The sequence below is a fragment of the Hoplias malabaricus genome, chromosome X1 (assembly GCF_029633855.1).
Source record: "Hoplias malabaricus isolate fHopMal1 chromosome X1, fHopMal1.hap1, whole genome shotgun sequence".
NCBI classification, from domain to species: domain Eukaryota; kingdom Metazoa; phylum Chordata; class Actinopteri; order Characiformes; family Erythrinidae; genus Hoplias; species Hoplias malabaricus.
In genome coordinates this window covers 14,197,353-14,259,460 of record NC_089818.1, presented here as the reverse complement: position 1 = coordinate 14,259,460, position 62,108 = coordinate 14,197,353, and the positions used below count along the sequence as shown (strand labels likewise).

At 39.6% G+C, this 62,108-nt stretch overlaps 2 protein-coding genes across 3 annotated transcripts; both read left to right on the top strand.

Moving 5' to 3' along the window:
* The first annotated feature begins 2,641 nt into the window (after nucleotides 1-2,641).
* On the top strand, nucleotides 2,642-26,841 carry LOC136676001 (protein wntless homolog). Its single transcript, XM_066652847.1, has 12 exons — nucleotides 2,642-2,874; nucleotides 7,200-7,475; nucleotides 14,045-14,169; nucleotides 14,966-15,127; nucleotides 15,446-15,582; nucleotides 17,440-17,608; nucleotides 20,017-20,114; nucleotides 20,936-20,999; nucleotides 21,138-21,281; nucleotides 21,660-21,743; nucleotides 23,237-23,390; nucleotides 25,705-26,841. Exons 1-12 carry the CDS (start codon nucleotides 2,769-2,771, stop codon nucleotides 25,812-25,814), a joined length of 1,629 nt encoding a protein of 542 aa, XP_066508944.1. The 5' UTR covers nucleotides 2,642-2,768; the 3' UTR covers nucleotides 25,815-26,841.
* Nucleotides 26,842-30,662: 3,821 nt separating this feature from the next.
* On the top strand, nucleotides 30,663-57,556 carry LOC136675889 (guanine nucleotide-binding protein G(I)/G(S)/G(O) subunit gamma-12-like). 2 transcript variants are annotated; one of them, XM_066652686.1, is made up of 4 exons: nucleotides 30,663-30,818; nucleotides 43,943-44,020; nucleotides 52,576-52,684; nucleotides 53,243-57,556. In XM_066652686.1, the coding sequence occupies exons 3-4, from the start codon at nucleotides 52,580-52,582 to the stop codon at nucleotides 53,366-53,368; spliced, it is 231 nt and encodes a 76-aa protein (XP_066508783.1). In that variant the 5' UTR covers nucleotides 30,663-30,818; nucleotides 43,943-44,020; nucleotides 52,576-52,579; the 3' UTR covers nucleotides 53,369-57,556. The 2 variants fall into 2 exon arrangements, with proteins under 2 accessions (XP_066508783.1, XP_066508782.1); XM_066652685.1 differs by lacking the exon at nucleotides 43,943-44,020.
* Nucleotides 57,557-62,108: the final 4,552 nt, after the last annotated feature.

The following is a 62,108-nucleotide window of genomic DNA, read 5'->3' as shown; positions in this document are numbered from 1 at the left end:
AAAACACCTCAGTTTACATGATATTTATTTCAAGTCCAGGTTTTGTTCCTTACTTATCCAGAAGGTGGCAGTATAGACCTAGTATATGGGACCAAACTTATAATTAGCTTTTTTTTATACAACAATTATACAAGTATCCTGAAATATATTCTGCTTTAAAACATATAACAGTTTATCCTTATCCACTAAAACCTCCTAATTCTTCAGATATGACAAACCATTCCAGATAGAAAGTATCAGATTAAACCGCGCTGTCTGTGAGGAGTGTGGTGTGTTCTCCCTGTGTCTGCGTGGGTTTCCTCTGGGTGCTCTGGTGTTCTCCCACGGTTTTGACAAAAGTTGACAACAGACTGGAATGTGATACAACTACTTAATACATGTACATTTCCAAATACATTGCACAGAATAAAAGACCTCAGCTGTGTGCAGACATAAATTCAGTGAAGTGCACTTCTGCTCATATCTAAACCAACATGGCACCCCATTAGAGAGTGAAGAGGTGATAATGACACCAGTGAAATCATCACAGTCTTAAAATAGATCAGTGTTTGAACTGAAAAAAAGCTGAAATCTCTCTGGTTGGGTGTTTGGATTACAGAGGTTCAGACAAAGAATTTCACATTACAGACCCTTTATATATATATATTAATATGCACTCATTTTTATCTTTATGAACATCTCTGTTGTCTGTATCCTTTAATCAAATATTTAATTCCTATTTCTTTCCACTGAATCTCCTTTGATTTTTCTCTACCTGTTATGCTAGTGTGTTGTTTCACATCTATATCTCGTCAGACACATATTAATGGGTCCACAAATGTAAAGAGAGACAGATTTATAGATAAATGTAGTATTGCTATAGTCTCTTATATATGTTTATTTATGTTTCTTGTTGCATAATTTACCTCATGGCAATTTTTTGAGAAAATGTAAGCAACGATAAACCATTTTCTGCAGTGTTTTTTCCCTTATGTCATGAATGTATTTATACGGACACCTAGTGGCATGGATGTAGGTTTCTGAAATAAAACAGAAACATGGCCATCTCCACTTGGAAAACTCACTTTAAGGAGCATAAACTTTTTCATTCATAGACAACAAAGCAGTTAGATTTTTTTTATTTAATTGAGTTGCACTTTATGAGACAATAATATAAAATAAAATAAAACAAAATAAATAACATTCATAAATAAAATTGTTTTTTTATGGTGAAAATGATTGATGGCACCTTTAAACAAATTAATTAAGGTTGTGTCTTTTTTGGACAGTTCTGGATGTTTCTAAATGTATCTAAATCTGCCCCAGTAAAGATCATTTGAATTCACACTCTTCTAAAATGAAAAATCTGAAGTGAAAGCTGTCCCCAGTCTGGGCAGATGCCAGATGACTAACCACTTACACAGGGTGTTCTCTGCTGCAGCTTAAAGCACTGTGAAAAATTAATAGTACGGCATCATTTTAGCCTCAGTACCTGAGAGTCCATAACTGACACTGAGCCTTCTTACGGTTATGCTGCGTATTCTGGATAGAAAAATCATTTACAGAGCTTACAAAGTATTGTCATCGCATCACATTGATGTTTAAATTAACAGTATAATGTGCAGTAGTCAGAGACCAGCTTAAACTGATTTAGCTTACAGAGGATGTACAATTTAGAAATGATTCTGCAAATATGTCTGAGTAGATTATATATTAATCCATAATCCAGATGAATCTTAATAAAGCGTTTTTTGGAAAATAAGACTCCTAACATCTGTGCAGGACCTTGTGTCTTTACTAAAGCTGTCCCCATCAGATAAACAGTACTTGAGGCTTTGAGACAGGGGAGGACATCAGTCTTCACTTTGACTTCAGATCTGCACACATCCCCAGCTATGGGCTGTTTGTTCTGTCCTGCCATTGTGAGAAGAACAGCTCATCATTGTGGGGCTGAAAGGATGTGGAGCTTGAGAAAAGAGATGTCTGCTCTGTGGACACTGACACAAAAGAAGAAACTGAATAAAGAAGGTGTGTGTCTTTTTGAATAACGTTAGTCAATCTGAAGACCAGAACAGGGTGTGTACACAACTAAGCAGGGTTCTCTTAGAGAAATAAATTAAGCCCAGATTTGAGAACTGTCGAATAGGAATTTCTTGTTCTATTGAACAAGCGTGATTTTGAGCTTAAGCAATCTGGTTAAACTGCTTTTAAAAGAAATCCTTTTTAATGGAACACCCACCTAAACATGACTGAATATGCTGGGATTATCTTACATAAAAGGTAATCAACTTGTAACACTGAAGTGTGGAGATGTAAAAATGACATTGTTGGTTTCTTGGAAACATTGAAAGTGAGTCTGCTGTAAAGAACATTAGTGGTTGCAGGGGCAACACTATTATGAAGTTTGTGAGTCAGTGATTAGACCTTTGCAAATTCCCCAAATGTGGGAATCTGCCTAAAAGTGCTCTCTCTCCTCGGCATCCACGGCAGAATTGCCCTTTTACTTAACTTTCACTCAAAATTAAATAAATGGTTGAAGGTCTCTGAATTCTGAGCAGTTCTAAACCTTATAGAATTGTTAATTTACATTATTGTAGCTCTGAAAGACCAGCAGAAATGATATAACACAGTCCCTCCCCCTTTAGGCTCAGATTTAATGAAAGGAAAAAGCTTTGGCTGCTTCACTCCTCTCCTCTACCTGAGTGCAGCCACTTGTCTTTCCCCTCCTCTGTCCTTTAACTTTTCCTCTCCTGTTCCCGACTAGAAACGGCGGCTTTACTCGAGGGAACATGGCCGGGGCGATCATAGAGAACATGAGCACCAAAAAGTTGGTGATAGTTGGAGTTATTTTGCTTTTGTTCCAGGCGTTATCCTTTATGGTCGGAGGGCTGATTGGTGAGTAGTTGTGTTGTTGGGCTATTTTTGGGACCTTTTGTTCGCTGTAAACGCCTTCATTCCTGCTTTCTAATGTGTCTTGGTCTTTATTTACAACGATGTTCGCGTTTAAACACGACTTGGAGTTCACATAGCTCGAAGAATTATACAGAACAAAAGTTAGACGAGGCTGAAGTTGCCTCCTTTTTGGAATTTTCCGGTCCACCTTAAATCAGTGTTTCTAACGCCATTTAAGGTGGAGCGAAACATTCCAACGAGAAGCCAAGCTCAGCCTAGACAAAGTTACAAACCTCTTTGTTAACTTAATTTTATAGGATATATATCGTAAAATTGAAATTACCTCGTTGTTTTCTTTTAAACAAATAAGTATTTGTAATATACATACTTTACTAAAACATTGTTAAAAACCATAGATATGATCTAAGCTGGAAAAAACCCAGTTTAGAATGTAGTGATTTTGTGATGTCACAAAACCAGCAAATTTGTATATCAGCCTGCAGTGTTTAAGTTCCCACCTCAAGTTTGAAGTTATTAGGAGTGTGGACTTCTTGAAATGAGTCAAAATATAGACCACTGAACAAAGGTCATGTACATATCTTAAAGGCACAGTCACTGCATTCCTACTTCCAGAGAATTGTTGATACTTACAACTACACCACAATAAATAATGGACCTCAAGGAACAGGATAAAATGCAGATGATAACAAAATGTAGATCATAAGCTTTTTAAAGTAGTACCGAATAATTACTACATTTAATTAATTCAGCAGCGTTTCAAATGTTGTAAGTGGACCTTAGGAGGAAAAAGGACCAGAAAATAGCAGGATACAGATTCTTTAAAGCTTTAACAGACTGGCTCTGATTTTGTGTGCAGTGCTGTCTCTGTGAATTTTCCACCCACCCCAGTAATGTTTTCCATGATATGTGCTCTTTATCTTTTTCTATTTTTACAGTTAATCAGCTGTTTCCATTATAACGGGCGTGTTACTAATTACTAGCACACATTGTAAGAACAAAACCTTGTATCTCCAAATCACTGAACAGGAAAAGTGACAAGGGTGGTATGAACAGTGCTGACATGCTCTATCTGAATCTCTGAGTTCTGAAAAAGTGTGTACTTGAGCTTTGTATAATATCAAATTATTTATTTATTTATTTTTTAAAACAGTCCGTCCAGTTCTCACACTCAGAGGAAAAAAATGTTACCTGTTTTATCCTGTTAGGTTGTTTAGGTTTTAGCAACTAAATGGTTAAATGGATTTCAGCAGCTTCAGTCTGATCACACCTCTGGTAGACAAAAGTGCCCCCCCCCCCTCCCATTCTTCTCCTGCTTTTTCCCTCCTGTGCCCCTCCAGGCATGTTTTTGGATCTCTTCTCCTCTCAGATCTCTGGCTAAGGTTCCTACACTCCTCATTAGTTTTGTTCTGGAGGTTTGTGAGGTGTCTGAATTCTCTCTTGCCTGTGGCTGTACTCATGCACAGATATCAACTCCATGTTTTGGATTTTCTTTGCACCGGAGGATCTTAAATGTCCTCATTATTCCTTTCCCACAAAATTCTCAGTTATTGAATGCAAGTGTGTCTCCATGTTGGCTGTTGATGCGGAATTTCTAAGAGGAATTCCTACCTATTTAAAATTGTTCTTTAATTAATATATTATTAAGATTGGAAAGGGACATTATGAAATTATATTATATAATGAAAAATATATATCACTAGTTCAATGCATTTTGAAGGGTTTTTTGAGTACCTGCAGTCTTTACCAACCCACACACTGTGAAACAAGACCACCCAGTCAGTTTTCTGTGTGCTTCCTATGTCAGAAAACATGGGCAGATTCAGATTCTCCTTCACTTCTGACATCAATTTCAGAGACTTAAGAATTGCCCTGCCCCCTCGTCTGAGTCTGTACAATCACAGCGCTGGACACACGTTTGTGAGAGTGCAAAAACAAGGTTAAACACAGCAAAACAGACACAACGAGTGTGAAGAAATAAGAAGAGAGAAGAAAGAGAATCAAGCAAAAATGGCTAAAAATCTCACTGCTGTGTGCTTGGGTCGGGGTGAAAAGCGGCTCATTATCATTTTAAAGGAACAGGCACTGAAAGCAGCCGTTCTGAAGAGGCTGTTTAGACAAGGGTAGAACGTTGCTGTTGGGTTTTGACCAAAGTATATCCCAGAGGTTTCGTTAAGACCCAGAACTGTGTTCTTTTGTGGAAAAGGGGAGAATATTTCACATTTTAAGCAAAGATAAAGAGAGTGTTTAGATGTTGAATGCTTTGTTCTTGAGAAATTCAGAAAGTCAGAATTGCTCACACTGATGGTGATGGGAACCAGGCGTCTGAAGTGACTTCACAGGGAGTGTCTACAAACACGGCATGTTATGTTGTTGTTTTTTTTTTTTTAATGATAATATTGAGACTAGTATTGACCACAGAAATCAGGAGTTAAGTCACTGGTGATTGTGGACAAGGAATAAAATGCTATATATTTATTGTAGACATCCAGATCCCTGTTTCCTTTTAGCACCAGAGTGCTTCATTTTATATCTACACTAAATTACGTTGTTTATATTTCCAGGATTGATTTCTGCAAAGTTAGAATATAAAAATCAGAGGCGGTTAAGTCCTGAGTCCTTTTGTGAAGGAAGAAAGTAGCCCCCAGTCCCCACAGAAAGCTGGATGGTGGCTGATAAATTGGATTGTTTGCCTGAGATTGATTTAATGAAGCGGGATTCCTTTGTGTTTGGTCGGTGGCCAGGGGCAGTCTGGGTAATTGAGTAGAAAGGCTCGCCGCTCCCTCTGTTATTGGACAACTTGGACACGGCATGAGGTCAGTGGGCCGAAAGCCTTCTATTATTTCGGACACTTCAGGGTGGAGACTCTGGAGAGTGTTTGCTCCCAGGATTGAGGGTCAGTGAATACACCAGCTCCGAGGGGTCCAGTATTGCTGATTTAATTTGTCTTAGTAGGTTTCAGATGTTTGTTGGAAACGGTCTTGGGCTATTTTCAAAAATAAGGGAAGCACTACTTAAAATATGCAGCTTTTTGATGCCATTTTGGATTTTTGCCTAAAGGGAAAAATGGAGGAAGCATAAAGGTTTAAACATATAATTAGACACCAGAAGTAAATAAAACGTGCAAATGTTTAGGCTAAAAATATTCTATATTAGGTAAAACATCAATAGTATCTTTCACAAAATAATAGCTGAGAAGAGCTTTTAGCGTCCATTCACCACCACTGTCAACAATCCTGATTCTCTCTGTTTTGCAGCACAGAGCATTTCACACCAAACCAAACCCACTCTCTACCTGACTGTGTACATCTTGACCATTTAAATTATAAAGACACGGGTTGGTGGCATCCTCCTTAAACCCACTGTACTCAGTGTTCCCCTTATGTAAGTGGGGCTTTGAGTCCCCTGTGGGTCGAGAAGGATATTGACGTCCTGTAATAAGACCTCCTGAATTTTGAATGGAACGTTTCCTCTGGGCTGCTTTGATTATCACATTTGAGCCTCTGGCACATAAACGCTTCCTATGTCCCCAGCTTCCTGCTGCTTTATAGACTTCAGGTGTCACTGGTGAAGAAGGTAGAGTTCTATTAACCAGCTTTTCACACCTCAGTGGCCAGGATCCCGAAGACCAAAAGACAATGAGCCTTGCTTTATGCTGCTAATGACTCCCTATCTTCTGATGGGACATAACGTCTCCCAGGATTGAGAGCAATCTCTCTGTAAAATGTACCGTTAGCTCAGGTGGTCTGAATTTAGTCAAAGGTATAGATTCAGGTCTAACATAACATAAGGGAATATGTAATATTTAATGTTGCTCTAAAGTTAATGACATTGTGCTTTCTGAGAAAGAAAAGTCTTACAGGTGTGATTTTGAGAATATTAGGTGATGTATTTATTTATTTATTTTTAATTGAGACACAATTTTTAGTTTTAAACAAATTTCACATTGTGTAAATTTAATAATAAATGGACCAATAGAAATGCTCCAAATTACTTGGTATAAAATCTTTGTATATTTACTTCCATTGAAATTTTAAATGTATTTTTCCCCTCTTCCTGTAAATTTTAGTTTTAGAGAGATGTGTTTTTGTATTATTTATTTTTAAATGGCAAATATATTTATGTATACTTACATGTTTTAAAATACATTTGTAGAAATAGCTATATTTATTGCATTGATTTCCCTGGTGTGTTGGCGTTTGCTTTATAGCTGCCATTAGCTTCAGGACCTTTTCTACATGATCAGATTGGAGCTTGCATTTGTAGTATTTGTAATTTTGATGTTCGTTTTTGTTTCTTTGTGTCTCCAGCTCCAAGCCCCACCACAGCCGTCCACTACATGGCCACAAAGTGTGTGGACAACATGAAAGGTCACCACGAGGGGAAGAAGTGGTTTATGCCCTGGGGTCCGAACCAGTGTGAAAAAATCAGAGACTTTGAGGAGGCCATGATAAAGAGGATTGAGGCCAATAACATTGTTTTCGCTGTTCACATTCCCATGTCCAACCAAGAGATGAGCTCCTGGTTCCAGTTCATACTGGTTGTCCTGCAGTTTGACATCGCCTTCAAAATGCACAACCAGATCGGTGAGTGTATTCAGCTTTGTCTGTATCCAGGGCTGTAAACAGAAGGTTGCCAGGTCGATCCACAGAGCCAGCAGGGCGTGACTGAAGTGCCCTTGAGCAAGGCACCTAACTGCCCCCCGGGTGCTGTGGGTAGGGCTTACCGCCCCCTAGTGTGTGTTTACTAATATGTGTATTTCACTGTACGGATTGGGTTAAATGCGGAGAACAAATTCCTCTGTGTGCAAGCACAGTGACCAATAATGTGATTCTGATTCTCCCAGTGATAGGGCCATCACCAGTCAGGGGCACCATCAGCAGACACAACTCTAATATTCTCTTTTTAAAAACTCCTAAGATTTAAAACTATACTGATGTATAAAGTCATCTTTTTTATCTCTAAGATGAATGAATGTGCATTTCTTTATCTGAGGTTAACAATGATTATTACCTTTGAAATGGACAACAGAACATGTCTGATCCTCTGTCTTGAAGGATTATTGAAGAAATGCCTGAGTACCCAGAGGAATGTTTCTTTTCCCTTGGCCAAACAGATTGTGTTTCTCTCACACTGAGAGAGGACTAACAATGATGGATCTGCCTTTTCGGCTTGAGGGCACTCAGCAAGGGTCTAGACACAACGCCTCAGTTTTTTTTTGGCGGGTGTATAAATATCTCCAAAGCAGAGACTCACAACCGGATCATATCAATAGGGACTGCATTTCTTCGGTCTGGATGAATTGCTTTGTTTCTTTGCTTTGCTTACTATTGGTGTATAAGGAATGCTAAAGATGGTCAGGCAGGATGCTGTATAATGGTATTGCAGGGCTCAGGCCCAGAGATCTCTAGCCACTTTGCAGTAGATCAGATTGTATTCTGTCTCATTGAGCTCCAGGAATTTTGGTTAGGGGCAAGAAATGTTAGATGAGGCAGTGCCAGCAAACGTCAGGCTCTGTAGAATATTTAAAAACACAGACAGCCCTAGATATTAGACACAAACCAAATGTTTGTCTGTAATCACAGGTCCCAAACTAAACCAGCAGCAGGGTTTGATGTGGCCATGGTGATGTATCTGGCTCAGACTGAAAAGCCAAGTTTAGATCACACTAAGCTTAAAGTTAGTCGGCTAACCAAGAAACCCTAGCCCCTGACTGACCTCTGTCCAGGTCCTCGGCTCAGAGCTGCAGTCTGAAAGGACGGGTAACAGACACGACACTGCACTAATGAAGAGTCATTGTGGGCTGGAACACTTTGGGTCAGTGAGTGGTATCAGGAGCTCGAGCTCTGAGAAAGGCAGGAGTGGAAAATGTTGTTTGTGGCGTTGTCGTTAAAGCTTTATGCCAAAATTGACCACCTCTAGATAAAAGAGGTTTTGGTGATTTTCTAAGTAACAGCAGTAACATGCAACAAATGCAAGGCTGCTGGGTATCATACAATCTCTATAAAGCAATATACTGTGTAATTTATTTCTCTACTTCTCCTAGTTTGCCAATGTGGACTAAACGCTGAAATTCATTGTTATCGACAACCAAAAAAAACAAATGGCCTCATCCTTTGAGATTAAAACACCATGCATCTTGAATGGGGAAAGCAATGTTAAAAAAGCACTCAGTAAAGACATTTTGGCCTTTGAGGCCTTCCTTCCTCTCTGGCATTGGGTCTGAGCTTTTCATTACGATTGAAATCTGGCATTTAAACAGTGCAACTGAATTAAAGGACAGTAATAAACACAATGCACGTGTTCTTGTTATATTTTGCATTGCAATGCATCATGTCACAATGCGTTGTTATAGCCCTGGTATTTTAAGACACTGGAATGAAATTAATCTTAAGAAAATGAAGAAAAGGAAAAAAAATCCACTCACTACAAATGACACATTTTGATACAGGGGTGCACAAACATTTGCACATGACTTTATTGTTCCTAGAGATATTCAGCTCAAGCTTTACAAGCTCTGAGTAGTTGGCTGTATTTAGGAGTGTACGAGTTTGCTTGTGGTTGGATGCTGCGTCATTCTTTTCCCTGAAGTCCCTCTCTTCCAGATGTGGATGTTTACTGTGTGTGTGTGTGTGTGTGTGTGAGAGAGAGAATCAGTCATTGGGGATGAAGACCTCTGATCTTCTGCCAGAATCCTCCGCCTGTGTTGACACCCTTCCTCCTGTATTTGGGTTAATTGGGCTCCAGGTTGACAAGAAATAAAAGATTAATTTGATTTTCACATTTGCCGGAGCTGAGAGCAGACTGCAGAGCTGGGATGTTTGTCTACATCTTGTTATCAAACCTTTGTTGGAACGGGCTGCTTTTTTTTTGTTTAGAAAATAGACCTGGTTTTGGTTGTATTAAGTTTTTCGAGATGGATTGAATCCAGTTCTGGAGTTGCCAATCCAGTTATGTGCAAAATGCAAAAATATTTTATGTGAAAGCCAGCTTTTGTTGGTTTTCTGATCAGAAGCGTGTAAACGTCCGCTATAGAGAATGCACATTCATAGTGCACAAATTCAGTTTTTCTGCTGAATGGAGAAGACATTTTAAAATAAAATGTGAACAGTTTGAAAAATGTGTTTCATTTCTGGTCCAATACGTTAAATTCGGTCATGCCTTTTGATCACAACATTTGAACATTTGCAAACAACTTGTGGTTCTCATTTAGTTAATTAAGTCTATCGTATTGGCTCTAAAACATTTCCCTCTCTGTACCTGGTCGTGCTGTGGCAGTGAGCAGCTCTGTTGCCATGTCTGAGCTTGTCTTCTCTTGTCTGGTCACAGATCTGGGACTGACTTTGATTCTTAGGGTTAAATTACAGAGTACAAGATCTAAGCGTGACAAAGTCTTTCCAAACTCCAAATCCTGTTCTGTTTTGGAGTGTTGATGTGCTCGGCTGGTTTGTCATTTCTGGAAAAAAAACTTATCTCTAAAATGGTGGCTTTAAAGGTGAAGGGAAAATGATTTTTACTTCCACATGTGGCACAGACTTGATTTATGTTGAGTCATTGTTTGCTGATTTTTCTATTTGTCCGATCATAATCAAAAGGCTGATATTTTAGTGTAATATGCTGGTAGTATTGATATAAAAACTAAGAGAAACACAGATGTGTTTCTGGCATTTAAAAAACAAGAAGCCCTAAATACATACTCTTGTCATTGGAAAGTCTGGAGAAGCTTTGGTGCTTCATATCAGTGTCTTTGTGGTGTTTACTATGTGATTGTGTTGTAAAATATGGAGGGCAGGACCTAATAAATGCAGAAATGAAAAAAGAGCACAAAGTTTTGCTCATAATCTATAACAATGGCATTAATGTTTTTCTTGTTTTCAAATAAATACTAGATGACCTACCACCAAAGATCAAAGAAGAACAAGGACATTTCGTTGATTTTTAAGGATTAAAATGACTTATTTATTCAATGTAATAGGTTAAAGCATGTGAAGTTTAAGGTGGCTGTGCGTAGCTATATGGGGTTTTATAAACACACTAATGCCACAAAATGTCTCCCAAAACCTCCCCATTACAATATTTTAGGCAAAACACACACACACACGCACACATGTAATGAGAAAAATCCAGCAGTTCTCCTCTCTCTGAGATATAATATGTGTGTTAATGTTGTAGAGTTCTGAGCCATCCTGTTGAGCTTGTAAACTAACAAATGCTGAGTCGTGGCTCTGGCCAACGTGCATGGTGTCGTGCCAAACACAGCCCCAGAAACACACACAAACAGAGTGTGTCTCTATCTTATTTCCTATTATTCAGCCAGGGTTCCTGCTGAAGAACCTACTGTTCTTTGGTTCCATCTGGGAACAAATTTTCTGGTTCGTGAACCAGTTTATGTCGGTGGAAACGTGCTAAATGGCTCCAAATTTAGTTCACAAAATGGAATGCGAAATATGGCTGAAATAACAGTTCCTGAGCATACGCAATTCAACATTAGGAGTCAGTAAGCGAAAATGTCTCTTCTAGGCTGGCCCGGTAGGCAGTCTGGCAAAAATTAAATGACAAAATTGGAGCCATATGACTTATTTCACTATGTTTTTACTTTTTGGTTTATTGCCAGATTTTGTTAACAGTTCTCTCCAATTATAATTGATCTCCAATTCCATCTTTTTCCATCCAGTCTCTCTCTCTCACTCACCACACACACACACACACAAAAGACCTGGAGAGACATGCTTCTTTTCAGACAGATGCTGATACAACACCACTGAACTGTTAAGTGCATTTGAGGAGAATGCAAACTGCCCGGATCTTTCACTTCATCAACAGATGCCCTTACTAACCAGCACATTGGGCAGTGATTGAGCAGAGAGGAAGCCATCCTACCCAGTTGTTTTTTTTTAGGTGCCCCCATCTGAAATTACAGAGATATCATCTATTTTGTTATCCAGCAGTCCCCTGGTAATAGGTTTTCAATGATTGAGCCAGTGTTTTGACTGCATTACTTACTTTGGTGTCTTGAATGGGACATTTTAATGAATTCTACCAAAATGCCTAAAATAGCCCCATAATTATTGATGAAAATGTTTTGCCACCCCGTTATGTTTTGTGGTTTGGATAATTCTAAAACTTGTCCTGCTGAGGATGCCCCCAAAATTCAAATGCCTCCAGTATTTGCCACCCCCAAACACACACACACACACACACACAGTCTGGCGCTCCTCCAGCAATAGCACAGTGCTGCTGAACGGGCTTAGTCTCCGCGGTGACGGCTGCTGGGTTCAGGGGAATGTTTATCTGCATTAAGCTGACATTCACAGAGAGAGAGCGAGAGGCTGGAGAGGGAGAGAGACAGAGAGTAAGAAACTGAGGAGCGAGAGACAGGCTACACACTGTGTGTGTGTGTGTGTGTGTGTGTGTGTGTGTGTGGGAGAATTGGCTGGGAGGTGAGAAAAGTCAGACAGGCAGGGAGAGTTCCAGACAGAGAGACAGACAAAAAAGAGGTAGGGAAAGAGAAACGGGTAGTGGGTAAGAGTGAGGGGCACTTACTGAAGATGTTTGTGGGGTATGTAGGGAAGAGGAAACAGAGTAAGGGAGTAAAAGGATAGCATCCCTTCATTCTTAGACTGTCTCTCGCTCTTGCTCGCCCATTTTTCCTCTTCACTCCAGGGTGAGCTGTAGTATTAGTGCCTGAGCTCTTCAGCTTGTTTCATAACAGAACAAGAGCCTCTTCAGAAGGAGAAGGAGCACAGAGAACCTGCAATGTGATCTAAACCCAACTCCTGGGTGTCAGCGCTTCAGTTTTTTCTCAGCATCTTCTCTGCATCTCCACAGTCTGTACCATACTCTCAGAACTCTGGCAGCCGCCATTCCTCTGTTAAAGTGGCACTAGGTAGTATTTTTACCTTCTGTTTCTACTAACCCGGGCTCATCACTGCAGAAACTCATTCATTCATTATCTGTAACCGCTTATCCAATTCAGGGTCGCGGTGGTCCAGAGCCTACCTGGAATCATTGGGCGCAAGGCAGGAATACACCCTGGATGGGGCGCCAGTCCTTCACAGGGCACTGCAGAAACTGCACTATGTCATTTTTGTTTTTCTAGAACTGCGAAGAAGTTTGTCTCAAAGCATTTAATTGTCCTAGCTCTCTTAAGGTGAGTTGGAGGGTCCTCCGTCTCCTCAATATTCAGTATGAGAATTGGGCGATTAATGTTCTCCTCCAAGTGTGTTGAGCTCCAGTGATGTTCAGTTTGAAAAGGAGTGGTGAAGCTTCACTTTTCCAGAAGAAAATTATGGTATCACCATTTTAGCTTGGTAATATGGTGATTAGGGAGATGTAGCCAGTGGGTGGTGTTGAGGAGATGGTTAGATGGATGGAATATCTTGTGTGTGTCAAATAAAGTCTATGTTGTGAGGTGTTTGTTGATGAAGTGACCTCCAGATGAATTCATTTGCTCATACACAGAGAACGCAGTTGAAGAGTGATAACCCGCTGATCTTGATCCATCCTGAATGAGTTCTTTCACTGGTTCTTCTGTGGCCTTTTCTCTGAAGGCCTCAGCTGTACATCAGTCATCAGCGTTTGATTTTATTACTGAAATGTTAAAGAAACAGCTCCAGTGGCTTTCATCGGAACCTCCATTTTTACAGTTGGAACGTTTAGCTTCTGTTACTCTCCTTGAGGTCAGGTTCTGACATTAGGGATTGGTTAGAGTGGTGATTTAATCCTCCAAAGTAGTAGTAGTACTGCTCCAGAGCCCAGTACTGTGGTGCGGCTCATATTTGGCAACAGCCATAGCATCTGAACATCAGTAAATCATCTATTGCTATGCAGTGCTTGAATGGTAGACCTCTTTAAAAAGAAAATAAACTTGGTTGGCTGCTGGAGGTGGTGTTGCTTGGGTCAATGGGGGCACTGTCCCTGTGGATCGCAGTGCTTGTGTGCAGTCACAGGGTTATTGTACTGAAAAAATAATGCCGTCTGGCCTCTTTGGTATCATCACCTATAAAAATAGACAGCAGCTCCATCTCATCTCCTCTCTCTACATAATAGCTGATGTGTAGTGAGTATAATTATGTATAGGCTATGCAGTTCTTGTAATATCTGTCTCTGATTAAAGAGTAGTGACTGACACCAGGCTTGCTGTTTTTGTGGGTAGACGACGGAGCAATAGTCACTATAGATGTTGGGCTGGCGTACAGAGACAACAGTCTGAGTGAGTGGACGGAGATGGCGCACTCTGTGGAACAGCGAAAACTCAGCTGCAACCTCACCACCATCAAGGTAAATACATTAGTGCCAAACTAAGGGTCTAAACACACATTCTCTCGTACTTTCACACACATTATCTCACACACACCATACTACTACACTGTATACTTTTTTTTTTTGCCCTCTCTTTTTTCTATTCATACTAGGGATTAGATTAAAATATTTTAAGGACATGATTCTCTGAAATCTCTCAGCTCACTAGAATTTAATTAATTAATAGAATGTAATTAATGCTACACACAAAATGCACATGTGGCTAAAGGAATGACTTACACAGTGGATTAATAGACATGTTATACACAGTAAAGCAAGCACTTTTTATATTTGGTGTGGTGCGATACTTCTTATGGATCTGGTTTGTAGCTCTCTGGCCCTCAGGTGGCACTTCATTAAACTCAGACATGAAACTGTAGTGGAAATCACTGCGTAACCTCAGAAACACTTCCCACAACCACTGTCTGCATGGATTACAACAGCAAACTTCATAGTATAAGGAAGTTGATAAACTAGCCCAGACCCATTTGAAAACATTTGCCGCATGAGACCCTGAGCTGTTGGAACAGCTGATATCGTGTAACAAACCTGAATCCGAGAACATTTTATATTCACAGCTACAGCATTTGGTCTTCTCAGTTCCCAAACTTTTAACAGAATGCATTGCAGGCATCATTAATAAATATATATATATATAAGTTTTTCAGTTTTCAGTCTTCGTAATATTTTCAATTAAATATAGGATTTAAATTATTTTTGTTAATTATAATTAACAACATTCCCAACATTTTTGGTGTGTATATATTTTTTTCAGTCCACTGAGAATGAGGGCAGATATTACGAATGTGACGTCTTGCCCTTCATGGAGATTGGCTGCGTGTTCCACAAGTATTACCTCCTCAACATCCGCCTGCCTGTGAATGAGCGCAAGAAAGTGAACGTGGGAATTGGAGAAATCAAGGATATTCACCTGGTGGTGAGTACAGCATCTGTTCTGTCCATTTCATGGTGGGCATGCTGACATACACTTTTTATTTATCCAAAAAAACCACAAAAATTAAATATTATTTACTTTTGTGTCTAATTCAAATGCTTAGTAAGGTCAAGTTGACCAGACTGTGGACATGTGAGCTTATTCCCCTTTAACCTGTTACTCTTAACTCTCAGCACATATATGTGCTTTTGTAAGCATTAACTGGATGAGTAAGATTGTCCCGCTCTCCAGCTGGATATTCATTGGACTCTCACTGATGTAGCATCTTAAATTAAGTCTGTTTTCCTTCTTCTTTTCCAGGGCATCCATCAGAACGGTGGTTTCACAAAGGTTTGGTTTGCCATGAAGACCTTCCTCACCCCCAGCATCCTCATCATCATGATCTGGTATTGGAGGAGGATCACCATGATGTCCAGACCTCCAGTTCTGCTGGAAAAGTATGTTTGTTTTTTTTTTTCTTCCCCCCTCCTCTCGGGGATATCTCACTAGACATGCACCATACAGCACTTCAGCATGGGCACCTGATTTTTATGTGGATGTGAAATCCACTCAACTTGGGTTTGTGGGGAGAGAGAAGGATTATCCTTCAACTGTGAACCTATGAAATGTGTTTTATTATAGTTCTTCAAATGCAGTTTGTTCATTTTTCTATTGTCAGTTTTCCTGGATCTTTGTGGAGAAAAACAATAGTGAAGCAGTGCTCTGCTTTTTATTTGGAGACCTTGTTCTGACAGGAATGATATACGCTGTAGCTTTGGCCTATCTGCCTAACACAGTATTCTCCTCCAAGCGTGTTGAGCTGCTGTATTTCTGTCTGAAATGGTTAAGGGGCAGCCATGTTCTAACAGTTAAACTGGGACTGGGGACTGAAGGTCTCCAGTTCGACCCCTGGACCAAAAAAAGTGGTCTGTAGAAGTAGAGGAACAGCACTTTTTCTCCTTTGTTGCTGTGATGTCTGGCCACTGGTCCAAGTGTGTGTGGGTGAACATTCTTTAAGTGGATTAAATATGGAATCTAAATATTTGTTGTACTGATGTGCAGTTATATTAAAAGCACATTTCACATTTACTTCATGGACCTGAATGCTCTTAGGATCTACTGGTTTTGATACTTACTTGAAGTGAAGCTTCTGAATGTCTTTGTAAGGAGAGGACCAGCATCAGGACCATTTTAAAAAGACAAAAGGCAAAAAAAAAAAAAAACAAATAATAATAATATATCTCCCAAATTCAGAAACTGTCCCTTTCTGCTCTCGTTCTTCCTCTCTCTGCTTCAACAGCATCACTTCCACAGCATCCAAACTCAATTCCTCAGTTCCCTGGTGGCTGGAAGCTCTCAGCCAGTTTTAGAGAATGCTGTTCTCAGGGAAAGCGATTATTTTTTCATGCCGTAAAAGCTTTGCCGAAATTACTTGCTTGCTGTTCCTCAGGGGGTTGGAGATGGAAATCATGACACTTTTTACATCTCCAGGAGAAGCTCGAGCAGGAGTAGTGTCAGCCCCCTGCTGGTTTACTTATTGTGGGAACGGTGCCAAAAGATTGCCCCGCTTCAGTGGTGCCTACGTAGGCCAGGCCTTTAGAAAACAGAACCAGAGCCAAATTACACCAGCCACAACCCTACAGTGTTTTATATATCTTCCTTCTTGATTTCAGTTTAGTACATGAACACATGCACTAGAGTCAATTTGAAAATTGACACTTTGTAAGGGGGATGTCTGTAAACATTTGGACATGTTATTAATGACTTTGGTAATGATTAGGCGCGCACACATTCAGTTCAGCAAATGAAAGGACCAGTCCTACTTTACCATCATGTACACATGTTGAAACAAGATCAAAGAGTAAGTGGTGGAGGGGATGATGACAAATCTAAAGCAAGAGAGAAAGGCAGGAGAGAGGGCAAGAGTGGGGAAGACAGAACACTGCTGGAATGCTAGGAATGTATGTGTGGGGCCAAGCTCTGCAATGGTCAAAAAGTGTTAAGTCCTGTTCTACACTAAAAGCCGTTCGTGGGCATTAGCTCATCCAAAATATCTTCTGAAATAATCATCTGTTGTTGATTATTGAAGTGTTGTTTTACAGCTTTATAAACTCTTTCAAGAGCATTGCTGTGAGAATTTGAATTTAAGTATTTTTATCAGGTTTTATATTTGTTTATTTTTATTTATTTTATTAATAAACTGTAGCATACACCACTGAAGTTCTTTAAATGCACTTTTTAAATTAAAAAAAACAAAACTAGGTTTTGTTTGTAAGTACTAAAGCAGTATATTGTGGGGTTTTGACCTGTAACAGGGTTATCTTTGCTCTGGGAATCTCCATGACCTTCATCAACATCCCGGTGGAGTGGTTCTCTGTGGGGTTTGAGTGGACCTGGATGCTGCTGTTTGGAGATATTCGTCAGGGAATCTTCTACGCCATGCTACTTTCTTTCTGGATCATCTTCTGTGGAGAACATCTAATGGTAAATAAAAATAGTCCATGCTTTTTGGAGGCATAACTTTCTAAGTAAATTACCCTTATTTTATAATTAACCTTATGATTAGTTAACATTTACTTAAATAGAATGAGGTTCATGCGTGATTTCTGGTGAATGATGGCATTTTAAATCTAGTAAATGTATATTATTTGGCAACTTTTGCAAAGTTGTACTGTAAGAATGAGTGATTATTCAGTGTAGCGGAAATGGTATGCGCACGTTGCGGTGGCATAAGCACTACATCAATGATGTAGAATAATTGATGATATTAATAATTAATTATTTAATTCATTCTGCTAATCTCCATGTTTGAGAGCCATTAAATATGTAGTGTCCTTACCTGTCTTAATTTTAGCTTGGACAAGAAAGCCATCTTCACACATTATGCTCATTGACCCGCCGTGGGTTCTTGACTCTGAAATTGAATCTGAACTAGAAATTCCGTACAAGAAAGGTGCACACACTAACAAATAACCAAGGATTGGTTTTATCACACAACTAGTTTATTAATTGTAAAATAGAATAATGAATATTGATTACACATTCATATAATGAAATGGATCACAGCGATACATGAGGGAACAGGGAAATTAATATATGACGGAAATTCTTTTTGAATGACCCTAAATTCTAGAAAGGCTATAGTTTATCCCAGCAAGTATTTCAGTACCAACCTGAGCCATGAAAGGAATGAGACCATGTGACCTTGCGTATCCGGAGATGGACAGGGAGCATGTTGCTGAAGGTGCTTTCCGGCACAACTTCCTGGAGAATTGCAGACACAGGCCTTGTAGGTTGCAGCTGCGGGCATTCCTTTTCTCTCCCTGTTCAGACATGGCGATGGACGGGATAGCTGGGAGCAGGTCGCTGACGGGCCGTGCTTTCCGGCGTGGGCCTTGTAGCGTTCCAGACACAGGCGTTCTTTTTCTCTCCCCGTTCAGACACAGCCGATGGAGCTGACGGCGTTCTGAAGGTCTCTGTGGGGATTCTCCATCATCATTGATCTGCCGACTTGTGAGAGAGAGACACACCCATGCAGGTCTCTTTTGAGGGTGCATACAGCCGTTTTCGTTGTTGCTGGTCCGGAGGCATACTTTCCTTCATGCTCTGGGTGTGGTGTTGAATTCTTGCTGCAATAACTATAGCCCTGTTTACTATAGTTCTCTATTATGGACAGAATTAATATCTAACTTCTGTCTATTTGGACCGCGTTTGAGGGGACCAAGACTGTTTAGAGTCTGATGCCCTTCAGAATCATTTCAAAACTCAAGTCATTTTACTCTTTAGCCTTGAAAAAGGCTAAAAGAGAAAGCGCCCCAAGTGTCTGGTGCCTTGAAGTGAAGAGTCGAGCGGAGAAGGAGGAGCAGCCTGTGTCATTTGGCGCCACAGATTTTTAACCAGAGTTTAGAAGACCCGCCTTTACTTTAGATGGGATAAGATTGGAGCCTCTCTTGCTCCTGATTGGCTGCTTCCTGTACCTTGGTAGTGACATCACATACAATGTATGACCCTTGACAAGAAAAAAGGCTTGAAGACCATCTCCTTTGAATGAATCTCAAAGATTTTGAATCATACTTTTGCGATATAAAAGATTAGATGTTAACACAAATTAATATCATTAAGGTTCTACATAATTATTAACCAAATAACACACAGTATGTGTTTACCTTGGTTCTACATACATTCATATAAACAAAAATGACTTTAAACACGTGTAAATTAATCCCACCCATTTTGATCGTCTATATGGGCGCAACTGTTTGAAATTAATTCCATTTACAGCTTGTTTTCCACGTAAGAACTTTGGGATGTTTGAGTCTTTAAGATGTTAACAGTCTTTAAAAAGGTGTAAGAGGACATGGAATAAAGGTGGGTCTGTGTGTCTCTTTGCATTTTGCAAAGATTCTTTTCTTGACCCTGGGGGTCCTGGGGTCATAAAGGGTCCTTGTAGAGGTTTACGAGCCTGCTCTCTGTTATCTGAAATTCCATCTGGCTTCTCTGGAGATGTCTCTGAGACAAGCTTAAGTTTGGGTATTTAAAATAAAACTCTCAAATCAAATTTCATATTGGGAATTAATACACATTCATCATATCATACTACATCAGCTTTTTTAGTAGAGGCTTGTCACTTGATAACGGTATCTGTTGTTTTATAGTAAATGTGTGTTGTGCTCCCTAAACGATTGCTGCACAGTGTTTGTGGTGTGGCACGGCGCATTACCATTCTGAAAGAGGCCACTGCCATTAGGAATACTGTTGTCAGTCTGCTGCAGTGTTTAAGAGACGGTACATTTCAAAGGTGTACGGTCTCCTCCGCTCTGAAAAAAAACTGCTCAGAGCCTCTGTGATTAATCAGCTTATCTGCTTCTGTCTGTGTTGTGTTTTTATGCCAGGATCAGACGGAGAGGAACAGGTTCTCTATGTACTGGAAGCAGGTCGGACCCATCGTCTTTGGCTCCTTCTGTCTCTTTATCTTCGATATGTGTGAGAGGTGAGAGAAAACACCTGCTGTTCTCCGTCCTGCCACACAGACGTCCAGCCTTTAATCCGAGCGTTCAGAGTGCAGGGATGCACCGAGGCTTACTGTTTAAAATGGTGAACATAGCTTTTTCAGTTTCAGTCATAAGAGATGAACACTGAACAAAACAAACAAGGAATAAATACTAAGTTAGGGCTGAAAGGTTAATTTACCTCAGGTTTATTTCCAGATTGTAGATTGAACATTTTCAAATCACAAAAGCTGATATTTTCATTTTAGCCTGAATTAAGAGCAATTTCTAAACAAGTTGCATTTGGAAGCATTTTGTTTATGAGGCAACCAGACACTTCTGTTTACATGAAACATTGCTAAATGTCTTATAAATAAATAAATCTGACACTAGTTTCAGCTTTCAAAATAAAAGCCAGATCTTCTTTGCCTTTCTGGATATAAAAACAATTCAGAAATAAATACAATTTAAATCACAATCACAGTACTGATCACACTGATCACAAAAATCACATTTAGATTAGGGCTGAATGATCTGGGGAAAATATCCAAGTAGTGCTTATAGATGTTTGTTTCCTTCCTTGTCATTCCATTCTCAGTGGAGCAGAGACTCCCCAAAACTGAACTCAGCTTTGAAACTTCCACCTTAAATAGTGCATGACCAGTATCTGACTGCTGCACCATTTAAGGTGGAACTGACAGTTCTGTGATGAAGCTATCTGTCATTGTGGCTGATCTGTCATTGAATTTTGGGTTTGGCTTCTTCAACAGTTTTCATTTCTGTGCATCACTAGTTTAGATGTTTTATTCTGTCTCTCTTCCAGAGGAGTGCAGTTAACCAATCCCTTCTACAGCATCTGGGCCTCAGATATTGGGACAGAGCTGGCCGTATCCTTTCTTGGTGGAGGGGTAGTAGTCTTGGAGATAATGTTTGTTTTATCCTAAACTAACATCGTTATCAATCTACACAATAATAGGAGATGGTTGTTAATGTTTTGTTGGGCTTCTTTGACTGAAGCTGTTCAGATGGCGTTCATTATTGTGGCTGGAATCTGTGCTTGCCTCTACTTCCTGTTCCTGTGCTTCATGGTGTTCCAGGTGTTCAGGAACATCAGCGGAAAGAGGTCATCGTTACCTGCGATGACTAAAGCTCGGCGCCTGCATTACGAGGCAAGCAGCTCCTAGAATAAAGATAATAATGCTTTAAGTTTGTGTGGATTTGGCTTAGAGGTGTAATGTCCACAGTGCTCAGTGTTTGATTTGATTCATTTTTATTTTAAATAATCTGATACTAACCGCATATACAGGATTTGTGGCTGTTTCTTGTCTTTTAATGACCCACACAGAAGCAACTTGCATGCTAATAGCCCCCACTGCTTGACATGCACCAGACTAATCAACGTTAATCTTTATTATTTCAAAACGTCAGTTGTCTACAGTCAGAGGAACCAAATCTGTTCAAAGGGCCAAAATCAGTATTTGCCTAATGTTTATAGTTTGAGAGTTGGACGTTGTTTGTCTCATCATTTTCTCTAATCCTCCATTTAGGGGCTTATCTTCCGTTTCAAGTTCCTGATGCTGGTCACTCTGGCCTGTGCTGCCATGACCGTCATCTTCTTCATCATCAGCCAGGTCTGCATATGGAATACTGTTCATTTGATTTATTATAGAATAGTTTGTTTGCTCAAGATATAAAAAAGGTGCATTTTCTGGTAGCGATCTTTTAAATTATTTAAATCATTGTACAAACTGGATTCCAAAAAAGTTGGGACACTAACAAATTGTGAATAAAAATTGAATGCAATGATGTGGAGGTGCCAACATCTAATATTATATTCAGAATAGAACACAAGTCACAGATCAAAAATTGACTGAGAGAATCAAAAACTGAGAGAATGTATCATTTTAAGGGAAAAATGTTTCAAAATGTCATGGCGTCAACAAATCCCAAAAAAGTTGGGACAAGGCCATTTTTTACCACTGTGTGGCATCCGCCCCTTCTTCCGCAAGTTTAGGAATAGGAATGCTCTTCCATTCATGTCTAATACAGGCCTCTAACTGTTCAATCGTCTTGGGCCTTCTTTGTCGCACCTTCCTCTTTATGATGCGCCAAATGTTCTCTATAGGTGAAAGATCTGGACTGCAGGCTGGCCATTTCAGTACCTGGATCCTTCTCCTAGGTAGCCATGATGTTGTGATTGCTGCAGAATGTGGTCTGGCATTACCTTGTTGCAAAAATGCAGGGTCCTCCCTGAAAGAGATGACGTCTAGATGGGAGCATATGTTGTTCTAGAACCTGAACATAGTTCTCTGCATTAGGGGTGCCTTTCCAGACATGCAAGCTGCCCATGCCACAAGCACTCATGCAACCCCATACCATCAGTGATGTAGGCTTCTGAACGGAGCGTTGATAACAACTTGGGTTATCCTTGTCCGGATGACATGGCGTCCCAGTGTTCCATAAAGAACTTCAACTCGTGACTCATCTGACCACAGAACAGTCTTCCATTTTGCCACACATTTTAAAAGACCCCTGGCCCAGTGCTTGTGGAGCTTTTTATACCCAATCATGTTGTCAATTGACCTAATTAGTGTAAATTGGTCTTCCAGCTGTTCGTTATATGCTCAATTTTCTTTTTCCAGCCACTTATTGCTACTTGTCCCAACTTTTTTGGGATTTGTTGACACTGTGAAATTTTGAATCAACATATTTTTCCTTTAAAATGTTACATTTACTCAGATGAAACTTTTGATCTGTCATCTATGTTCTATTACAAATAAAATATTGACATTCACCATCTCCACATCATTGCATTCAGTTTTTATTCACAATTTGTTTAGTGTCCCAACTTTTTTGGAATCCGGTTTGTAATCCAGATTTGTTTCATGTGTAAGCAATTTTCAGTTCACATCAAGAATGACTACTTGGACAAAAAGCTTTTAGATCAAAATTAGTAACTGTACAAGTGGAAGAAATATAAAAAAATTAAGTTCTAAGATATTTTGGGCTCTTCTCACAGGTTCATCCTTCAGTTTGTGTAAAAATACTGTTCCAGCAGTGACTATATAATATGATGTAGTTGTATCACACCTGTACAACTGTGTGTGTGTGTGTGTGCGTGCAGGTGAACGAGGGTCATTGGCACTGGGGCGATCACACCGTGCAGGTGAACAGTGCCTTTTTCACTGGGATTTATGGCATGTGGAATCTGTACGTGTTCGCTCTGATGTTTCTGTACGCTCCGTCACACAAACGCTATGGAGATGAACAGTCCAGCGGTAAGAATTATGACTGTTCACATCATGTACATCAATCATGTCTTCTCTATTTACTCACTCACACACTACTCACAAACCATGTCTTCTCTTTACATACTTTAATTTCATGGAGGGTAGCTAAATGAGACTAGTTAAAGGTATTCGATCGGACCTTGTTCCCTATTTCGCTGCAATAATGGTTTCAGAAGCATTGCTTTGAGAATTTGATAACATAAACATTAGTGAGTTCCGGTAATGATCTCGGAATGATTAGCTCTGGATCACAAACACCACTCCAACTCATCCCAAGGGGTTAGACGTTGTTAAAGTTCCTGTTTTAAAGGATGTTCTCATATTCTCTCTCTCTTTCAAGGTGCCAGGAAAAAGCTTTTTTTTCCCCCTCCTCCCCCTCTGTCTCTCTCCCCCCCTCGTAGGGAAGTAGGGCCTCTTTGGCTGGATAGAGGACCTTTAATGGAGACCAGGCTTTGGTCCAGGACAGTCGTAATGAAAGCCATCCATTTACTGACGTCAGACTCTTTTAAGCTTATTTCTTTTTCCTTTTCTTCTCCTGCCTTTACCTTTGGTCATTTCGCCTGACCAAGTAGTGACTCTAAACTTTACACCTCTCCTTTTTGAATCAAAGCAGCAGAGACTGAAGGAGCCCAGAGACATTGAGTAAACAAAGTGACCTTCAGCCATAGACACATTAGATGAGTCACCAGAGCATTTGCAGCTTCCAGATAAAGTGTCGTGTCTAGGTTTAAGTCCAGAAATCTATCAATTGTACTGTCAAGCTTAGATGTTCCTGTTTTTTTTAAATAATAAATTAAATTAAATAAATGGAAAGCTGCATGACTGGACATTATGATTACATGATTGGACAAGAATAATTTCCAATTGCTATGTTTTACATAAGGGGCGGCACGGTGGCGCAGCAGGCAGTGTTGCAGTCACACAGCTTCAGGGACCTGGAGGTTGTGGGTTCAATTCCCACTCCGGGTGACTGTCTGTGAGAACTTTGGTGTGTTCTCCCTTTGTCCATGTGGGTTTCCTCCAGGTGCTCCGGTTTCCTCCCACGGTCCAAAAACAAACATTGATAGGTGGATTGGCCACTCGTGTCCATAGGTGTGAGTGTGTTGCTCTGTAAACGAATGGCACCCTCTCCAGGGTGTATTCTTGCCTTGCGCTCAATGATTCCAGGTAGGCTCTGGACCCACCATGACCCTGAACTGGATAAGTGGTTACAGATAATGAATGAATAAATGTTCTACATAGCTATCCTCATATGTCTAACCATTCTATTATAACATCAAAAAATTTTTTTCTAGGTATTTTAGCATTTCATCCTAGTCAGGAGCATACCTGGAATCATTGGGTGCAAAGCAGGAACACACACTGGACAGGGCACCAGTCCATCACAGGACACAAAACCCTCACCCATTCACTCATACAAGAGGACAGTGTCACACAGCCAATCCATCTACCAATGTGTTTGGACGATAGAAGGAAACCCATGCAAACACAAAGAGAACACACCACACTCCCCATAGACAATGACCTGAGGAGATGAGAGTAGAACCCATGACCCTGGACCTGTGTTGCACGACACAACCTGCAGCCCCACCATGCTGCACTCACTTAACACACCCTGTCAGTTTTATTAATGAATAACAGTAATTAATTTCTGTATATAGTGTAAGAAATTACAGCATGGAGTCTAATGCACCTTACCTCGCTGCGATCAACAATATTAATATCATAATAAATGTTCCATACTAGTATGACGTCCCAGAGATAGGGTGACCGTTTGACTTATTTAACACATGAACAGGCAAAGCAGAAAGGAAAATAGCTCTCAATGTGGGACCAGAAGACCTAATCAGTATCAAAGGAATTGTATTACTGAGTAATCAACAACCATCAAAGACAAAGGGAGCTTGGAACGTGGAAATTGAGCTCTGTCACCTTCATGTTAAGACTGGTTGTTGACATCACATCCTTCAGGAGAAGCTTAGGGGAAAGCAGCATTTTTTATCTATATTTGCTGTGTTTTTCTATTACTCAAAGTTCAGTCCAGCTCCGCTGAATCCACAGTACATCTTTGTATCTTGCTACTGCTTGCTGTAATAAAGGTTTTCAATTTTTCATCAATTTTGAGAGACATCCCATTTTTTTTCTACATGCCCTTTGCAAAAACTGCTCTCACCCATTAAAATATAAGATAAAATAAAAAAACTCACCAAAGTTTGTGAGTTCTACAAATGTTCTACGAATGGTTGTGAAGAGGATTTGTCTCATTTTGTCTCACGGGTCTTTTTGTTTGTTTTTACTGCAGGAGACCAGGTTGGAAACAGTGGCGAGGACATTCAGCTGACCACCACCATCACCCACGTGGACGGACCCACAAAAGTCTACAAAATGATCGGCAAAGAGGCTCAGGAGTAGCCCCCCTTGCACAACAAAACCCAAATAATAGCTGTATATTCTTTCCAAAGTTCTCCAGAGTCCTTTAACGTCAAAATGCACCTCACATCACCAGGTCTGTTAGGCCTTGTTTGGCCATTTTATCAGAAACACCATACATGCCATATAGACCGAGGTATAGGTTTGTGGAAACTAATGGTGGTCTTGTTGTGATTCATGGCTTTTGAACTCTGTGAAAGCAGTGCTATAGTCTCGCCCTGTACTCAGCGACATGGTGTTTCTGATATTATGGCCAACAAAATGTTAAATAAACACATGGCTGGTCGAAAGTTTGGGTACACTCAGTCACGGTTCGGGGACAGGGAATAATACATAGATGCCATAACTATGAACTTCATGTGAAGTTACTCCAATCAAAAATATGGGGCTTCCGCCAAAATACTTCTTCACGCACTGTAGAGGTTTTGGGTGGAGTAGTGCGCCACCCTGTGGACAGCGGTGGAATTTAAACGTTATGACAATTGTGAAAAATCCTCTGATCCTCAGATGACGAAGACCAAATTCTTCTAAAGAGTAAAGTATTTTCTTCCTCAATCACAAAACGTTTTCGTTCTGTAGTTTTTATTGGTCAGATCATTTCAGCGGTCATCATGGGATGAAATATTTAATAAGACACTTCTCACAGCTTCAGACGGACTCTGAGGTTAGAAAGATATTTTATTCATTTCTTCACATCTGCATTGACCCTCCTGCTTCTGACTTCCTTAAAACCAAGCCTAAACTCGGCACTGTTTTCTGCTTTCACTCCGCATTGGGACGATTTATTCAAGGCTTGGTTTTATAGACACTAAACTCATTATGTTATAATCTAGATATTTTTTTATATTTTAAGTGCTCATTGTCAGCTGTATGGACATGTTACACTATCACTGTCTTTAAACATACCTTGGTTGTTTTCAGAATGATTGTACTGTCGTGTCACACATGGATATGTTTTGGCTTTTTGTTTTCCTGCTTTTTAAGCTAATTTAAATAAAAAGACCCTTTTACATCGTAATCTGGCTTTTATTTGAATAGGTTCATTTCCGACACATTCTCAGTGATGATATTATTGATTGTCATTAGTGTTGAGCTTTTGTAAACAAAGTGTTGTAGAGTGTTGCTGAGGGCTGTACATTTTGTTTAAAAAAATTGTTATTCTTTTGTGTCTACAGGCTTCGTGGAACATCCACATTCTTTTAGACCCATATTAAGCATTGGGTTTACTTCTCACAGTGGAAGGATGGATAATAATATATTGCCTGTATTTAAATTTGATCAGATTAGGGACTCTGCTCTGAGGTCAGTATAAAAAGTGAATGAACTTTGTGATGACTTCAGAATTAAAGTTGACTGATCTTGGGTCAGGATTAATGGATAATCAGCTGTAAGTATTTCATGGATAATGACCTTGGGTCTGTATTAAAGGTGACTGATCTGAGGTCTGTTTTCAAGTGTAATGGAATAAGAGCTCTGAAATCCAAGAGGAGCTTGTAGTAGAGCCGCCGCTCCTTTACACTGAGAGGAGATAGTAGAGGGTGGTTTGGGCATCTGATAAGAATGAACCTTAGATTCCTCCCACTGGAGGTATACCAGGCATGACCAACTGGGAGGAGGCCCTGGAATAGATCCAGGCCTAGCAAGAGGGATTATATCTCCCGGCAGATTTAGGAAAGTCTGGGGATCCCAGGAAGAACTAGTGGACGCTGTAGGGGACAAAATGCCTGGGCTTTTGTTTGTCATGTTGCCGCTGTTGATGGATCATGTGGAAAAGATGAGATCTGAAATCTGTGTTAAAGATGTCTGATCTGAGGCCAGTGTTTAAGGTAAATGATCTGAGACATTGTTAGTATTCTGCTGTTCTCTTCCTCAGACTCATCTTTTCTGACACAATCAGCCTTTTATTTTCCATTAAAGGGCCAGTCCCTGCCTGAACACTCTCCCACTGTGTGCTGTGAGCAGGTGTGAGGAGAAGACACTGCTGTGGTTTGGTAGAGCCTTAAATGGCTATAAATGTGAATAGATTTTATCTTGAGAAGAAACATAAAAAATGTTCTATGGGAAAATCAATAAAAATTAAAAGCTGTAAATTACGAATTGTTATATACATATATACATATAATAAAGCTAAAATATATAAAATGTGTTTGTTAAGGATGAGTAAGGAGGAAAAATATCTGTTAAAACAAAGCATACCTCTGATGCTGCTAGTCAGCCTGTAAAGCCTGAAATAGTCATTCAAAAATCAGAGCTGTCATGTCAGATTTGGAGTTTTATTTCTTAACCTTGTAAGAAATCTTTATGTATTATGTCATACAAACAACCTTGAAAAGGTCCAGTTTGATTGGATGGTGATCTGAGTGATGTTAGTGGGGCGGGGCAGGGTTGACGTGGCTTAGAGTGATCTGTACAGCACTAGAAATTGATTAATGGGAGGATATTGTAGGAGAGAGATATTAGCATATTGCTATGTTTGGAGTTTTTGAAATTAAAATAATTCTCAAGTTTTTCTTTTCATATCATTTTCCATTTTCAAATTTTTGTTTCTTTATTTAATAGTTGGGCGGCACGGTGATGCAGCAGGTTAGTGTCGCAGTCACACAGCTCCAGGGATCTGGAGGTTGTGGGTTCTATTCCCGCTCCGGGTGACACTGAGGAGTTGGTGTTTTCTCCTTGTGTCCGCGTGGGTTTCCTCCGGGTGCTCCGGTTTCCTCCCACAGTCCAAAAACACACGTTGGTAGGTGGATTGGCGACTCAAAGGTGTCCGTAGGTGTGAGTGAATGTGTGTGTGTGTGTGTGTGTGTGTGTGTCTGTGTTGCCCTGTGAAGAACTGGTGCCCCCTCCAGGGTGTATTCCCGCCTTGCGCCCAATGATTCCAGGTAGGCTCTGGACCCACCGCAACCCTGAACTGGATAAGCGCTTACAGATAATGAATGAATATTTAATAGTTAGAAAATTATTCATTCATTGTCTGTAACCTCTTATCCAGTTCAGGGTCGCGGTGGGTTTGGAGACTTTCCGGAATCACTAGGCGCAAGGCAGGAAAACACCCTGGAGGGGGCAACAGTCCTTCACAGGGCGAGCTAGAAAATGACCTTCAGCTGACCCAAATCTAAATCCATAACATCTAGGATATTCCAATCACAGAGTTCTGATGTAGCTCTCTTTGAATTCTTCAGTGTGAATGTCCATAATCATCAGATCAGTCTGACTCTGAGGAAATGGAACACAGCACAACCCATGTTACCAAATGTTTTCTGTGCATTAAATGCAGTTACATATTTACACCATAGAGGCTACAAATTCCCTAAATGTGTCAAATTTGTGAAGTACAGTTTTAAAGTTGTAAAAGCCAATCCACCCATGCATTCATTAGTTTAAATGTTTGAGACCAGAGATGAGTAATATTTACTCATGTCGATATATTGGTAGGCACCCCTTATAATTTGTGAATGCATTAATTTTAAGGCATTCAACTGTCCACAAACTGTCCTGCGCTGTCAGATGCTGCATGCTCTGAAATGTTCCCCTGGACACATAACTTCCTGGTGAATTAAAGAATTTATTTGAGCTGCCACGTTTGTACTGAATTTTGATCATTTGATCAAATATACATGTGTATTTTCTGAGGTTACAGACAGGGGGCGCCTCTAGGGAAAAAAAACAACACTGGCCTTTCCCATGTGTGTTCCATTTAGAGGTTTTAATCCCTACGCCCTACCTCCTACTTCCTATGTTTAATTCTAAGAAGACTCAGAAAGAGTTGAATGGATATTGAATAAAAACAGATTAAAATTTCAGAGTTTTTGTGTGGAACAGCTCATAAAAGTTTGACTCACCAACTCAGGTTTCCTCATTATTATCACTTACACTGGCACAGCTCCAGGTTCTTGGGGTCCCAAGATCCTGGGTAGGATTCTTTCCTCACTGTCTGTGAGCTGTGTGCTGTGTTCTCCCTGGATCTTTGTGGTTTTCTTCTGTGCACTCTGGTTTCCTCTCATAGTTCAAAAGCCATGTGAAGTTGCCACAGTTGTGCACAATATTTTTTTTCACACTTTTCAGTTAGTAAAGTTCCACGCTTGCAGCCTGTCAGGTTTCAGTCCCTCATCAATGCTTTAACTTCCCTTCAAGTGATTAATTTGGCCAACTTTTAGTGTAAACTTAACAAGCAGCCGGCCTTCATACACATACCTTCACAGCCTTTAGATGTGCAAGACTCTAGTGTGTCCAGCATCTTAAAATTTTCTCCAGGGGTAAAGCTTATGAGTTTTCCTTGTAAACACTTCATGTACCCTTCTCCCAAGTGCAATTCAGACAACATTTTATTACTCTGTGACCCTGTGATCTTTCAATCATAAATCAGTTACAAATGTTCTTGGAAAATTGAGAAAAGAAACATTTGTGAAAAGGCTGCATTTTCAAAACAGAAATGCTCAGCCATGGTTTCAAATGCTTATTTCAATCTTCTTGCAACATCACACAGGTATTCTAACAAGGCTAAACACTTGAATTTCACTAGCGAGTGCGTTTAATGACGTTAAATACCTCTAAAGCATGCCTGAGCTATGTCTAAATTGTGTTTAGTTGTTGACAACTCGAACCCTTATGGCCACTGTGCAGCTTCCGTCATCATGATGAAAGTAGGGAAAGAAACTGGGACAAGGCCTCTGGAATGGAAACCACAAGTGTGCTCCTTGACAAGTGTCCCTAAGTAGGGCGTATGGATGCCGATTGGAGCGCACCTCATCTTTACGCACTTCTCCGTTCTGCGGAAGGTCGTTGTTTTCGTCATTCCTTACATTAGTGGCTGTTTAAGGTGGAAGTGTTAAAATCTCTGAGATTTTACGGGGGGGGAAAGAGTTTATTTTACAGCAAATAAGAGATTTGGATCGATCTGGAGAGGGTTTAAGCTCGTTTAAGACTTTATTGCTGTTGTTTTTGAAATTGTTTCTTTACGGATTTAATCCAGACTCGAGAAAACTGAAGGTAAAAATCACAGTTTTTACCCATTTTTGCTTTAAATACTGAGTTAATATAGATTTATGCGAATAAAAACATCGACTTTACAGGCTATGTCACTCTCTCTGGTAAATGTCTTTTGCCTGTAGTGCAGATTTAAAAAAATAATAAAATATATTACAACACATCAACAGGTTTATTAGGTCATATTATTATACATTTTAAATTCATTTTTATTCTAATTTTAATTCATTATCCTGTCAGTGGCAGTGGTCTGTGAGGCAAAATACTAAATAATTATTGTGTTGGTTAAGTTAATTTATTTGAATGGCAAAAATGTTTTAAATAGTTAGGAATGTCATTCTGCTTCACTATCATTTTTCGTAGATAGCTGTTGTATTTCTACTCTATGTTTGTGATGATGTATTTTATTGTTTTTTTTTTTTTTATAAATTATTATCTTTTATATATTTTATTTAAGCCTGAAATCTTTAGAAATGACACATTGGGGAGTGATGTACAAACCTGGATTTTTGGGTAATCTGAGTCATTTAAGTCCAGTCTGATTAATGATTAAGTAAGCAATTCTGATTAAAATACCCCTCTAATCGTTTCCTGTACAGATTTGGACTTGGGCTTGACTTTACTGGCTAAACTGAGAAATCCTGCTATTATGTGTAATAGTCCCCCTCTCTTCTGGAGTAACTGATTGCAATTTAATTGATTTGTGGGTTCACAGTGTTATTAAAATGTTATTGGCCTATGATGCATGTATTTAATTCAAGCTACATTTTATGGAGCAGTAATCTAGTGCTATTGATTATTGGTTACATCAGTGACAGAGTGATATATTGAATGATTTATTATAGTGTACACTATTCAGTACAGCACTAGAGCTTAACTCTGTATTCATTCGGTTCTGTCAGCAGCATCTGATTTAATTTAATGAGGAACTGGTCAGATAAACTCAGGGCTGGATGGTAAATATAAATAATGAGGTATTTAATGAGCAGATAAATAGCTTTACGGCAGGATGGTGGTGTCGCTGTCACACAGCTCCAGGTCCTGGGATTCTTTTCAAACCCCTCCTCAGGTCACTGTCTGGGAAGAGTGTGGTGTGATCTCCCTGTAACTGTGTGGGTCTCCTCCGGGTGCTCTGGTTTCCCACAGTCCGAACACACATGTTGGTAGGTGGAGTGGCTGTGTGACATTGTCCCCAATTGTGAATGTTTCCAAGGTTGGGCTACGGACGCACTGCGACGCTGATCAGGATGAAGTGCTTACAGAAGATGAATAAATGAAATGTTTTGTAACTTATGTGCACAGGCAGTATTTCATATTTCAGTTTGAGGGTTTCAGTTTGTTTTAAAAAGTGTTATTAGAGTGTGTACACCTTTAATGTATTGTTGACAGTTATATTTATACTCTGACAGCAGCTCTGTCTCACTCTCAGGGCTGATAACTGTCTCTGTGCTAATCCTCCCCAGTGAAATAGAATAGAATAGAAAGCCTTTATTGTCATTATACACAGCATACACAGTGTACATAGTACAACGAAATTGGAAGCTGCTCCTTAAAAAAAGTGCCCACAGTGCAATATTTAAATAGAAAAGTTAGAACTATCTAATAAAAACTATAGAAACATATAAGTACCCTATAGACAAGTAGGACAGACAAACCAGATGACACACTGTAAATGTCAGTTAGTGCAGATTCCCATTTAGCAGCGTGTAGGAACGTGAAGGAACAAGTCGCCTGTGAGTCTTGAATGAAAGAGAAACGCCCTGTAAATGTTAATGATGCAGCTGAGAGTGTTGCAGAGAGAGGGAATAAACTCCAGTGTTCAGACATGCCCCTGAAATACCCCCCCACACAACCGCCTCTCTCTGCTTTTCTCGCTGACTCTCTCTTTCTCTATCTTCCTTCTTTATCTCACTCTAATCTCTCATGCTCTCTCTTTCTCTATTTTCCTTTCCCTCTCTCTTTGTTTTTCTTTTTGTCCCCCTTCTCTCAATCCCTCTCTTTCTTCCCCATCCCTAGCTCTCTTACTCACTGTCTCTCGTTCTCTTTAGTGTTAATTCCTCTCTCGTTAGTAAACACATAATGCCACAGTAGAGCTCACCCTTTCATTATAAAGGGAGGAGCTTCTCTTACACTCTCATCATCTCCCCTTACACTGTCTCTCATCTCTCTGCTGTGACCCCTGCCACAGCCACTGAGTTGTATGACAGGGCCTGGACTAAAGCTGAGTAATGCTCTTTTAGTCTGTGTTGCATGCTCAGTAAATGCAGCAGATCTGAGTGGTAACAGAAATATTATAGAGGAGGACAGCCAATCAGCTGGTAAAGGAGGGAGGAGGAAAAGTCAAAACACCACTGTTGCATTTTAATGTGCATATATTAAACTCACTTTTCAAATATTAGAAACAAATAAATGTGTGTGATGTCGTAATGATGATAGTGAGTAAGATGATATCATAATATTAATAATCATAATGGACTGCTGTTCAGTTGGCTGTTTGCCGCTCACTGTAGATAATGTCATAATATTAAAAGTGTATATAATGTGATGTCATAAGGGATGCGGCCTAATCAGTATTTTGTTCCTTATTCAGTTACTGTAGATGAGACCATTATGTGTTATGTTCCTGATGTAATTAATTTAGAATTGTTTTTGTCAAGAAACAACATACTGCATATTTTAATACACAGTTATAATGTAATAATGAGTTTAAAATATTGGGAATTTATTTTATATGTTAAATCTAGCAAATAAACTGTAAATGAACTATTCATTATTCATTTTGTTAGTCAATAGAATCTGTAAATTCTCAGCACTGTTGGGTCAGATGTGTAACTTCCAAAGTTTCCAAAATTTCATAGCAGCATCTGATCATTTTCTCTTCTGAACAATGAGCTACAGATTTGAAAAGATCTGTATCTATGACTATATTAGTAAATGAGTAAATGCTTATTTTTTACTTATTTTTTTAAGGGCAGTGAACGTCAATAAAAATAAACTACCTTCTTGTTTTAAATGATTTGTTCCATATTAAATTGTACACAATAATTAATACTAATAACTAATAGCACCTAATAACTGTTAGTCTGTTCTGTCCTAAATAATGCAGTAAATACAGCCTGTATCTTTGCAGGTCTTGTTCAAATATTCTGTTCCGCATTAAATGCTACAGAAAATATATTCCAGCACCAAACCTTTATAATATTACTGTCTGTTCTACTTTAAATAGTGAAGTAATTGATTTCTGTTGTTGTTCAAATGTTCTGTTCCACCTTAAATGTTCTGTTCCACCTTAAATGGTACAGGAAATATATTCTGGGACCTAGGCTTTTTGTTTGAATAATACGTTCCAACTTAAATAGTGCAGCAAATATTCTCTGGCCTACGTGTCTTATTTGATTGTTCCTTTCCACCTTAAAGGGTACAGAAGATATATTCCAGCGAGGTTTAATAAAAGAACTCTATCTGTTCCAATTTAATTAGAAAAGATGTTACATTTGTTGGCCTAAGCTTCTTGTTCAAATGTTCTGTTCCACCTTAAATGTTGCAGCAGTTAACTTCTTTTCCAGTCCTTAAGGCTGCTCAGAGTCCAGAAACAAAGTGATGCAGGTCAAGAATTTGTGGAAGTGTTGCAACGTGTGTCCGCTGTTTGATTGTGAAATGCTGGGTAGTACTCTTACATTTCCTCTGTGTTTTAGAGTTGAAAACATTTCCAGCGTTCAGAAATGTGTTGTGTTTGTGGTGAATATGAAACATCTGTGCCCTGCTTTAGTTAAAACCCCACAAGCCTTACAGCAGTGTTCTTCCACTGTCTACATAGCCCTGTTCAGAAGGGCTGCTTTTAGCGCCTGTTCCTTTAAATGATAATAAGCCGCTCGCTGTTGACCCCGATCCAATCGCGCAGCACTGAGGGGCGAGGAGCCGAAGCTCGGGTTTTTAGCCGTTCTTGCTCAGTTCTCTTTATTCTCTGTTCTCGGTTTTTACTCCGTGCTCTTATTTTTCAGTGCTCGTTGTGTGTTTTGCTGCATTTAAACTCTCACACAATCACGGTTCCAGCGCTGACTCTGACAAGGGGGCGGGGCAATCCTAAAGTCTCTGTACTTGAGGTCAGAAGCGGAGCAGAATCAGAGCGGCTCGTTTTATTTAGTGTTTTTTGACTTAGGCAGTACACAGAAAACTGACTAGGTGGTCTTGTTTCACAGTGTGTGAGTTGGTGGGTATGGACAGAGATTAGTCTCAAAATACTTTACAAATGCATAAATGTTAATCCACAAATTAAACACAAGTCGCAAATATGTTTCACTGTTCACAAATGAATACATCACAATCTGTGTCTCACAGACTGCAATTTGTACCAGTAACATTCATAAATACATGTTTTTGGTTTTCATAATTTTATGTGAAAATAAATACATTTGTTTAAATTTACATTGCAAATATTTACGACGGAGTTTTAGGGCCACAGGGGTAAAAAAAACAACAACAAGATTCCGAGATTAAAGTCAGAATTCTGAGAAAAAAAGTCGGAATAATTCTGAGAAAAAAAGGCGGAATAATTCTGAGAAAAAAAGTCGGAATAATTCTGAGAAAAAAAGGCGGAATAATTCTGAGAAAAAAAGTCGGAATAATTCTGAGAAAAAAGTCAGAATAATTCGCTGCGTATAATGGAGCAGACAGTGTAACTGTGGAACGCAATGTGTTGCTTAAGTTATGCTATGGTATAGATTTCAGGAATAAACACTCTTCTCTTCCACATCAGGGCCACAGTGTGATTAGTGTTTAAACCCTGAATCGGTGCACGAACCCAGGGCATGTAGTTTCACGATACAATTAATGATCACGAAAATGATGGATACAGAACGAGTAGAACTCCGGCGCCCACGAAGCTCCATTGCGTTACGGCTCGGACTCGTACAAAAAACTAAAGCCTTATGCATGAATTATTTATTAAACGCATTCACACGACATGACGCAGCCCCTGACTGAGATGCATAAAGGCTTTAGTTTTTTGTACGAGTCCGAACCGTAACACGATGGAGCCTCGTGGGCGCCGGAGTTCTACTCTGTTACACTGTGTCTGCTCCATTATACGCAGCGAATTATTCTGACTTTTTTCTCAGAATTATTCCGACTTTTTTTCTCAGAATTATTCCGACTTTTTTTCTCAGAATTATTCCGACTTTTTTTCTCAGAATTATTCCGACTTTTTTTCTCAGAATTATTCAGACTTTTTTTCTCAGAATTATTCTGACTTTTTTTCTCTCAGAATTATTCCGACTTTTTATCTCAGAATTCTGACTTTAATCTCGGAATCTTGTTTTTTTTTTTTGTATTTTTTTTACAGCTGTGGCCCTAAAACTCCGTCGTAAATATTAGTAAAGTCCAAGTCTCGAATTTAAAAATTATTTGTAAACTGTAGAATCTGCGTTTGTGGATCAAGTCTCTCACATGTTTTCCGTGACGTGCATTTGTTAATTTCCTCTCGCGGGTTTTTGGATTTTGAGACTTTCCTTTCGCTTTTCACCCGATCCAAATACAAATGTAGCCTGATCCACAAATGCAGCCAGCAGGCGAACAAGCCACCGCTAGGTGGCACTGTTGTTTTAGGACGTGTTCTCTTTATATTCTCTAAACAGAATATGCGCTTCTCATTGGTCATCACTTTTATTTAGCCAATCAGCAGCCAGAGTTAGCTGTCTATCATTTACTGCGGCAGCCAATGGAGTCACAGTCCCTCCTACAGGGGATTGTTTAGCTGCGGCCCTGACAGCAACAGTTCAGTCCTGAGACACTGGGGGAAACAACGGTGCCTCCTAGCGGTGGCTTGTTCGCCTGCAGGCCACATTTGTGGATCAGGCTGCATTTGTTTGTATCGGGTGAAATGCGAAAGGAAACTCCCAAAATCCAAAACCCCGCGAGAGGAAATTAACAAATGTATGTAATAGACTTGATCCACAAACGCAGATTTAACAGTTTACAAATACATTTTAAATTTGAGACTTCGAGTTAACAAATATTTGAAATGTAAATTTAAACCAATGTATTTATTTTTGCATAAAAGTATATCTATGAAAACCAGAAACATGTATTTGTGAATGTAACTGTATTTGTACAAATTGCAGACTGTGAGACACAGATTGGGGTGTATTCATTTGTCAACAGTGAAACATATTTGTGACTTATTTGTGTATAATTTGTGGATTAACATTTATGCATTTTTAAAGTGTTTTGAGATTAATCTTTGTCCATAGGTGGGCTCCAGATTCAAACATTAATTGGAATATGCACAGAACAAGGGAGTTTTCCATAAAATGTCCTCTTTAAAACTCCAGCAGAGAGAGAGTCAGAAGCTGGGAGGATGGGGTTGAGCTGATGATGGAGGAGTGAACGGAGCTGATGACCTAAGCAGCTTTGTATCAGTTTGGCAGGAAAACAGCCGATGGAGATTGAGCACTTCCCCTCAGCACCGGTGCAGGAAGCACTGTTGTTCTTAATGTGATTGTATTAACCTAGAGTTCATGCAGCGATTCTGTGACGTCAGCCTGGTCCTCATAGTGATTATCTGATGCTTCATAGATGCTGGAGATCCATTTTAAAGTGTATTGTATACACTCTTAGCAAAAAGACCCTAGAACTTAAAGTTCTTAAGTCCTCCTTGTTTATACACTCTCTGTCCATTCTCTCAGCTCCTCCGATCATACAGCTGCACTGCTCTGTTGTTTGGTATACTTTTTTATTTTATTTTAGCCCCCTATCACCATGTTCTTTAAAGGTCAGGATCTCCACAGTACCCCACAGAGCAGGTATGATTTGGGTGGTGGATCATTGACAGTTATAGGTGGATCAGACACAGCAGTGGCTACTGGAGTTTTAAACCATGTGTCCACTCACTGTCCACTCTGTGAGACACTCCTACCTCATTGGTCCACCTTGTAGATGTAAAGTCAGAGACAGTAGCTCATCTGTCGCTGCACAATTTGTGTCGGTCGTCCTCTAGTCCTTCATCAGTGGACACAGGCTGCCATTGTTTGGATGTTTTTTGGTTGGCGGACAATTCTCAGTCCAGCAGTGACACAAACATTCTGTTGTGCAGTGTATTTAATATGGGTGTGCATCTCTCCAATAAATGGTGATCCAATACATATCTCAATACATGCGGTACAATACGATTCAGAATCAATATAATTTAATTTGGACCGATTCGGTTTGATTCGATTGAGTAGGATTTTGATACGATTCAGTTCACTATAAAATGTTGTGAAATAAAACAATAGTTTCTTGTTTAAAGGAGATGGTAATTTTTACATTATGTGGTTGTATTTGACATGTGAATTCAGAAGTATGTCTTGTTTATTAATGTAACATGTTGCACTAAAAGAACTTTATAGAGCCTCTCTGGCAATGAAAAACAAACAATATTGAAGTTCACTATAGGCACAAATTAGAGCCTAAAGCTTTCAGAAGTGTGCATCAGATCAAAGAACAATGAGCTACTGAGGTAGAACATAAAATCTCACAAGACATCCTTTGGGAAAATTGAAAACGGAACATTAATTGGCAAATTGTAAATATTCATATTTAACACTCACCAAGGGAGTGTTGGGGCTGGTTGTACTACCGCTGTACTTCAAAGTGACATTGGGACAATGTGACAAGAGCAACGGTTTTGTGTAGCTGTCCGTTTTTCATTTAGATTTTAAGTTTGGCGGAGCGTTGTGGATATTGTCAGACAATCTTGTTGAGAGAGAGAGAGAGAATTCTCGATCTCGATCTGCAACACCAAACCTATTGACATCTTTGTAATCAGGCCATCATCCGGTTCATGCTACAAATACACCGATTCAGGGATCCGTGTACCGATGTATTCGCCTCGTTAAAGTCAAAACCGGATATCCGATTCAGATAATTTTTTTATACCACTAGTATTTAACTATGTACTAAGCAGATGATTCCGAAGCTGTGTTGTGAGATTGCTGCTGGTTTAGTCTTAACCTCAGACTCAGATAAACCTAGTCTCAGGTTTCAGGGAGAAATTCTGAGTAACTGGACATGAGTCTGATTCACTGAAAAGTAACTTGTCATGATCTTGCCTTGCTTTCTTTCTTGGACAGGAAAGATAACAGAGCTATGGTTCAGATGTATCTTGAGCTTTACCTTAAATAGAAGCTGATTCTCTTCTTTGGAAGATGATACAGATGGTTGCAGTGTGTCTTTATTGTTCACTAAATCGTTATTACAGAAAGCAGTCATTTACTTCTGCTTTCATGTTAAGTGATAACACTGATAATCTGGTGAAAGTGGGCCTGGCTGGGAGTGAGGGTGTGGGGGGAAGTTAAATCAGACAACAAGTGCACTATCATTTCTCAAAGTCGATGCTGCAAGCAGGAGAAATGGTCAGCATACAGATCTGACTGGGGCTAACCCTGATGATTATAATATTTTGGTCAGAGAAGATCCAAAAGGGTGTTCCTGAGGTGCAGTGGTCAATGCAGACCAAGAGTGGTGTAAAGAAGGTCGACTACAAGGTTACAACAAGGTTATGGGCAGCCAAAGCTCAGTGATGAATGATTGAGTGAAGTGAAGGGGTCAGCTTGGATCAACAGCCCCATATACACCACCACCAGGGGGCACTGTAAGTAGACAATGTTATTCATTTCACCTGGCAGTGGTTTTAATCTTGTAGCTTTTGCTGTCCCAAAAAAGAAGAAGAAAAGAAAACACCAAAATAGTAACTTTACTGGGGACGAGGAAAAAACCTTAATTTTCAATGGAAATAAATGTAAAAACCTTTCATTCCAACTGATTTTGGAGCATTTGTATTGGTCCATTCATCATGGCATATTTACACAGTGTGAAGGACAGCTGCTTTGTTCAAATTAGGTAGTGAATAAAAAACTGACAAAAATAGACATACGTTTTTCACTGGACAGCGATGGTATATTTTTTTATGAATGAAAGCTGTTATTTTTTGCTTTATTTAATGTCCCGTGGATCCAGTAGTATTCCGTATGTTGCTCATGTTTCTTTGGATGGATTCTGTCTGAATTCTAAGCTGCAGGTGATTAGGGATCACATTTACCAGGATTTTAACATTGGTTTTAGTTTTCTGACCTCAGCAGTGCACTTCTGCTTCTCTCCATTTGATGGAGCCAGTCACTGACTTTCTTCTCACATTTTGGGAATAGGCCACTGCAAACGCTGTTGTTTAGTTCATTTAATCAACTGGAGTTCACCTTTTTACAATAATTTATTCAGAATACCTGGTGCCCTTCTAAAACAGACATCTTTGTGATAACTAAAGGGCATCACTTTACTTCATCACTATTTAAATGCTGGTTTTGTGATGTCACATTTTACATGGATCCATATATATTAATTACTGATTATTTATTTTACTTGTGAATCATTTTACATCTCTTTACCTTTTAACAACTAAAATCAGTCAAAATCCAAATGAATAAAAAGATATATATCTCATTTAACGCTTTAAATACCAATAAAGATTAGAGGGGAGTGTATAAATCCTCTTTATAAACTAAAGACATATATTTAATTCTGTATTCCTCAATAAAACAAAATATCGATTGATTGGTATATAATATCAATCTTCAGTGTAAATAATTAGTCAAAAGTCATTTTCTGACTCCATCGGATGTATGATGATGTTTACACTGAGATGACTGTAATGTTGTGGATTGTCAGTGGTTAGAAGCAGCAGTTCCTACTTTTTCCGGTTGGTGGCGCCAGTGGCTCATTTTGCTTTTTAGCTTTTGCCCTACATTTGTGCACATTGCTCCTGAGCCACTTCAGCTGAGGGTAGGATGACTTGCATTTGGTGCAGAGGCTGGGCACATGACTCCTTTATTGTAAACACATCTTTGAAAGTGTTGGTAAATCAGTGTTTCTGGTTGAACATGTGACAAAACTTCTTAGTACTCTGTCATGTCAAAAAAAAAAAAACATTGTTCCAAAAACGATGGGAGAATATAGGAACTGCTCCCAACCGTGATTAATCAGTTCTGTTCCATTGCTCAAAAGCATGTGATCCTTTTCCTTATAATTTTGTCTTTATGTTTATAAATATACATTAGTTCTCAATTTAATGCATGCAACAGGTTGTGACAGGAGTTACATCACCTTTATTTTACGCTGCCCAAGTCAGAAAACATGGAATAAAACGGGTTGTGCTGACTCTGCTCCTCTTCTCACATCAAATGCAGAAAATTTTTAATTGCCCCGCCTGCTCGTCTGAGTCCGTCCAATCACAGCACTGGACCCTTGTTTATGTGAGAGCACAAAAACGAGGTTAAATGCCACAAAACAGACACAACAAGCACCAGAGAAATAAGAGCACTCAGAAAAAACGAGATCAGAGAAAAAAGAGAGCTGAGCAAAACCGGCCAAAAACTAGGGCTTCTGCACCTTGCTGGTCACTGCAGTGCTCTCGGGTCGGGGTGAACAGTGAGCGGCTCTTTATAATTTATGTCACACATTAGGATCCAATATTGTCACCCGCTAAGTGGACTGCCTTACATTTACATGTGTGTGAGGATGTCATTGTCGCCCCCAGACTCAGTTGGCTGTGGAGATGAATGAGTGGCACTTAACCAAAGCTAGTAAAGCTCTCTTATCTGGAAATGGTTTGTTGACTGACGTGGAGTCAGCTGGCTTTACATCAAAGCTGCAAAATCTGGGCAAAACGTTCTGGGTTTATTGCTTCATACTGCGGTATGTATACCAAGGAGGTCCCCTATATGAGGGATCCGCTGTTTGCAGTTTGATGAGCTTCTTTCAGGGATGAAAAAAGCAGCCATCTCTTTTAGTGCACTATATATATATATATAACCTGCAAATATGATGTAAAAATAACAGCATATTAATCGTTAAAATACAGACAATTTTTGCACCCTTTTAAGTTGTATCTGGACCAGTTATTTTTGTACTTCTGCTCACGTTTGTTGTTTGGGAAATATTTACCCAAGTAAAAATAATTAAAAGTATTGTGTTAAAAAAAAAAAAGATGGCAGTCAGTAATTCTATTCAATAGTGTGGGTATATTCTGTTCAATATTCTGGGTATAGTGAACAAGGGAGCAAGAGCAGGGATTGGCATGTGTGTGCATCCAGTACCTCACTCCCCTTGAAGAGAGTTCAGGGATCTTAATGGAACTTCTGTCATTCTCCCCCTTGTCTAATCAGCCCTGTTCAGAACTCCCGCTTTCTGTGCCTTTTCCTTTAAATGGTAATGAGCCGCTCGCTCTTCACCTCGACCCGAGCGTACAGCAGCAAGGAGCCGAAGCTCTTTTTGCTCTCATATTTTTTATAAGAGAACCTTATAAATGCACTTATAAAATAGGGATGTCCCAATCCAATCTCAAAAGTCGGTATCAGGGCTGATCACAGCATCATATTGCTCATCTGTATTGGCTTTATTGAGCTCGATCCCAAGTCCGATCCTCTGTTTCCTCGAGGCAGCAAGCCCACATTCCCTCCTCCCTCTTCTCCTCCTCCCCCTCCTACTTCTCTTTCTCAAGCTTGTTGTGACCAATGTGAATATTCCCTTCAGCAGCCGTGTTTCTAAAATGTAGCACGCTTCGTACACGCTTCCACTTCCTGTATCCATCATTTCAAATGAAAAGCCCTCTGCATTGTTTGCATAAAAGTCTGAAGCGGCAGCAGTAACTCTACTGGTTACTGTGGTTTTTATTTGTTGTGACTACTCGAGCACTTCAAAGTGGTATTGGGATGTATATGAGCTGTTTGTGAAGACACCTTTTGTTTTCCTTTTTTTAAAATAAATATAAATAAATGAATAAACAGCAACTTGGGTGCAGGCAGTCTCTTTCTTAATGCAAGATATTTCAGTGTCAAGCTGATTTCATTAACCATAATGTACGTGTTTGACCCCCACACAACAAAGAAATTCATTTCAAGCTTATGTTACAACAGCTTTATGATTGCTGTATCAGTGTTGGCTAATACTTAAAACTGGCCTAATGCCGTTTCCTTGAACAGTAAATTGCATTTGTTCTGGACTTGTTCTGATAAGGTTATTCTTGGCCTGGTCTCGGCTTGCCTCACCTGCTTTCACCCTGCTGCGTTTCATAATCTTCCTGCTCTAATATGGGCATCATTTCCTTAGTTGTATGTAACTCTGTTCGGTGGCTGTTTCCTGCCAGGCAGATGAAGACTGGGTCACATCCTCGGAGAGAAAGGAAGGGAGCGGCTTGGGGAAAACGGTCCGGCCGGATCTGAGAACTGATGAATAGCTGAGGAGGGTGGAATCATTTTGAGAATAGACTTGTTATTGCCCTGTATCTCAGCGCTGCAAAGTGAGAAGACCTCATTGTTGGCCATGAGCTCTCAGATGGCCAAAACACAGCAGAGTTCCCAGACAAAGCTCTTTAGGATTGGACAGGGACAAAGAAGGGCCTGTGAGAAGTTGAGAAAGTCTCACTTTTAGGAATTTGCATAGGAATAGCTGCTCATTCAGCATTTATTCGGAAATGAAGGGCATTAATCAGGAATTTGTTCCTCCTCAGCTGCAGGAACCTCTTCTATATTTCTGGGAAGGCTTTACAGTACGTAGCGGAGCATTGCTCGGAGAATTTGAAGGCATTCATCTATGAGAACTGGTGCAAAATTATAATAGCTGGGTTAACTGATAATAAAAGCGGTCTGCAAACTTTTGCTCCAGTGACAAAGAAAAGCCACACACTCCAGACGCCACACCTGCCACATTTGGGGGATAAAAAATGGCATGAGACATGCTCCTTTAATGGGTCTCCTGTTCAGGCATTTGTTGTCAGTGGGTGTGAGAGAGAGAGAGAGAGAGAGGGAGAAAGAAAGAGTCCCCTGGCCCCCCCACTCATTTAAAGAGGCTGAATGTTGTAATCTGTGTGTGTGAGTGTGTGTGTGAAGACAAGGATGAGTGTGCAGGTGCCATGGTGTTACACAACTGCTCTCTGTATCATAACAACCTCCTCACAATCACTTCCTCTTCCTTTATCACAGCGTACACACTCACTTGCTGAAGAATACCCTGTGGCTTCCTCTGTGGGGTTTAGACGAATCATAGAAGAAAGAGCTGCACGTTTTATTAATGGCAGCCTCTCTGTGCACTGTGTGCAGGATATGGTGTCCACTGTGGTTATAAGAGCTTCAGGTCATCCCTGAGTAGCCCAGGTTGATGGATGTTACTGCTTAAAGGTGCAGTATGTACATTTTCTAAATTTTCCAAAACTTGTAAATGATTTCAATTAAACTGTTTATTTATTATTTTTTACATGATTTTCCATGAAGTGCCGCTCACAGGATGTGCAGAACCCAGCTGTTTGTTTTTTGTAGTCCCTGAATGACTTAATGCATGGCTTAATGGTGGGCTAGGGCTGGACAATAATTTGACATGAATATATATCGCAATGTAATATGTTTCAATAACAATTCTATGATTTTTAAACACATTTTCAATATTTCAATTTAAATTCTTTACAGCATCTGTCACTGCTGATGTTCATCACATGGCTGTGCCGTCAGTTCAGTGCCGTCAGTTTAAAAATATTAATATTGACAAAGCCAAGAGGTTTATGTTTGAAAGTGATGTCATGTTTTGTTTTGTTCTGGGCAGTTTTTCTGTGGCTTTTATGTAGTTTATATCGATATCTGAATGATGTCATATCGACTGAAATTTAGAAATATATTGTGATATCAATTTTGGCCATATCGTCCAGCCCTAAGTGAGGCCCCTTTATGCTGTGAGGGTTTAATGACATTCAGCCACAACAGCATTAGTGAAGTTAGGTACTGAAATATGACTCCACAGCCCAAACCTGGGGGACTTTATTAGATGTCTAGTCCACTCTTGGCATTAGGCATTGAGACACTTGGGCTCATATGCAGTTGCTCCACAGGATCTCAGTGTAATTTCATGCTTTACAAAGGAGCTGACTGACACTGTGTGGTCTCAGTTGAATGTCTGTATCAAAAGATATAGATATTGTGGACTGTAGTGTGTGCCAAGGTTAAGTAGTGTCTGTGTGCATAATTTTGGTTGGACTTCTCCCCAGAAATCCCCAAAGGTCTTAGGTTTAACTCAGCTCCACAAAGAAGTGTTCAGAATTCACTGTTATTTCCCAGTCATTTTTATTTTGCTATGGTTTCATTTTCCTCCTCCTGCATTATGTCAGGCTTTGTTTCTGTGTGTGTGTGTGTGTGTGTGTGTGTGTGTGTGTGTGTCTTAGCTTCTCCCTCATCACATGAATGTGACCTTGAACTCATGTACCCTATACAGGTCTTTGTCCATAATACGACTCGTGCTTTTATCATGTGCTGACATCCCGCAGAGCAACTGAGGATTAAATATAACTCTTGATCCTTATTTTATATCAATTATTAAGTTATTTACTGGTTGTTGTGGCAGTTAATAGAATAGCTCAGTTTTAAATATGACCCAAAGTAAGTGTGAGCTCTAAAGTGAAAGTCCACTGTTTATTTTAATAGTTATTTGTATAAATAAATATTTACATATAAACAAACTCACTGAGAGAGAGGTTTGGCTTTAAATGTTCTGCTTTGGTCAAAGCTACAATCAATATTGTTCACAGTGGTGGTGCTTTCTGAACAGGGCAGTTTGGACAGGGCGAGAACGCTGCTGTGGGGCTTGTGGGGTTTTGACCAAAGCAGTTCATAGACGTTTCATTAAGAACCAGAGCTTCCACTGTGGAGAAGAGGGAGAATATGCACACTTTAAATTACATTGTGTAGCAAAACATAAATAATTGTCCATGTTGTCACTGTCCAATTAAAATATACAACTTCCAAAATAGCAACTTCACAGAAGAAGGCAAAAACTGACTTCTGAAGTCAGTGTAAAAAGTGTAATTTGGAGCATTTCGATTGGTTCATTCATCTAGTTTTAACAAATTGTGAAGGGGAAAAGCTGTGTTCAAATGATGCAATAACCTACAAACTGACAAAAATGGAGATATGTGTTTCTGATTGGACAGCGAGGATATGCATAAAAGCCTCATCATAAAAGATCTGCTGCCTTTGAGTTTATTACAAAAGGAAGTTGTCTCTGTGCAGCATTACTCCACTGGACCTTATTTTAAATCAGTTGTGTCATATGGGCTGGGTCATGTGATGATGAAAGCATAGAAATGACCTTTGGTCCTGAGAGCTGTATCTGCTCATGTGGCTCAGTGACATTTTCTGAGCTCCTGTAATGACTGGCCTTGTGTTCTGGAGGCATCCATGCAATGTTTTTTAGGTAAAGTCTCCGTTGTCCTGTTACAAAAAGGAAAGTGGTGAAATTATATCAAGGTTCAATTTAGAAAGGGATCTCTGGCTGATCCCAGGTGATGCCACAGCCATCCGAGGAAAGGAGAGCACAGTGTACTTTTGCTGTCTGGGTCAGCAGAATGGAGAACCTAGAATTTCACAAGCACAGTGTTGGCATAACAGGTCTGGGTATTTCAATTAACACTCTCCTCTAAGTGTGTTGAACTGTCAAGTGGCATGTGCTAGCATCAGTTTGAAAAGAAACAGTAGGTGGTTTCACATGTCTCAGAAGCAGCATGCGCTCTTCACCCTCCCAGGCTGGTGGCATTGTGTGCAGTACTAGTTAATGGAGGAACTGGATATGAGACATTTTTGCCTTGGCGCTCATCATGTACATGTATGGCATGGGTGGGCAAGCTTTTTCCTGCTGGGGGCCAAACTATTATTTACAGATTTGGTTGCTTTAGAAACACCCTCATTTCCTTGGCTATAGAGTCAGTGTGTTTTTAGGTGTGTGGTGTAGGGTTGAGGCTGTATAACAGTAATACTATATACTGTGGTATTGGAAAATTTGGACATATCTCAAAATGGGGATGGTGTGTGTGTGTGTGTTTGTGTGTGTGTGTGTGTGTGTGTGCGTGTGGTGACAGGAAGTGTGTGTTGTGTAACAAATTTCTCTTTTGTGCCTTTAAGTACAAGGCCATAATTTAATTTATGTGCATTTAAGAGAGCCACAGGAAGGGGGCACTGTGGTTGGTCACTGACTGCTGATGTCACACTGAATACAGCTGGAGAATAAACACAAAGCCAGTAGCCCACTGCAGTTGTGAGTTTAGTGCTGAGTTTGGGTTAAAAGAGAGAAGAATGAAGTTGAAAACAGACAAAATACGTGTAAATATGTGTGTTGTGACCCTTGGTTCACTGGAAAATCATCTGCTTCTGTGTATTAAACAATTAGCTGGCCAGCTGTGCTGAGCTGAACTGCACAGCGCCGAAAACCCTTCAGGCTCACACAGCCTGACAGTGCACCCTAAACTTCGCGGTAATACCGTGATGATATTTTGAGACTGTATGACTGTATGAAAAATGTTGTGATGTCTGTCACTGGGACTGTTATTTTCCTGAGAATGGCAAGGGCTTTTTCTCAAATGAAGCCCAAATTAAATGACCCCTCTTTCACCTCAGTGAGAAAGAAGTCCACTCTTCTTTTTTTCTTGAAAGACATGACACTTACAGTGAACTTTTCCTCGTTGAGACATATTTGCACAGCGGACAGTACAATCCCAGATATGCAGATATTGGTTGACACTGCGATCACGGTGCGATCACAGCCGACTGGATAGTGTTAAAAGGGCAAATGTCCGACCAATGGCTGTTGTAGAAAGCCAAAATATACAGACAATAACAGTCTGTAAAGGTGGGTTACGTACGGTCTAATGTACCCTTCTGTTATTCCAGTGCAGTGATCTGTGCACTGCTTCCAAACCCATGAACCCTGATGCTAATTGTGCATGATTAAAGGTTTATACTTTAGCTTAAATGATCTGATTGTGTGGCCACTCAGAGGGTCTGTTTGTGTGAGACCACAAGAATGAGCAGCAGAAATTAAGTATGTAGTTCCGGCCCATAATGGTGCTCTGATGGAGAGATGCTATAAATTAACACCTTATTGTTTTAAGGTAGAAAGTGCAGACAGTTGGTGGGAGATATTATTTATTCTGAGTTTTAAGGTGGTAAATGCTGACTGCAGATGGACGGATATTGTTTATTTTTAGTTATAAGGTGGTGAGAGCAGAGGGTGGGTGTAGGGAGCTTGTTTAGTGTTAGTTTTAAGGTGATATTAGCTGAGAGCTTGCAGAGTGTTTTAAGGTGGTTTGTGTGGCCAAGCAGTGGGAACATTTTTAAGGTGGTAAGTGCTGAGGGCTTCTGGATGGAAATTGTTTAGACTTTGTTTTAAGGTGGTAACAGTAGAGTGCTTGAGTATATAGATTGTTTAGTCTTTGTTTTAAGGTGATATGAGATTTTGCAGAGTTAGTGGGTTAGTGCTGAGGGCTAGCGGAGGGAGACAGTGCAGACTTTGTTTTAAGGTGGTATGTGTGGAGGTCTGGTTGAGGGAGGTTATTCAGACTTTGTTTTAAGGTGGTACGTGCAGAGGTCTGCTGAAGAGACACTGGAGCTGAGCTCGGTTTAATAGTGGTCTGTTTCTCTGCTAAGAGATGAATGGGGGTCTTTCAGAGCTGTGGGACATGTGGAGCACAATGGCTCAGAGTTTTACTGCTCAGGCCTGAAGCGTGCGAAAGTATTAGACCCCCTCACAGCTGCATGGCTTTATTGTCTCTCTCACTCACTCTCACTCACTCTGTCTTTCTCTCTTACACACACACACACACACACACACACACACACACACACACACACTAAACATCGCTCTTTTTCTTTCTTCCTCTGTTTTCATGCTGATTAGACCAATAATAAATGCTCCAGAATGACTTGGAATAGAATGTCTTACATTAACTTGCATTAAAATATTTGGCTTGTTCTTTAAACAGTTAAAGGTTTAATGCATGTGCACATATCTCAGTAACACTAATGAGCTCTGGGCTCATCGAGAACCTGACCATGGTGAAACAGTCACAGAAAGATGGTGATTGCACTAATGGAACAAACAGAAAACATGGCTGAACAAACAGTGTTCAGTGAAAGTCAAATAAAAAGAAACAATGACGGTTCGTAGAAAGATATTGAGCTGATTATATGATTAAAAAGCCCTTTGTGTGGTTGATATCTGATGCGTATGTATGTGTGTATATGGAACACATGGAATATATATATATATATATATATTGTATTATTATTATTTATATTTATTTTAACCTTGGCAGCATGGTGGAGCCTTGCTCTGGGTGGAGTTTGGTGTGTTCTCCCCGTGTCCTTGTGGATTTCCTCCGGGTGCTCCGGTTACCTTCCACAGTCTGAAAGCACACGTTCGTACATGGATTGGGGACTCAGAGGTGTGTGTGAATGAATGTGTGAGTGTGTTTAGCCTTGTGAAGGATTGGTGCCCCCTCCTGGGTCTGTCCCCGCCTTGCACCCAGTGATTCCAGGTAGGCTCCAGAACCACAGCGACCCTAAAATGGATAAGTGCTTGCAGACAATGAATGAAAGAATGAATGAATTTTAACCTCAACTATTACAAGGTGACTCATTAAGAACATACTCTTATTTACAGTAGCAGACTGGCAAACAGCAAGGGCTACCTGAGAATAAGGGGAATAAAAGAGGATATATAAAAGGAAGAAGGGCCAGATAAAGTATAAAACATTTGCTTCATGATTAGATGCACAGGAGTGAAAATTAATAAACACATTTTGCAAATTACTTTATTGTGTGTGTTTGCGCGTGCCTTTATTTTGCTGCATTGTTTTCTGGTCTAACCAGTTTCTGTCCTTTCATTTTCCTTCTTTCACTACAATGGTTTGTGTTTGGGAGGAGTAATGTAAGAGTGTGTCTGTGTGTGTGCTGACGTATGGGAGACGTTATCTGCAAGAGGCTGGTGTTTGTTCAGGCCGAGGGGCTGACGGATAAAAGCCTCATTATTACTCCCTCTTTACACTCTAGCCATTTTTTTAAACACACTCCCAGAGCTTAAAAAAACTCACAGAGCCGTGGCTATTTCTGACCAAGCCGAGTGTATGACATCACCGAGCACAGGGAGTGTTTTAGAGAGATGAATGCTCCATAGTGAATTGGTGGTTTCACACTTAAATGTATCCATCAGTCATTTGTTCAACCTCAAAACATAGAAAACAATGTTTATTCGTGGGACTATTTACTGTTTTTACATTTTACTCAAGTACAACTCAAATTAGCTTTGTAGTGAAGTCCCTGAATGAGTTTATGCTCCATAGAGCGGGTCCCCTAAATGGGGGTTTAAAACAGATTTAGTACAGAATCCCTGACGCATCCAAACCTCAAGGTGTCGGTATATGGCTTTTGGTTTCGTAACGTGACTGGAGAAAATGGACGACTGCACTTTTAAACGCCCTATTTGAGGTGAGGTGAAGTGTGTGTCACCTAGATCTAGATTATGGCCTTAAATTCAGAAGAAATATTAACAACAATGTATTAAAACCAAAGATTACTTTCTCAAAAAAAGTAAATAAATGAAATTAATAAATAAATGACTATAAATAAAATCATGACTGGAATAATGAGGAAATTCTCGAAAGACAACAAGCTGGGTCCGTTCCCCTTTGACCCTTAAACCCAGTGCTCTAACTGCACTGTGTGTAATGCCCATTGACCCCACCATTCATTTCTGCCTGTCATTGTTACGAGAGTTTAAACACCCCACGCTCATGATGCTCAGGCTTTTGCCAGAATTGTTCGGACGAGTGGAAACTCCCTGAGCTTTTCAGATTGCGGCAATGAACTGATTTGACATTTTCTGGGTTTTTAAGTCTGGTTTTATGTTGCTGCGATTTTTACAGCGATACAATGTCTGTAACCTGACGAGCCACAACATTAAAACCATTGAAATGTGAAGTGAATGCATTGATTGTATTGATACAGTGCACTCTGTCAGAGCAGCAGATGAAGAGTAATGCTGTAATGCACATGGTTTGGTCAGAGCCTCAGCAAAACGTCTTGTGGGTTATTCCTGGTGTGCACTGTTTATTACCTGCAAAAATTGGTCCAAGGAAAGATGGTTCCAACTGTTTATTGATGCACGAGACGAGCGAATGGCTCAGCATGAGCATGCAGTCCTTAACACAGCATGCTGCACAGACCTGTGCTTTCTGACCCCTGTGTATAGAAGCAGCACTAACACACATAGCAGTGTGTGAAATGTAATGCTGAAATTAATTTGACCTTACTGCCCTGTTTTATCTTGAATGCAGCCGGTGGAGGAAGCAGCTTGAGGGCAGAGGTGTGTGAATTAGTCCAAGGAATTTGCCCCTCAGTGACAAGAATGAAAGCCCTTATTTCAACTTCTGTAGCTGCCTCTGTGTGTGTTTTTGTGTGTGATCTCCGTCTGGTTACCGCACCTCTCAGAAACACGCCGCTGTGTTTTGAAGTTCAGACGGAGCCTCGCCGGCTGTGGTTTCTTTGTGTAATGACCTTGTATTTAGCTGCGTCAGAAATGTCCTGTTCTCTAACGTTGGAGGCAGGATACACACCCTCAAACAATTATTCTGCTCTTTCCATTGCGCTGAAATGTCCTGGCTGGATTTGCTGAGTGTCATATGCAAAACTTTGGATCAGGCCTGAAAGATGAATTGTTGTTATATAAGCCTCGCAATTTGAAGGAGCCTGCAGTATTTTATTCTATCCAACTGTCACAACATAGGCACATTTACCTTCTATAACAGTTAGGGCAGTCATAGACAGCCAAACATTGCACTGTGTACATCACAACAACCACAACAACTACTATTTCTGCATTCCATTTCAACCCCAATGTCAATATTTCTAAGTTCCAAGTAGGAAATTTCAAAAGGGAAACCCCCACAAATAGATTTCCTATTCAGAAAGCCTCACCAACCTCAGGTTCAGAATCCACGCTGGCTGCACTTCACATCAACGTTGTGTAAAAGCAGTGCTGTTATATTATTTATTAACACATCTCTTTATTTGTGTCTCGGTAAAACAGCACTAGGTGGTATTTGTACCTTAGAATTACAGCACAATAATTGTGATGCTCCACTGTCGTTGCTACCGCAGGCCCAGCTTTGCAGAAATTACACTATGTAACTTCTGGAGGAGGGTAGGTCTTGGTTATAAAATCAGACCTAGACCTTAAAACTGCAGCTGCAGTAATGATATTTTCTCCAAATCACTAGGGCTGGATCAGACACCATATTTATGTATGTTTTATTTGGTGTTTCTGTTTATTCAGAGGTTAATATAATAGAAAAAATGTATATATGTCCATTTGATTTATTATGTTAATTTATGCAAGTTAAACAAGCTTTTTGAAACTGTGTCCAATTCACTATGTTCACTACATTCAGTTCAGATTCCAATCATTTTTACTGACGTCCAAAATCAGCAGCACTATAACAATCCACAATGCACCACAGTAAGTAGCACATGTACAATGTATCCTAGCAGAGTGCACACAAATACCCACAAGGCACCTCATTGTTCTCTTTAATGATTCCTGCACAAATGGTGGCATTTTTTTTTTAATGCAATCAAGATGTGACCCGTGCTGGGATCGAACCCACAAGCTCGAGACACTGAGTGAATGCAGATGCTGTTAAGAAATATAGAGTGAACTTGTCCCAAATCCTTCAGTACCTTCACAAATAGTGCTCCCTATACCTGCACAGTTTTTAGTGACCCATAGTGTCTGACAGCCTCTTCAGAGTAGGTTTTCAGACAGTGCTAGTGAGGGTGTATTAAAATGAGCAGAAATGTGTGTTCTCTTCCCATATTATCCTGAATAAAGAACTGAAATATGTGTTTTTTGTTTCTCAAAGGTTTATGTTGCTGAAAATGTCCTCTAAGATGACGAGCTCTAATAACCTGGCCCACGCGAAAAGGACAGTCCACCAACTTCGAGTGGAGGCCAGTATCGAGAGGATAAAGGTGTGCTTTAGATTGTGTTCCAGAAAACATCTTTATTCTTTTAACCATAATTTTTAATTGTTGTTGGCTAAAATATAATACTCTTGTTTTCTAACGCAAAGAAAGCAAGGGATGTTGTTTACGTTGTCTATAATCCTCTTCTGGGTCAAACCTTTCTCCAGAAACATCCTGGACAGAGCACCAGTCCGTCACAGGGCATCACACACTCAACTAGTCACTCGCACACTCACAGCTGTGGACAGTTTCACACACTCACCCAGTTATTCACACCCTCACACATGTGGGCAATGTCACACAGTCACTCCACCTACCAAACGATGTGTTTGTACGGTGAAGAAAGATGTACACTGGAGCAAACCCACACAGACACTGAGAGAACACAGTTTCCATGTATTTTAATTTAAGATTATGATTGATGCACTAAATAATTTCCTAAAGTATGGGACTGAATCACTATGGATCTGGGCTGTACAGCTGTAGACATTTCACTTGGTAAATTAGCCCAGTACTGAATTCTGTATGTATTTCTAATCCCTTTTTTTTCGTGCTCCTTATCAGGTGTCCAAGGCCTCTGCGGACCTGATGAGATACTGCAGTGAACACGCCAGATACGACCCTCTGCTGATGGGGATCCCAGCCTCAGAAAACCCCTTCAAGGACAAAAAACCCTGCATTATATTGTAGTGGCCCACTTCCATGAGTTCCCTCTTATTTAATTAATTCCACTCAACACTGCCTTAAAGTCCAGATCTACTTAAAACCATGCAGAGCTTTTCTGGGCTGAATTTTAGACCCAGTTTGAGTTACAGTATGTCCGTGTCAATCAGTACTAATCACTGAAAGATTGGCGTCCCCGTGCCTTTAATGCATCTTTTTCGTATTTTCTTATGAGTAGCTTATAGTCTGTGTGTTCTGTTTGTTCTGAACCGAATGGAAATCATTCCAGGAAAAGACTCTTTCCTTAACTCCATTTAACAAGTGTTAAAATTGTCTTTTCCACCATTTTGTGCCATTTGCTCATTAATTTTTGTTTGACTTTACGACGTTAAACAGAGAGAATCCTGAATAACTAATGGATATTTTTAGCAGTCCATTTATTATATATATTCCACCCCAAGAGGCTTGAAAACAATTTCACTGACAAGTTTATTGCTCATGTCAGTTATAATGAAATGTGGTTTTCCCCCAGAGTCCTGATGGTAAAAAGGAGGTGGAAGGTTTCCGCGGGACGTTTGTAATACATGTATTTACTAATTGTGTGGTATTCTAGTTATCAGTGACCTTCATAGCAAAGGGACTGGTCTGTTTTAAGAAAGTCAGGTTTCTTAACATAAATTGAACTGGACTTGTTTTATTGTGGACTAAGAAACCTCCCATTAACGGACGATGGGAGGGACTATATCAATGTGTAGGTCAAGTAACTGCAGTTTTGTTTGGAAAGTGAAGAGAGAATGATACTATATCGAGAGTGTTATTCATTATGAATGGGGAAATTACAGCAACTGTCATTTTTCTTGCCTTAAAGGGGAGTTCCACTGATTTTATTTACATTCCTGCATAATTCCGTGGTTGAGATGTAAACAGAGTGAAGGAGATTGTGGCTAGTTTGGCTTTAAATGCTCAGTTCTACATAAATATCCTGTCTGAATTGTTGACAGTGGTGACGAATGGAACCAGACGACCACTTCTAAAATCTCTCCACAGAAAGTTACAACATGCTATGGTTATGAATATACTGCCATGGTCATGAGACATTGTTCGAGAAAGTTTTTATCACTTCATTCCTGTTGAAATGATACATGCAGGATGTTGTAAGGCAAAGTAGTTCCCAAAGAATTTATACACCACTATTTCCCATCATTATCATCATAATTATCAATCCCATATATAGCTGCTTAGATCTCAACCACTGAATTTCCACATGACTTGCTTCTGTAAAAGAGAAACAAGTGCATAGTGCCTTTCTGTATTTCAAATGCCTTATGTGTACATTTCATGTGCCTTACAGTACCCTGCTGAAATTCCTAAATAGAACCAGCTGCAGTGTGTGCCAATTTGAACCAGGCTTTTGCTTAAGCCTTGAGTTTCTGACTGGGCTTAGATTTTTAAAGGCCGGCAGAACATATTTCATCGTTAAAACTCTTGGTTTTGCCACAATGACCTGCGGAAACTAAAGAGTGAACTGTATCATCTCTGCTTCTGTCCATTATCATCAGTGTTTACTTCTGCTTGCGGTACAGAGTGAATTGTTATGGTATTCTGTCTAAAGAGGAAACACCATTACCTTTCCTTGGCTTAATGGCCATTGTGGGTTTAAAGAGGCCATAAGCCTGAGGTTAGAAATTTGGGAAATTCTGGAGTTTTCTAAAAGGCAGAGAGAGATGTGAGTAATTGAACCACCAACACACTTGGCCTTGTGTGACTTAAAAGGTGCGCAAAAAGTGTTTTTGTCACTAACTCCTGTATTGTCCTCTTTTGTTCCACATTGTGAATGGTTCAGTAGTTGCTGTCATGCCCATATTAGGACTTCCAGGTCTAAGTTGCTTTTCTCTTTGGAAAAAAAATCACCACTTCTCCCCCTCCTCCTGGGGATTGATCCAACAGCCTTCTGGTCTCAGGTCTTTTTCTGTAACCTTTAGGCCTTAGCTTCATGGATTAATATAGGACTAGATAAAACGATGCTTTATTTGATCTCAAATGAAATAGCAGAAATATGAAGGTTGCTAACTGCAATCTAACAGCTGTTGATTTAATTGACATCACTGACCAGACTGGCAACTACCACCACACTAACCTGCAAATGTCATCAGTGGTGGTAAAGCTGCTGTGGCAGTTTTAAGTTGTGGTTTCTGGAACTGGTATTAGTTTAGAATAAGTTTAATAGTAAACTTAATTTCATGCAACATCACTTCATCGGTGGTGTGTTTGAATTTCAGCTTCTTAATGATGGTAAATGTTGGCTCCTGTGAGATTTGTATGGAAAATCTCACAGCAGTGTCCTACAGCCATTTGTTTTCCCGTAGAGAAATGTGCTTAGACCCAAAGCTCTGTATATAGGCATGACTATGGCCACAGAACGACACATAAATTCAGAGGTTTACTTCAACTTAGCCAAGCTCCTCCCACAAATCTGTTGTTTCATAGCAACGGTTGCTAGGTTGGACAAGCTTTACAGGACACTGGTAAAGGCTTCTGTTGAATGTAATGGGAAACTGTAGTGATCTTTGCTGTTGGGGCTGAGTTGAGGGTTGAGTGTCTACGATGTTAGGTACATTTTTGGGATTTTGGACAATTGGCATTTTATTTTTAATACTTAGGAGACCCTGTGCTATACATCAACGTCCTCATGCTGTCAGGAAAAATGGTAACAATGTTTTGGCTTGCGTATGATGATGATGATGGTGGTGGTGGTGTGATTGTGGGTGGTGTTTGAAGCTGCGTGATTACTGAATTGTGATAAATGTATCTTATTTGTAAGTTAACTCTTTCCTGAGTGGTGAAGGTTAATAAAGGTTTTCTGAGCATGAATAACACAGCCATGCATTGCCAGATTTTACTGATGTGGTTGGATAGATGAAGGCCTGTAAATTAAGGCATCTCTGGGCTATGTTGTGAACCGAACCGTGCGATTAAGGCTAAAGGAGCTAAAATGTTGTGCAGCGCAGCTGAAGTATGTTGTTATGAGAAGTTGGAACAGACTGAAGAACTGACTTTAAATGAAGGTATTGTGATATAAACCAAGCTGTATGTACAGGTTCTCATTAGATTGAATGGGGGTTTTACCTGTGGTCTGCAAAGCTTTTCCAACTTAGCAATTTGCAGAATGAATCACCACATTGCAATATCGGTCACAAAAATTGCAATTGGATATTTTCCCCAATTGTTCAGCCCTACCACTTCACTGTTAAGCATCTATTGGTTATTGGTTTTACGGGTGGACTGAAGTATAATTTGCAGCAGTGTAATAACCATGTCAAATTTGAATTTGACTTCCATCATGTTACGATTTTAAAAACTAGCCCTTGGCATCATCTCCTCCTTTAATCGTAATTAAACACAAGTGTTTTCGGGAGAGAATTAAACCTCAATACACAGTACCAGTCAAAAGTTTGGACACATCTTCTCATTAGTCATTGGTGGAATAGGGCTGGTCACTGTATAGAACCGTGTACCAGCTCGTACCTCTGCACAACCCAAGTTATGGTCTTTAACACATTAAGAAGGCGAACAATTCTATAAATTAACTCTTGATGAGTCCACAGCTGTTCACTGAAAACCATTCCAGGTGACGACCTCATGAAGCTGATTGAGAGAACGTTGAGAATGTGCAAAGCTGTCATCAAAGCAAAAGATGGCTACTTTGAAGAATCTAAAGCATAAAACACTTTTTTGTTTACTACATAATTCTATATGTGTACCTTCATAGTTTTAATGTCTTCCATATTCATTTACAGTGTCGAAAATAATAAAAATATAAAACAAAGAAAACCATTGAAGAAGATGTTAGAATTTTGGCCGGTACTGTACATTCACAATATGTGGAAAATGGCCCAAAACAAAGGAAACCCTCACTGAGTGGGTGTGTCCAAACATTTGACTGGTACTGTATTTATGGAACATATAAATATACAGTGATGGCAGTGGTAGCGTGTTTATATTCTGAAGGCTTTGGCTGTGGACTGATCTCGACTCACTGTGATTTGTGCAGATCAGAATTTTCTGCTGTATTTCTCTCGTCCTACCCACACACCCTCAGAACAATGTCCCTAAAAAAGATTTTATTAAAATGTCTTAATGTGAAACCTTCTCTACAGGATTCTGCATCATTTTAACATGGTCTTTCCAGAAAAAAAAACTCAAAATGTGTGTGCATACATACTGTAAAACAAGCTGATAAATCCACCATTTCAAAGTAAACTTTAACTAAACTTACCGCAATAAAATTCTTTTCGAGGAAGCGGTCCGGTGTGTCACCACTTCTTTTAAGTTATGAAATATCAATGATGCTGTTTTTGACTAATAACTCAATAACTGGATCTTAAACTGTTTCACAACACATCATGACATCCACATTTAACCACCTCACCACATCCCACCCACTCCCACTCAGTTAGAGACGAAGGTCATGTTTTGAAATTATAGCCAAATGTTTTTGTTTGTGTGGGAATAAATCAATTTGCCTTTATTTAAACTATTACACTATTAAACTATTACAATGGGAATTTGAAGGCTGAACTCTAATATGAATATCACATTTAATATGGTGATATTAATAAGTCTAATGTGCTAAAACATAAAAGTATGCATCTTAAGTTTTTCAGTACCTGTTATGAATAATTCATAGTAAGTACTGAATAATTCATATTACATCCTGAATAATTACTAGCAGATATTATATAATTAATAATAGATACTGGATAATTTATAGTAGGCACTAAAGTACTCATAATACATTTATTCAAGTATGCATCTTCAGATCTGTTTTTCGGTATCTGCCCTGAATATATGGTTAAGTGCTATAAATGATTCAATATCTGCTATGAATAATTTACTATCCACTAGTAATTATTCCTTATTTATTATGAATTATTCAGCATCTACTATGAACTCTTTAGTAACATTGCTATATGCAATTTTGTTTCTAAAGCTTTACTTAGAACTTCAAAGTGTTTATTATAAATCTTGTCACACATTTCTTGACAGTTAAATTCTGTCTGAAACGCCCTGTATCTTTGCTTGTGCAAGGACCCAAAGTGCTCTGATTTAGGCAGATTCACAAACCTGTGTTAGAGCATGATCAGCGTTAAAATAAAGCATATCCTGATTATTTTTAGATTTATATTTACTACTGTTTAAATATCGATTTATATTTGCTCTCAAGCACATTTGTCGCTCAATAATTACACTGTTATTTGAGACAGGAACACTGGAATGGCCTTAGACCAGAACTTCCTTACATGGGCATATCCCTGACTACAGAATGGTGTGTGAAATCTATTGCATGACTATGTGTAATAGTTTTACTGTGGGCCATAAAGCAGCAGTGCTAAATCTAAAAGCTGTAAAAGACCAACAGTAGATTTACTGCAGCCTATAATCACATGCTATTTAGTCAGTGCATTTTTCTATAAATAATATATTAATATAACCAGTAAATGTTGTATTGGCATCAGCAAATCTGTGGCTTTCACAGTGTAGCCATGGTTCTGTAGCACATGGGACTTGCAGAATTGCGTTACATTACTGTGCTGAATGTGAATGTGTCAGTGATGTGGAATGTGCTGATGTTGAAGTTGAACCGAGCTTATCCCAGCATGCATTTCTCTGCTTCCCACAGTGAGAAATTCATGCATTGCTCCAGCCTCTCAGACATAGCCTTAAAATACTCCACAAAGCCAATACCACCTTTAATTGGACACTCAAAACTGCCTTTGTTTAGCAGTTACAGAGAATGGGACTAGACAGGACAGGGAGGTTCAGAAATTGCAGAAATGATTTATAATGCATTAAATATTTCAAATCTGACACGTTTAGTATCTTATTCTTCTGTCTTTCTTAATGTTACATTTTCAAAATCATTGTGATATTCCACTGAACTGTAATAAGGAGAACAGAGCCACTGTTGTTGCTACTCTTGGCTCAGCACTGCAGAAACTGCACTGTGTACCTTAGGAGGAGGATAGGAGACAACCCCACCTTCCTTTTTCTGAACCTTGATTGGAATGTGATGTAAAAGTGTATTAACAATAATAATAATAATAATAATAATAATGTGATTATAATCATAATTGTAACAGATTTCCTGTCATTTTGATTCATTTTACATGAACTCTACTTGGAATTAAAAATTTTTCTCTTTTTCATTTATCGTACCTTTGACGCTCACATGCTGTTCAAAGACAACCATGGTTCTCCATTTTTATTTTACTACATCATTTGAACACAGTAGCTGTCCTTCACAATGTGTGGAAATTTCACGATGAATGGGCCAATAGAAATACTCCAAAATGACGTGGAATAAAACATTTTCCAGTTCTTACAGTTAAGTGTTTTTTCCTTCTCATGTAAAATTACTATTTGGAGATGTTTTTCAATAGTCAGTGATGATATCTGTTAACATTTCTATTTTGAGTGACTGGCCAACATTCCAACTTCAATGCGATGGGGCGGAGTCAAAATGCTGGTGGCTAAATAGGTGGATTTATGTAAATATCCTGAGTTATTGTGACATCACAGAAAAAAAATACAGCTTAAGTTTCCATAAGTGGACTGTATGCACTGAGGTAATAACAACACAATTTCCATGAAATGGGCTCTTCAACATTTTAAACACTGTGGTTTACCACCTGAAGTGTGGCCATGATGAAAGTGTCTGAAAAGAGCTTCACAGAGATGATATTCACTGACATTTTTGCAGCTCACAGACAGTGGTAAAGTAAGATCTGGTTTGGGAACGTTTATGACTGGAGAAATTTGATATGCACAGTCATTCTGTGCTCGTATGTGAAAGTCCTGACAAAAGCTCCTCCTGCATCACCTGCTCTCTCTGACACCTGTGAGCTAAAAATAGCCCTTTCACAAGGCATGAATGACATCAGAAAACCAGATTTTTCCATGTTGGGGCGGGGAGCTTTCCTAAAACTGCCCTGAAACTGGCAGGGCACATCAGTATGCATTCATACTTACTCTTTGTGACCACAAATGTGTCGTCCAGCTTTTATTAATCAGGAGTTTGTTGCACTTTGGCTGCAGTGACAGCCACTACTTTTGCTGGAACATTGCTTTGAGGATTTGAAGACAGCCATTAGAGAATGGTACTAATGTTGGATTTTTAATTCTGGCACTCCGTCTGATCCTAAATGCATTGGGTAGCCCCATCCCGCAGAGATAGCACTTCGTTAGGGCACTGCTCATGTGCAGCTACTCCGAAGTGTCACATTTTGCTTTTAAACAAATGAATGCACAGTTGAGCTTACACAATGGGTTCACTGGTTTAACGTTTAGAGAAGTAGTAAAGTTCTGATGAATACACAATACACACCTCAGGGCCAGAAAGGATGGAAAGATTTGTGGAAATTGTAATTCAAACAGGGAATTGATTAGCGATTGAGGACTTTTATTCTGAAAGGCTTAGGAAAAGTTGCTGGATGCTACTTTTACATTCCATTACCATTGCACTCACTGCCTGTATTAAGTTTTCTGAACATCTCCAAAAGTTCCTAGTCTCAAACTGGCCCTGTCCCAACTTTTTTGGAGCATCAGTGTCATTAAATATCTTTGTACTGTTTTGGTTGAAATACAGGTCAAAGCAGGTGCAAAGGAGTGTGTTAAAGCATTAATCACAGTGAAATTCCATCTCTGTCTTCGTCTTGTTACTGAATTACTCGAGCACATGATTCTTACTCCTTCCACGAAAGTGTAAAGTCCGGGGAATCATGGCCTCTGGGTTTCTGTGTATAAAGTGGATCAGTGGCTCGTGATCATGACTTTGCGGTTGGGGATTGCCTGCCTTACCTTAGCTGTGACATCATGTCTCATAGCTTCCAAGTGTCACACTTATGTTCAGAAGAGAGGCTTGCACACGTCTCTCTCTCTCTCTCTGTAAAACCTGCTCTAACTCTAATGTTCATACAATTACTGCCACTCCTTCAGTGGTAAAGGTTAATAGAGAGAGCAGAAGAGAGGGTTTCAACACTGCTCTGCCAGTCTGTTGTGACTTTGCATAACATTTTACACAAGGAATTTCACTTGCTCAACAGACCTGGACACAAGCGCCAGTCCGTATCCGTGTTCTGTATTCAAGCGCATTCCTGAGGTTGGGCAAGCTGCAAAAAAAGGACACAACCCCATTTAACACAATGAGGACATCTGCTTCAACAAATATGCCCCTCTAGTCTATACTTGGCATCGGACAATGTGACCTTAAGCTCATGTGCAGCTGCTCCAGAGCGTTCCAAGTAATTTCATGCAAAACTAAAAAAAAAAAAAATCTGGCAGTGTTTTAGAGTCAGCACAAAGCAGCTGTGCAACTGCAATGGATTATTGTGAGACGTTGTTGTAGCTAATTAAAAATGAGGCAACATAAAGACACAATGTGTCTATGATGTGAAGCACTGAATTAAAATAGCACCCCCAGATGGTGCAGTACCTGTGTGTGAGTGAATGAGGCACTTCTGTGAGGTGGTTTGCACCAAAACATTAATCCTTTGATTATTTTTTCACGTCAACTAAACATTTGATCAAAACTCGACAGGTCCCCTGTGCCTTAACAGTACTTTCATGTTATCTTAACATTTTAATCTATTCTAAACACTAATCTCAGCATTGTCCTTTCTTGTGCATGCAAATAAAATGCAATGAATCAAGGCAGATCTACAACAAATTTGCCCCTGAGCTACTGCAGTGTACGCCAATAATATTGTTT

Excerpts from the sequence above, each read along its gene's own strand:
- LOC136675889 (XM_066652685.1), top strand. The coding sequence starts at position 52,580 with ATGTTGCTGAAAATGTCCTCTAAGATGACGAGCTCTAATAACCTGGCC. Across the intron at positions 52,685-53,242 it reads CCAGTATCGAGAGGATAAAG|GTGTCCAAGGCCTCTGCGGA; the intron begins GTGTGCTTTAGA and ends GCTCCTTATCAG.
- LOC136676001 (XM_066652847.1), top strand. The coding sequence starts at position 2,769 with ATGGCCGGGGCGATCATAGAGAACATGAGCACCAAAAAGTTGGTGATA. Across the intron at positions 17,609-20,016 it reads TCTGTGGAGAACATCTAATG|GATCAGACGGAGAGGAACAG; the intron begins GTAAATAAAAAT and ends TTTTTATGCCAG. Across the intron at positions 23,391-25,704 it reads TGGAGATGAACAGTCCAGCG|GAGACCAGGTTGGAAACAGT; the intron begins GTAAGAATTATG and ends TTTTTACTGCAG.